General features: G+C 43.5%; 2 protein-coding genes and 1 pseudogene across 3 annotated transcripts; all 3 read right to left on the bottom strand.

Moving 5' to 3' along the window:
• The window catches only part of LOC139536753 (serine/threonine-protein kinase DCLK1-like), a 58,650-nt pseudogene extending 41,559 nt beyond the window's left edge, over positions 1-17,091 (bottom strand).
• A 24,734-nt stretch (positions 17,092-41,825) lies between these two features.
• On the bottom strand, positions 41,826-45,687 carry LOC139537941 (putative nuclease HARBI1). Its single transcript, XM_071339843.1, has 8 exons — positions 44,787-45,687; positions 44,523-44,699; positions 44,371-44,432; positions 44,202-44,288; positions 43,831-44,114; positions 43,063-43,751; positions 42,670-42,781; positions 41,826-42,575 (listed from the first exon to the last, which is right to left on the bottom strand). The coding sequence occupies exons 6-8, from the start codon at positions 43,129-43,131 to the stop codon at positions 42,205-42,207; spliced, it is 552 nt and encodes a 183-aa protein (XP_071195944.1). The 5' UTR covers positions 43,132-43,751; positions 43,831-44,114; positions 44,202-44,288; positions 44,371-44,432; positions 44,523-44,699; positions 44,787-45,687; the 3' UTR covers positions 41,826-42,204.
• A 2,119-nt stretch (positions 45,688-47,806) lies between these two features.
• On the bottom strand, positions 47,807-65,883 carry LOC139537940 (platelet glycoprotein Ib alpha chain-like). 2 transcript variants are annotated; one of them, XR_011667625.1, is made up of 8 exons: positions 65,690-65,883; positions 64,833-64,974; positions 54,701-54,847; positions 53,087-53,142; positions 50,666-51,295; positions 50,498-50,580; positions 50,030-50,422; positions 47,807-49,993 (listed from the first exon to the last, which is right to left on the bottom strand). XR_011667625.1 is itself a non-coding variant. In XM_071339842.1 (7 exons), exons 1-7 carry the CDS (start codon positions 65,805-65,807, stop codon positions 50,345-50,347), a joined length of 1,254 nt encoding a protein of 417 aa, XP_071195943.1. In that variant the 5' UTR covers positions 65,808-65,883; the 3' UTR covers positions 47,807-50,344. The 2 variants fall into 2 exon arrangements, 1 of the variants encoding a protein (XP_071195943.1); XM_071339842.1 differs by having other exon boundaries at positions 47,807-50,422.
• Between the last annotated feature and the right edge of the window lie 6,206 nt (positions 65,884-72,089).

Genomic DNA, 72,089 nt, shown 5'->3' with positions numbered 1-72,089 from the left:
AACTGTGGAGAAACACTATCTGTGGAGATACTATCTGTGGAGATACTAACTGTGGAAACACTAACTGTGGAGAAACACTATCTGTGGAGATACTATCTGTGGAGATACTAACTGTGGAAACACTATCTGTGGAGATACTATCTGTGGAGATACTAACTGTGGAGATACTAACTGTGGAAACACTAACTGTGGAAACACTAACTGTGGAAACACTAACTGTGGAGACACAGTGACAGGAGATATACCTGTGGAGACACACAGTGACAGAACTGTGATTAATTCCCTCCAGCTCGCCCATGACTCGTCTGAATCAGCAGGCGAGAACAAACACTCATCGCTCCCATTGCTTATATGGCACGGCTATTTATGTCTACCGTTCAGATCTCAGGTTTATTTAGACCCCTCATGTGTCATCAACTAACTGTTCTGGCTGGTTTCACAGCCATATGTTCTGTCTGGTTTCACAGCCACATGTTCTGTCTGGTTTCACAGCCATATGTTCTGGCTGGTCTGGCTGGTTTCACAGCCGTATGTGTCATCAACTAACTGTTCTGTCTGGTTTCACAGCCATATGTTCTGTCTGGTTTCACAACTACATGTTCTGTCTGGTTTCACAGCCATATGTGTCATCAACTAACTGTTCTGGCTGGTTACACAGCCATAAGGTCTGGCTGGTTTCACAGCCATATGTTCTGGCTGGTTTCACAGCCATAAGGTCTGGCTGGTTTCACAGCCATATGTTCTGGCTGATTTTATAGCCATAAGTTCTGGCTGGTTTCATAGCCATAAGTTCTGGCTGGTTTCACAGCCATATGTTCTGGCTGGTTTCATAGCCATATGTTCTGGCTGGTTTCACAGCCATATGTTCTGTCTCGTTTCACAGCCATAATATCTGACTGGTTTCATAGCCATATGTTCTGGCTGGTTTCACAGCCGTATGTTCTGGCTGGTTTCTTAGCCATTTGATCTGGCTGGTTTCACAGCAATATGTTCTGGCTGGTTTCACAGCCATATGTTCTGGCTGGTTTCACAGCAATATGTTCTGGCTGGTTTCACAGGCATATGTTCAGGCTGGTTTCACAGCCATATGTTCTGGCTGATTTTATAGCCATAAGTTCTGGCTGGTTTCATAGCCATAAGTTCTGGCTGGTTTCACAGCCATATGTCCTGGCTGGTTTCATAGCCATATGTTCTGGCTGGTTTCACAGCCATATGTTCTGTCTCGTTTCACAGCCATAATATCTGACTGGTTTCATAGCCATATGTTCTGGCTGGTTTCACAGCCGTATGTTCTGGCTGGTTTCTTAGCCATTTGATCTGGCTGGTTTCACAGCAATATGTTCTGGCTGGTTTCACAGCCATATGTTCTGGCTGGTTTCACAGCAATATGTTCTGGCTGGTTTCACAGGCATATGTTCAGGCTGGTTTCACAGCCATATGTTCTGGCTGGATTCACAGCCATTTGTTCTGGCTGGTTTCATAGCCATATGTTCTGGCTGGTTTCACAGCCATTTGTTCTGGCTGGTTTCACAGCCATATGTTCTGGCTGGATTCACAGCCATATGTTCTTGCTCGTTTCATAGCCATATGTTCTGGCTGGTTTCATAACCATATGTTCTGGCTGGTTTCATAACCATATGTTCTGGCTGGTACTGAAGCAGGAAGAGGTGGTGTTGAATGATACTGAGGCAGGGAGATGTGGTGTTGGATGATAATGAAGCAGGGAGAGGAGGTGTTGGATGATAATGAAGCAGGGAGAGGAGGTGTTGGATGATAATGAAGCAGGGAGAGGAGGTGTTGGATGATACATATAGTGTCATATGTAGACTAGGGTGTCATATGTAGACTGGGGTGTCATATGTAGACTGGGGTTTAATATGTAGACTGGGGTGTAATATGTAGACTGTGGTGTAATATGTAGACTGGGGTGTCATATGTAGACGGGGGTGTCATATGTAGACGGGGGTGTCATATGTAGACGGGGGTGTCATATGTAGACTGGTGTATAATATGTAGACTGGGGTGTAATATGTAGACTGGGGTGTCATATGTAGACTGGGGTGTCATATGTAGACTGGGGTGTCATATGTAGACTGGGGTGTCATATGTAGACTGGGGTGTCATATGTAGACTGGGGTGTCATATGTAGACTGGGGTGTCATATGTAGACTGGGGTGTCATATGTAGACTGGGGTGTCATATGTAGACTGGGGTGTCATATGTAGACTGGGGTGTCATATGTAGACTGGGGTGTCATATGTAGACTGGGATGTCATATGTAGGCTGGGGTGTCATATGTAGGCTGGGGTGTCATATGTAGACTGGGGTGTCATATGTAGACTGGGGTGTCATATGTAGACTGGGGTGTCATATGTAGACTGGGGTATAATATGTAGACTGGGGTATAATATGTAGACTGGGGTATAATATGTAGACTGGGGTGTCATATGTAGACTGGGGTGTCATATGTAGACTGGGGTGTCATATGTAGACTGGGGTGTCATATGTAGACTGGGGTATAATATGTAGACTGGGGTGTCATATGTAGACTGGGGTGTCATATGTAGACTGGGGTGTCATATGTAGACTGGGGTGTCATATGTAGACTGGGGTGTCATATGTAGACTGGGGTGTCATATGTAGACTGGGGTGTCATATGTAGACTGGGGTGTCATATGTAGACTGGGGTGTCATATGTAGACTGGGGTGTCATATGTAGACTGGGGTGTCATATGTAGACTGGGGTGTCATATGTAGACTGGGGTGTCATATGTAGACTGGGGTGTCATATGTAGACTGGGGTGTCATATGTAGACTGGGGTGTCATATGTAGACTGGGGTATAATATGTAGACTGGGGTGTCATATGTAGACTGGGGTGTCATATGTAGACTGGGGTGTCATATGTAGACTGGGGTGTCATATGTAGACTGGGGTGTCATATGTAGACTGGGGTGTCATATGTAGACTGGGGTGTCATATGTAGACTGGGGTGTCATATGTACATTTCACAAGTAACCCCATTCCTTTACATTGATAGGTCAATAGATTTCATGTTGACCTAGCTTTTGTCCCAAATCCACGCTTATTCCCTATAAAGTGCACTACTTTTTAGCAGGGCTCTGGTCTAAAGTAGTGTACTATATAGGGAATAGGGTTCCATGGGGCTCTGGTCTAAAGTAGTGTACTATATAGGGAATAGGGTGCCATTTGGAGCAGAATCATAGTGCTATAGTCCATTGACAGGCAGTGAACTAAAACCCAGGGTTAGGTTATCACTTGTCCCTCTCTTATTTCTCTCTTTTGTTACTGACCAATTGAGTCTGGATTAGCCTCATTTAAAGGGGGATTGCGAATTCATCATGGGATTACCCTGAGTTTAACACACTGCCACCTTTAACCTATTCCCTACCACAGCAACATATATACCAGGGCCGTAGCTCGTCTGGTTTATAGAGGGACAGTTCCTTCAGAATGTACCTTTTATTCATTTAGCAGACAGTCTTATCCAGAACGATTTACAGGAGCAATTAGGGTTAAGGGCTTTACTCAAGATTTTTTAAGATAGTTGGCTCTGGGATTTGAACCAGCGACCTACCGGTTACTGTCCCAATGATATTTAACTGCTAGGCTACCTGCTGCCCTGAAGTTCATTTATTTGCTACATGTTTTGCAGTGTTACTTTAGTGTCTTGTTGCAAACAGGATGCATGTTTTGTAATATTTTGTATTCTGTACAGGCTTCCTTCTTTTCACTCTGTCATGAAGGTTAGTATTGTGGAGTAACTACAATGTTGTTGATCCATCCTCAGTTTTCTCCTGTCACAGCCATTAAACTCTGTAACTGTTTTAAAGTCACCATTGGACTCATGGTGAAATCCCCGAATGGTTTCCTTCCTCTCCAGAAACTGAGTTAGGAAGGATGCCTGTATCTTTGTAGTGACTGGGTGTATTGGTACACCATCCAAAGTGTAATTAAGAACTTCACCATGCTCAAAGGGATATTCAACGTCTGCTTTTATATTATTTACCCATCTACCAATAGGTGTTTGTTTACGACGCATTGGGAAAATCTCCCTGGTCTTTGTGGTTGAATCTGTGTTTGAAATTCACTGCTTAACTGAGGGACCTTACAGATAACTGTATGTGTTGAGTACAGAGATGAGGTAGTCATTTAAAAATCATGTTTAAACACTATTATTGCACACAGAATGAGTCCGTGAAACATGAAACATATTATGTGACATTTTTACTCCTGCAGTTATTTAGACTTGGTTGAATACTTATTGACTCAAGACATTTCAGCTTTTCATTTCGTATTAATTCGTAAACATTTCGAACTACATAATTCCACTTTGATATTATGGGGTACTACAGTATTTGTAGATCGCTGACACAAAAATCATCCTGTAACACAACAACATGTGGAAAAAGTCAAGGGGTGTGAATACTTTCTGAAGGCCCTGTACCTATTCCACGGTCACACATACTGGCCTAGTTGGAGAGTTACAACGACCCAGTGGTGTAGTGGACGGTAAACACACAGAAAAACTATCGCGGGAAAAGCATTGAAAGGACGCTTTACTTTGTTCACAGCGAATGGCCATCAGTGTTTACCCACCTATTGTTTTACCACTACAGCCCTGCTTTGATCTATTCACTACCAAGGCTGCGGCCACGGCATGCTTCAGGGGGGGGGGGCGAGGGAGAAAGACCAAGACAGAGGGAGGGGGGGGGGGCGAGGGAGAAAGACCAAGACAGAGACAGAGGGGGGGGGGGGGGGGGGGGAGAGAAAGACCAAGACAGAGGGAGAGGGGGGGGGGGGGGAAGACCAAGACAGAGGGAGGGGGGGGGGGGGGGGGCGAGGGAGAAAGACCAAGACAGAGGGAGGTATGGGGGGGGGGGGCGAGGGAGAAAGTCCAAGACAGAGGGAGAGGTGGGGGGGGGGGGGCGAGGGAGAAAGACCAAGACAGAGGGAGAGAGGGGGGGAGTGAGGGAGAAAGAGAGAATGGTGTGTGAGATAGAAAGGGGACACAGTGTCACACAGCAGGGAGCCACCCAACCCCATCACAAACACACACACACGACCCCATCACAAACACACACACACACACCCCATCAACAAACACACACACACACACACGACCCCATCACAAACACACACACACGACCCCATCACAAACACACACACACGACCCCATCACAAACACACACACACGACCCCATCACAAACACACACACACACGACCCCATCACAAACACACACACACACACACACGACCCCATCACAAACACACACACACACAACCTCATCACAAACACACACACACAACCTCATCACAAACATACACACACACGACCCCATCACAAACACACACACACACAACCTCATCACAAACATACACACACACGACCCTATCACAAACACACACACACACGACCCCATGACAAACATACACACACACGACCCCATCACACACACACACACACACAACCCCATCACAAACACGACCCCATCACAAACACACACACACGACCCCATCACAAACACACACAACCCCATCACAAACACACACACACACAACCCCAACACAAACATACATCATCAAACACACGTCCCAGTAGTAAACACTGTATTCGGTGCCAGGAGAGGGCGTGAGAGAGAGAGAGAGAGCATCTCCTCAATATACCTGTTTGCATGAGACGAGACATGACGCTGTGTGTCTGTGCGTTTGTATTGTTATTTTTGTATGACTGTGCGGGTGAGCTGAAGAGAGGAGAGTAATACTTCTGAGGAGAGGAGGTGGGTGGGTGGAATATCAATGATGTTGACACAGGAAGTTACTTTGGTCTCTTTAGTGAACCTCGGCAAGCAGATAAACAGGAAGTTATTTTGGTCTTTACAGTGAAACTCTGCAGGCAGATAGAGCTACTGTGTGGGCGACAGCTCCATTCATCTCTCTCTCTCTCTCTCTCTCTCTCTCTCTCTCTCTCTCTCTCTCTCTCTCTCTCTCTCTCTCTCTCTCTCTCTCTCTCTCTCTCTCTCTCTCTCTCTCTCTCTCTCTCTCTCTCATATATACAGTGGGGAGAACAAGTATTTGATACACTGCCGATTTTGCAGGTTTTCCTACTTACAAAGCACGTAGAGGTCTGTCATTTTTATCATAGGTACACTTCTACTGTGAGAGTCGGAATCTAAAACAAAAATCCAGAAAATCACATTGTATGATTTTTAAGTAATTAATTTGCATTTTATTGCATGACATAAGTATTTGATACATCAGAAAAGCAGAACTTAATATTTGGTACAGAAACCTTTGTTTGCAATTACAGAGATCATACGTTTCCTGTAGTTCTTGACCAGGTTTGCACACACTGCAGCAGGGATTTTGGCCCACTCCTCCATACAGACCTTCTCCAGATCTTTCAGGTTTCGGGGCTGTCGCTGGGCAATACGGACTTTCAGCTCCCTCCAAAGATTTTCTATTGGGTTCAGGTCTGGAGACTGGCTAGGCCACTCCAGGACCTTGAGATGCTTCTTACGGAGGCACTCCTTAGTTGCCCTGGCTGTCTGTTTTGAGTCGTTGTCATGCTGGAAGACCCAGCCACGACCCATCTTCAATGCTCTTACTGAGGGAAGGAGGTTGTTGGCCAAGATCTCGCGATACATGGCCCTATCCATCCTCCCCTCAATACGGTAGAGTCGTCCTGTCCCCTTTGCAGAAAAGCATCCCCAAAGAATGATGTTTCCACCTCCATGCTTCACGGTTGGGATGGTGTTCTTGGGGTTGTACTCATCCTTCTTCTTCCTCCAAACACGGCGAGTGGAGTTTAGACCAAAAAGCTCTATTTTTGTCTCATCAGACCACATGACCTTCTCCCATTCCTCCTCTGGATCATCCAGATGGTCATTGGCAAACTTCAGACGGGCCTGGACATGCGCTGGCTTGAGCAGGGGGACCTTGCGTGCGCTGCAGGATTTTAATCCATGACGGCGTAGTGTGTTACTAATGGTTTTCTTTGAGACTGTGGTCCCAGCTCTCTTCCGGTCATTGACCAGGTCCTGCCGTGTAGTTCTGGGCTGATCCCTCACCTTCCTCATGATCATTGATGCCCCACGAGGTGAGATCTTGCATGGAGCCCCAGACCGAGGGTGATTGACCGTCATCTTGAACTTCTTCCATTTTCTAATAATTGCACCAACAGTTGTTGCCTTCTCACCAAGCTGCTTGCCTATTGTCCTGTAGCCCATCCCAGCCTTGTGTAGGTCTACAATTTTATCCCTAATGTCCTTACACAGCTCTCTGGTCTTGGCCATTGTGGAGAGGTTGGAGTCTGTTTGATTGAGTGTGTGGACAGGTGTCTTTTATACAGGTAACGAGTTCAAACAGTTGCAGTTAATACAGGTAATGAGTGGAGAACAGGAGGGCTTCTTAAAGAAAAACTAACAGGTCTGTGAGAGCCGGAATTCTTACTGGTTGGTAGGTGATCAAATACTTATGTCATGCAATAAAATGCAAATTAATTACTTAAAAATCATACAATGTGATTTTCTGGATTTTTGTTTTAGATTCCGTCTCTCACAGTTAAAGTGTACCTATGATCAAAATTACAGACCTCTACATGCTTTGTAAGTAGGAAAACCTGCAAAATCGGCAGTGTATCAAATACTTGTTCTCCCCACTGTATATACAGCCAACTGGATGTTCAGTGCATCGCGCCAACAGGTATAAACACCTCTCCGGTAAGAAGAAGGACAGGGCTGTATGTTTCATGATTAACGACTCATGGTGTAATTGTAACAACAAACAGGAACTCAACTCCATTTGTTCACCTGACCTAGAATTCCTCAGAATCAAATGCCGACCGTATTATCTCCCAAGGGAACAGTCCTCGGTTATCGTCACAGTCGTGTATATCCACCTGCAAGCGGAAACCAAGACGGCCATCAAGGAACTTCACTGGACTTTATGCAAACTGGAAATATATATATATCCCTTATTCTCTACCTCTCTCTCTCTACCGCTACATATATATATATATACAGTGGGGAGAACAAGTATTTGATACACTGCCGATTTTGCAGGTTTTCCTACTTACAAAGCATGTAGAGGTCTGTAATTTTTATCATAGGTACACTTCAACTGTGAGAGACGGAATCTAAAACAAAAATCCAGACAATCACATTGTATGATTTTTAAATAATTAATTTGCATTTTATTGCATGACATAAGTATTTGATCACCTACCAACCAGTAAGGATTCCGGCTCTCACAGACCTGTTAGTTTTTCTTTAAGAAGCCCTCCTGTTCTCCACTCATTACCTGTATTAACTGCACCTGTTTGAACTCGTTACCTGTATAAAAGACACCTGTCCACACACAATCAAACAGATTCCAACCTCTCCACAATGGCCAAGACCAGAGAGCTGTGTAAGGACATCAGGGATAAAATTGTAGACCTGCACAAGGCTGGGATGGGCTACAGGACAATAGGCAAGCAGCTTGGTGAGAAGGAAACAACTGTTGGCGCAATTATTAGAAAATGGAAGAAGTTCAAGATGACGGTCAATCACCCTCGGTCTGGGGCTCCATGCAAGATTTCACCTCGTGGGGCATCAATGATCATGAGGAAGGTGAGGGATCAGCCCAGAACTACACGGCAGGACCTGGTCAATGACCTGAAGAGAGCTGGGACCACAGTCTCAAAGAAAACCATTAGTAACACACTACGCCGTCATGGATTAAAATCCTGCAGTGCACGCAAGGTCCCCCTGCTTAAGCCAGTGCATGTCCAGGCCTGTCTGAAGTTTGCCAATGACCATCTGGATGATCCAGAGGAGGAATGGGAGAAGGTCATTTGGTCTGATGAGACAAAAATAGAGCTTTTTGGTCTAACTCCACTCGCCGTGTTTGGAGGAAGAAGAAGTATGAGTACAACCCCAAGAACACCATCCCAACCGTGAAGCATGGAGGTGGAAACATCATTCTTTGGGGATGCTTTTCTGCAAAGGGGACAGGACGACTGCACCGTATTGAGGGGAGGATGGATGGGGCCATGTATCGCGAGATCTTGGCCAACAACCTCCTTCCCTCAGTAAGAGCATTGAAGATGGGTCGTGGCTGGGTCTTCCAGCATGACAACGACACGAAGCACACAGCCATGGCAACTAAGGAGTGGCTCCGTAAGAAGCATCTCAAGGTCCTGGAGTGGCCTAGCCAGTCTCCAGACCTGAACCCAATAGAAAATCTTTGGAGGGAGCTGAAAGTCCGTATTGCCCAGCGACAGCCCCGAAACCTGAAGGATCTGGAGAAGATCTGTAGGGAGGAGTGGGCCAAAATCCCTGCTGCAGTGTGTGCAAACCTAGTCAAGAACTACAGGAAACGTATGATCTCTGTAATTGCAAACAAAGGTTTCTGTACCAAATATTAAGTTCTGCTTTTCTGATGTATCAAATACTTATGTCATGCCATAAAATGCAAATTAATTACTTAAAAATCATACAATGTGATTTTCTGGATTTTTGTTTTAGATTCCGTCTCTCATAGTTGAAGTGTACCTATGATAAAAATTACAGACCTCTACATGCTTTGTAAGTAGGAAAACCTGCAAAATCGGCAGTGTATCAAATACTTGTTCTCCCCACTGTATATATCCCTCTCTCTCTATCTTTGTCTGTCTAAAAATGACACAACAACATTAGTGATGGAGGGAAATAATGGTGAGAAACGTAATACATATCGTATCGTCCCTGGTGATTCCCAGCCCGAAACAACATTGCAGATAGACAGCAGGACAGATGGGTAATATCAGCTGACAGAAATGTATGAATATATGAATCCACACCAGACTGAGAGACTAACCAGCAGCATACTGTATGAATCCATACCAGACTGAGAGACTAACCAGCAGCATACTGTATGAATCCATACCAGACTGAGAGACTAACCAGCAGCATACTGTATGAATCCATACCAGACTGAGAGACTAACCAGCAGCATACTGTATGAATCCATACCAGACTGAGGGACTAACCAGCAGCATACTGTATGAATCCATACCAGACTGAGAGACTAACCAGCAGCATACTGTATGAATCCATACCAGACTGAGAGACTAACCAGCAGCATACTGTATGAATCCATACCAGACTGAGAGACTAACCAGCAGCATACTGTATGAATCCATACCAGACTGAGAGACTAACCAGCAGCATACTGTATGAATCTATACCAGACTGAGAGACTAACCAGCAGCATACTGTATGAATCCATACCAGACTGAGGGACTAACCAGCAGCATACTGTATGAATCCATACCAGACTGAGGGACTAACCAGCAGCATACTGTATGAATCCATACCAGACTGAGGGACTAACCAGCAGCATACTGTATGAATCCATACCAGACTGAGGGACTAACCAGCAGCATACTGTATGAATCCATACCAGACTGAGGGACTAACCAGCAGCATACTGTATGAATCCATACCAGACTGAGGGACTAACCAGCAGCATACTGTATGAATCCATACCAGACTGAGGGACTAACCAGCAGCATACTGTATGAATCCATACCAGACTGAGAGACTAACCAGCAGCATACTGTATGAATCCATACCAGACTGAGGGACTAACCAGCAGCATACTGTATGAATCCATACCAGACTGAGGGACTAACCAGCAGCATACTGTATGAATCCATACCAGACTGAGGGACTAACCAGCAGCATACTGTATGAATCCATACCAGACTGAGAGACTAACCAGCAGCATACTGTATGAATCCAGTAGTCGCATTCCGCTTTCCGCTCCGCTTCGCATTCCGCTTCACAGGTAGTATTACCATTTCATTTTCATTTTCATTGCAGTACAACGGTTTGATTTGTTTGATCTTAGCTAGCTACATAGCCGTCTTTGTATCAAAGATAATTGTGTAGTTATTGAGGTTCGCTAGCCAGCTATTTTCGTCGTAACGTAACGTAGTCAACACTGCTAGCTAGCCAGCTAGCCAGCTAGCCACCGAATAGCAGCACTGCAGAAACGATTACATTACAACGGAACGACTTGATTAGTGTAGTGTTAGCTAGCTACATAGTTGTCTTTGCTATCTTTGTATCTAAGATAATTGTGTAGCTTAGAGTAGTTTAGAGTAATTATTCGGTTAGCTAGCCAGCTATTTTCGTCCGCCGCGCTGCCGTTCTCCTACCTAGTCAACACTGCTAGCTAACACTGCTAGCTAGCCAACTTCTTCCGAATAGCAGCACTGTAGAAACTCACATTACAACTTACATTACAACGGAACGACTTGATTAGCGTAGTGTTAGCTAGCTACATAGTTGTCTTTGCTGTCCTTGTATCCAAGATAATTGTGTAGTTTTGAGAAATTGTCGAGGTTACCTAGCCAGTTAGAGGTTACCTAGCCAGCTACACTTTCAAACAAAGTCAACAACGCAGCCACTGCTAGCCAGCCTACTTCACCGCCAGCAGTACTATATCATTTTAGTCAATAAGATTTTATTTTATTTTTGCAACGTAAACTTAACTTTCTGAACATTCGAGACGTGTAGTCCACTTGTCATTCTAATCTCCTTTGCATTAGCGTAGCCTCTTCTGTAGCCTGTCAACTATGTGTCTGTCTATCCCTCTTCTTTCCTCTCTGCACAGACCATACAAACGCTTCACACCGCATGGCCGCCGCCATTCTAACCTGGTGGTTCCAGCGCGCACGACCCACGTGGAGTTCCAGGTCTCCGGCAGCCTCTGGAACTGCCGATCTGCGGCCAACAAGGCAGAGTTCATCTCAGCCTATGCGTCCCTCCAGTCCCTCGACTTCTTGGCACTGACGGAAACATGGATTACCACTGATAACACTGCTACTCCTACTGCTCTCTCCTCGTCTGCCCACGTGTTCTCGCACACCCCGAGAGCTTCTGGTCAGCGGGGTGGTGGCACTGGGATCCTCATCTCTCCCAAGTGGACATTCTCTCTTTCTCCCCTGACCCATCTGTCTATCGCCTCCTTTGAATTCCATGCTGTCACAGTTACCAGCCCTTTCAAGCTTAACATCCTTATCAGTTATCGCCCTCCAGGTTCCCTTGGAGAGTTCATCAATGAGCTTGACGCCCTGATAAGTTCCTTTCCTGAGGATGGCTCACCTCTCACAGTTCTGGGTGACTTTAACCTCCCCACGTCTACCTTTGACTCATTCCTCTCTGCCTCCTTCTTTCCACTCCTCTCCTCTTTTGACCTCACCCTCTCACCTTCCCCCCCTACTCACAAGGCAGGCAATACACTTGACCTCATCTTTACTAGATGCTGTTCTTCCACTAATCTCATTGCAACTCCCCTCCAAGTCTCCGACCACTACCTTGTATCCTTTTCCCTCTCGCTCTCATCCAACACTTCCCACACTGCCCCTACTCGGATGGTATCGCGCCGTCCCAACCTTCGCTCTCTCTCCCCCGCTACTCTCTCCTCTTCCATCCTATCATCTCTTCCCTCTGCTCAAACCTTCTCCAACCTATCTCCTGATTCTGCCTCCTCAACCCTCCTCTCCTCCCTTTCTGCATCCTTTGACTCTCTATGTCCCCTATCCTCCAGGCCGGCTCGGTCCTCCCCTCCTGCTCCGTGGCTCGACGACTCACTGCGAGCTCACAGAACAGGGCTCCGGGCAGCCGAGCGGAAATGGAGGAAAACTCGCCTCCCTGCGGACCTGGCATCCTTTCACTCCCTCCTCTCTACATTCTCCTCTTCTGTCTCTGCTGCTAAAGCCACTTTCTACCACTCTAAATTCCAAGCATCTGCCTCTAACCCTAGGAAGCTCTTTGCCACCTTCTACTCCCTCCTGAATCCTCTTCCCCCTCCTCCCCCCTCCTCCCTCTCTGCAGATGACTTCGTCAACCATTTTGGAAAGAAGGTCGACGACATCCGATCCTCGTTTGCTAAGTCAAACGACACCGCTGGTTCTGCTCACACTGCCCTACCCTGTGCTCTGACCTCTTTCTCCCCTCTCTCTCCAGATGAAATCTCGCGTCTTGTGACGGCCGGCCGCCCAACAACCTGCCCGCTTGACCCTATCCCCTCCTCTCTTCTCCAGACCATTTCCGGAGACCTTCTCCCTTACCTCACCTCGCTCATCAACTCATCCTTGACCGCTGGCTACGTCCCTTCCGTCTTCAAGAGAGCGAGAGTTGCACCCCTTCTGAAAAACCTACACTCGATCCCTCCGATGTCAACAACTACAGACCAGTATCCATTCTTTCTTTTCTCTCCAAAACTCTTGAACGTGCCGTCCTTGGCCAGCTCTCCTGCTATCTCTCTCAGAATGACCTTCTTGATCCAAATCAGTCAGGTTTCAAGACTAGTCATTCAACTGAGACTGCTCTTCTCTGTGTCACGGAGGCGCTCCGCACTGCTAAAGCTAACTCTCTCTCCTCTGCTCTCATCCTTCTAGACCTATCGGCTGCCTTTGATACTGTGAACCATCAGATCCTCCTCTCCACCCTCTCCGAGCTGGGCATCTCCGGCGCGGCCCACGCTTGGATTGCGTCCTACCTGACAGGTCGCTCCTACCAGGTGGCGTGGCGAGAATCTGTCTCTGCACCACGTGCTCTCACCACTGGTGTCCCCCAGGGCTCTGTTCTAGGCCCTCTCCTATTCTCGCTATACACCAAGTCACTTGGCTCTGTCATATCCTCACATGGTCTCTCCAATCATTGCTATGCAGACGACACACAATTAATCTTCTCCTTTCCCCCCTCTGATAACCAGGTGGCGAATCGCATCTCTGCATGTCTGGCAGACATATCAGTGTGGATGACGGATCACCACCTCAAGCTGAACCTCGGCAAGACGGAGCTGCTCTTCCTCACGGGGAAGGACTGCCCGTTCCATGATCTCGCCATCACGGTTGACAACTCCATTGTGTCCTCCTCCCAGAGTGCTAAGAACCTTGGCGTGATCCTGGACAACACCCTGTCGTTCTCAACTCACATCAAGGCGGTGACCCGTTCCTGTAGGTTCATGCTCTACAACATTCGCAGAGTACGACCCTGCCTCACACAGGAAGCGGCGCAGGTCCTAATCCAGGCACTTGTCATCTCCCGTCTGGATTACTGCAACTCGCTGTTGGCTGGGCTCCCTGCCTGTGCTATTAAACCCCTACAACTCATCCAGAACGCCGCAGCCCGTCTGGTGTTCAACCTTCCCAAGTTCTCTCACGTCACCCCGCTCCTCCGCTCTCTCCACTGGCTTCCAGTTGAAGCTCGCATCCGCTACAAGACCATGGTGCTTGCCTACGGAGCTGTGAGGGGAACGGCACCTCCGTACCTTCAGGCTCTGATCAGGCCCTACAAACAAACAAGGGCACTGCGTTCATCCACCTCTGGCCTGCTCGCCTCCCTACCTCTGAGGAAGTACAGTTCCCGCTCAGCCCAGTCAAAACTGTTCGCTGCCCTGGCACCCCAATGGTGGAACAAACTCCCTCACGACGCCAGGTCAGCGGAGTCAATCACCACCTTCCGGAGACACCTGAAACCCCACCTCTTTAAGGAATACCTAGGATAGGATAAAGTAATCCTTCTAACCCCCCCCTCCCCCTTAAAAGAGTTAGATGCACTATTGTAAAGTGGTTGTTCCACTGGATATCATAAGGTGAATGCACCAATTTGTAAGTCGCTCTGGATAAGAGCGTCTGCTAAATGACTTAAATGTAAATGTAAATCCATACCAGACTGAGAGACTAACCAGCAGCATACTGTTTGAATCCATACCAGACTGAGGGACTAACCAGCAGCATACTGATGAGGATCAGCACAAGGAGGCAGATGGGACAGGACATCCTTCTATTGGTTCCTTTCTATAGCAACACAACTACAGCCCATCTCTGTCTCTCTCCCCTCTCCCTTTCTCTCTCTCTCCCCTCTCCCTTTCTCTCTCTCCCTCCTCTCCCTTTCTCTCTCTCTCCCCTCTCCCACTCTCTCTCTCCCCTCTCCCTTTCTCTCTCTCTCCCCTCTCCCTTTCTCTCTTTCTCCCCTCTCCCTTTCTCCCCTCTCCCATTCTCTCTTTCTCCCCTCTCCCTTTCTCTCCTCTCCCTTTCTCTCCTCTCCCTTTCTCCCCTCTCCCTTTCTCTCTTTCTCCCCTCCCTTTCTCCCCTCTCCCTTTCTCTCCTCTCCCTTTCTCTCTTTCTCTCCTCTCCCTTTCTCTCTTTCTCCTCTCTCTCTTTCTCTCTCTCTCCCCTCTCCCATTCTCTCTCTCTCCCCTCTCCCATTCTCTCTCTCCCCTCTCCCATTCTCTCTCTCTCCCCTCTCCCATTCTCTCTCTCTCCCATTCTCTCTCTCTCTCTCTCCCATTCTCTCATTCTCTCTCTCCCCCTTCCCATTCTCTCTTTCTCCCCATCTCTCACCTGTTTTCCATCCAGTGTATAGACCCTCTTCACCACTCCAGAGTCCAGTTTGATGGCCTCGTGATGTCGTTGAGGACCTGTTCGTATGAATGGGCCGTCTTCTTATTGAGGAGTATTCGTACAGCCTTCCTGGGCTTCACCCCGCTCCGCACCACCGTCACCAGCTTGGGCCGGATGAAATCCTTCACCCCCTGGTCCCGGGTGTCTGGAGGTCCGGCCTTGGAGCTGCCCAGGGAAGGGGGCCCGCGGGCGGTCGCCGCAGACGAAGCTTTGACGTTCACAGACCAATTGGGGTTGACGTTCTTGGTGTAGTCGAGCTTCTTGAAGACCTCGATGGAGCCGCACACGTAGCTCTCTCCTGAGGAGGGGAGATAGAGGAGAGAGACAGGGGGAGGGGGAGATGGGGGAGAGAGACAGGGAGAAGGGGAGGGGGAGATAGAGGAGAGAGACAGGGAGAAGGGGAGGGGAGATAGAGGAGAGAGACAGGGGGAGGGGGAGAGAGACAGGGGGAGATGGGGGAGAGAGACAGGGGGAGGGGAGATAGAGGAGAGAGACAGGGGGAGGGGAGATAGAGGAGAGAGACAGGGGGAGGGGGAGATAGAGGAGAGAGACAGGGGGAGGGGGAGATAGAGGAGAGAGACAGGGGGAGGGGGAGATGGGGGAGAGAGACAGGGAGAAGGGGAGGGGGAGATAGAGGAGAGAGACAGGGAGAAGGGGAGGGGAGATAGAGGAGAGAGACAGGGGGAGGGGGAGAGAGACAGGGGGAGACGGGGGAGAGAGACAGGGGGAGGGGAGATAGAGGAGAGAGACAGGGGGAGGGGAGATAGAGGAGAGAGACAGAGGGAGGGGGAGATAGAGGAGAGAGACAGGGGGAGGGGAGATAGAGGAGAGAGGGAGGGGGAGATGGGGGAGAGAGACAGGGGGAGGGGGAGATGGGGGAGAGAGACAGGGGGAGGGGGAGATAGAGGAGAGAGACAGGGGGAGGGGGAGATAGAGGAGAGAGACAGGGGGAGGGGGAGATGGGGGAGAGAGACAGGGAGAAGGGGAGGGGGAGAGAGACAGGGAGAAGGGGAGGGGAGATAGAGGAGAGAGACAGGGAGAATGGGAGGGGAGATAGAGGAGAGAGACAGGGAGAAGGAGAGATGGGGGAGAGAGACAGGGAGAAGGAGGGGGGAAGAGACAGGGAGAAGGGGAGGGGGATAGAGACAGGGAGAAGGGGAGGGGGAGATACAGGAGAGAGACAGGTAGAAGGAGAGATGGGGGAGAGAGACAGGGAGAAGGGGGGGGAGATACAGGGAGGAGGGGGGGTGAGGGGGAGAGACAGGGAGAAGGGGAGGGGAAGATAGAGGAGAGAGACAGGGAGAAGGGGAGGGGAGATAGAGGAGAGAGACAGAGGAGAGAGACAGGGAGAAGGGGAGGGGGAGATGGGGGAGAGAGACAGGGATAAGGGGAGATGAGGGAGAGAGACAGGGAGAAGGGGGGGATGGGGGAGAGAGACAGGGGGAGGGGAAGATGGGGGAGAGAGACAGGGAGAAGGGGAGGGGGAGAGAAAGGAGAGAGAAAGGGAGAAGGGGAGATGGGTGAGAGAGGCAGGGAAAATCATTTGGAAATAGCCACGGGACGATTTTTAAATACCATTGAAGAAATGTATTGTAGCAACTTTTTAAGTGAATACCTGCAGTCGACATGTGCAATACGTTATTATTCCATACGTTATTATTCAATACATTAATATTCATTACGTTTATTATTCAATACATTAATATTCAATACGTTTATTATTCAATACGTTTATTATTCAATACGTTATTATTCAATATGTTTATTATTCAATACGTTATTATTCAATACGTTATTATTCAATACGTTAGGAGATAAAGATGAATACCTTCTTTAGTTCATCTTTCACATCATGTTTCATTATGAAGCTTCCTGGTGGTCCCCAGTCATAGGGACCGGAGCCTTATTGTCCAGCATGCTCCTGGTGGTCCCCAGTCATAGGGACCGGAGCCTTATTGTCCAGCATGCTCCTGGTGGTCCCCAGTCACAGGGACAGGACCCTTATTGCCCAGCATGCTCCTGGTGGTCCCCAGTCACAGGGACCGGACCCTTATTGCCCAGCATGCTCCTGGTGGTCCCCAGTCACAGGGACTGGAGCCTTATTGTCCAGCATGCTCCTGGTGGTCCCCAGTCACAGGGACCGGAGCCTTATTGTCCAGCATGCTCCTGGTGGTCCCCAGTCACAGGGACCGGAGCCTTATTGTCCAGCATGCTCCTGGTGGTCCCCAGTCACAGGGACCGGAGCCTTATTGTCCAGCATGCTGCAGGTGGTCCCCAGTCACAGGGACCGGAGCCTTATTGTCCAGCATGCTCCTGGTGGTCCCCAGTCACAGGGACCGGAGCCTTATTGTCCAGCATGCTCCTGGTGGTCCCCAGTCATAGGGACCGGAGCCTTATTGTCCAGCATGCTCCTGGTGGTCCCCAGTCACAGGGACCGGAGCCTTATTGTCCAGCATGCTCCTGGTGGTCCCCCACAGCACTACTGGGGTGGGTTATTGGTGGAACGTTCCAACTACACAAAACTACTGGGGTGGGTTATTGGTGGAACGTTCCAACTACACAGCACTACTGGGGTGGGTTATTGGTGGAACGTTCAAACTACACAGCACTACTGGGGTGGGTATAATTGGTGGAACGTTCCAACTACACAGCACTACTGGGGTGGTTTATTGGTGGAACGTTCCAACTACACAGCACTACTTGGGTGGGTATAATTGGTGGAACGTTCCAACTACACAAAACTACTGGGGTGGGTTATTGGTGGAACGTTCCAACTACACAGCACTACTGGGGTGGGTATAATTGGTGGAACGTTCCAACAACACAGCACTACTGGGGAGGGTATAATTGGTGGAACGTTCCAACTACACAAAACTACTGGGGTGGGTTATTGGTGGAACGTTCCAACTACACAAAACTACTGGGGTGGGTTATTGGTGGAACGTTCCAACTACACAGCACTACTGGGGTGGGTTATTGGTGGAACGTTCAAACTACACAGCACTACTGGGGTGGGTATAATTGGTGGAACGTTCCAACTACACAGCACTACTGGGGTGGGTATAATTGGTGGAACGTTCCAACTACACAGCACTACTGGGGTGGGTATAATTGGTGGAACGTTCCAACTACACAGCACTACTGGGGTGGGTATAATTGGTGGAACGTTCCAACTACACAGCACTACTGGGGTGGGTATAATTGGTGGAACGTTCCAACAGGAATCTGTTCCGAAAACTTGCAAACAGACACTTACAAAGTTGTATAGCGTTAGAATGAGATACCGGGTAGGGAGGAGTGGGTTATGTAATTAGGTTTTCACTCACCATGTATAGTTGTAGAATGAGATACCGGGTAGAGAGGAGTGGGTTATGTAATTAGGTTTTCACTCAACATGTATAGTGTTATATGCTTTGACCTAGTTCAGGTAACCTCAAGCAGCGCCACTCACTACAGCTGCTTTTGAAGAACTTTCCATTCATTTGTGGTTTACATTCTGAGTTTACATTCTGAGTTTACATTCCAACTTTACATTCCGACTTTACGTTCCGACTTTAAGTTCCGACTTTACGTTCCGACTTTACGTTCCGACTTTACGTTCCGACTTTACGTTCCGACTTTACGTTCCGACTTTACTTTCCGACTTTACGTTCCGACTTTACGTTCCGACTTTACGTTCCGACTTTACATTCCGACTTTACATTCCGACTTTACATTCCGACTTTACATTCCGACTTTACGTTCCGACTTTACGTTCCGACTTTACGTTCTGACTTTACGTTCCGACTTTACATTCTGACTTTACATTCTGACTTTACATTCAGACTTTACATTCTAACTTTACATTCTGACTTGTTAATGTGTCTTCATTGGATATATTTAATAGTGTCTAATAAAGAATAACAATGTATGTCAAGCATCCATCTGTTTTAAGGTTATTGTGTGTGTGTGTGTGTGTGTGTGGTGTAGTTCCTCTTGATGTCCACTAAGTGTCAGCATGGTCTCCATATTGTTACACCAGGTTCACAACGTTTTCATGTGTCATAGTGTTCCATTCAAGATCAGTTGTAAATAACTTAAGTAAAAAATATTTAAAGTTCTCTACTATGTTCCGAATATACATATATATGTGTCTCTCTGTGTGTGTGTGTGTGTGTGTGGGGGGGGGGTGTGTGTGTGGTGTCTCCCAACCCCTCCTGTCTCTGCCTCCAGTACTTATGCTGCAGTAGTTTATGTGTCGGGGGGTTAGGGTCAGTCTGTTATATTTGGAGTATTTCTCCTGTCTTATCCCGTGTCCTGTGTGAATGTAAGTATGCTCTCTCTAATTCTCTCTCCCTTTCTCTCTTTCTTTCTTTCTTCCTCTCTCTCGGAGGACCTGAGCCCTAGGACCATGCATCAGGACTACCTGGCATGATGACTCCTTGCTGTCCCCAGTCCACCTGGCCTTGCTGCTGTTCCAGTTTCAACTGTTCTGCCTGCGGCTATGGGACCCTGACCTGTCCACCGGACGTGCTACCTGTCCCAGACCTGCTGTTTTCAACTCTCTAGAGACAGCAGGAGCGGCAGAGATACTCTTAATGATCGGCTATGAAAAGCCAACTGACATTTACTCCTGAGGTGCTGACTTGCTACACCCTCAACAACTACTGTGATTATTATTATTTGACCATGCTGGTCATTTATGAACATTTGAACATCTTGGCCATGTTCTGTTATAATCTCCACCCGGCACAGCCAGAAGAGGACTGGCCACCCTTCATAGCCGGATTCCTCTCTAGGTTTCTTCCTAGGTTTTGGCCTTTCTAGGGAGTTTTTCCTAGCCACCGTGCGTCCACACCTACATTGCCTGCTGTTTGGGGTTTTAGGCTGGGTTTCTGTACAGCACTTTGAGATGTCAGCTGATGTACGAAGGGCTATATAAATACATTTGATTTGATTTTGATTTGATTTGTGTTTCACAGGGAAGACATCCTCCTCCCTCATGTGGTACCCTTTCTGCAAGCTCATGCAGACATGATCCTCCAGCATGACAATGCCACCAGCCATACTGCTCGTTCTGAGCGTGATTTCTTGCAAGACAGGAATGTCAGTGTTCTGCCATGGCCAACGAAGTGCCCGGATCTCAATCCCATTGAGCACATCTGGGACCTGTTTTATCGGAGGGTGAGGGCTAGGGCCATTCCCCCCAGAAATGTCCGGGAGCGTGCCTTGGTGGATCAGTGGGGTAACATCTCACAGCAAGAACTGGCAAATCTGGTGCAGTCCACGCTAGCGTCCCACCTCGACAACATCCGGTGAAATTGCAGACTGCGAAATTCAAAAAATTCGTAATATTAAACATTCATGAAAATACAAGTGTCATATATGATTCTTTAGCTTAGAATCTTGGTAATCGAAAAGCTTTGTCCGATTTTCAATAGGCTTTACGGAGAAAGCATTTGATCGTCTGAGGACAGCGCCTCACCTACTTCCTGCATTAACATACATGAAGGGAACATTTTGACATTTGCTGTATGGTTAGTGAGAAACACCATATTGCAAATGTACGGTCCACCAACGCGGCCGGCGCCGGGCCGTGCACGGGGGCGAAATCTTTCAGGAAGTCATCGAATATTCGCTTTCCGTTTTATAACATTTTAAAATGTTGGCCGTTTTTTCCGCTGTCCCGGTATATCCCACCAGAGGGCGAATGAAATCATATTGCAAATGTACAAAACATCACCAATCGCGACGTGGCCTTTTCTCCTAAAACGGAAAAGATTTCGAAGACGAAACTTGGTGAGCATAGGTTTGGCAAGAACAAGATGGCGTCGAGGCCTCAACGCTTTTTGAGTTATGGCCATTTTTCTGGGATTAAAGGTCAAAAACGAAATTAGAGCGCTAATTTGACCGCTTCACGTCAAAGTACATAAACTTACGGTGTCAGGAAAAAAAGAACCAGCCATTTATCGATCGTAATTGAAGAGAAATCGTACATGTACAATTGGTGATGTTCACAAAGAGTTTTTTTTCCCCAAAAAGGATTACAGATCCAGTTGCAGCGTGTTCAGACGAACATTTTTCTCGAAGCTCTGCCAGAATTCTGTGATTTTATGAAATAACACACACTCATTTAACCCTCTGTAAATAAGTCAGTTCTAAACATAAAGACTTAAAACTCAATATTCTATAAGAGCCTACCCCAAGGAGGATATGTGTTCACTTTCAGCTTCCTGTGTCAACCACAAGTACCTTAAAATTGTGTCATAGGGGCTGTTTCAAAGGGTTAAAAAGGTCAGATCTTTTCAAAACTTCATATGTGTGATTAGGCAACCCTCATGAATTGTAAATCAGTAATTTCTCCCAACAGATGTCAAAGAAAAGCTCTCTCACACACACAGCAAGGATGGAGTGACAAAGTGTGGTGCTTAAAGACACTCAGAGCCTGCAATGGCATTACCATAATCTCTAGGCTGTGCCGAGTTCAACGAGATGCCCCGCTTGACCGTAGCTCGCTCAGTCTGAGCACAGCGACAGTGAAAGGAAGAAGGCCCAAAATTAAGCCTGGCCCTAAATTTCAGGCGCTTTTGGGTGACAGTGGGAGAACCGTTAGGGTGAGAAGCACAATTCTACCTCAGGACCGTTCCTGAGGTCCTCCCGATCTGTGCAAGCCTAACCTTTACCGTGTGGCATTAATCCTTAACCTCTAATTCCTCCCAAACCCGGATCCGGGAGCACCCCCCACAGTAAAAAAGCTGACTAGCATAACCTAGCATAGCGTCACAAGTAAATAATAGCATCTAAATATCATTAAATCACAAGTCCAAGACACCAGATGAAAGATACACATCTTGTGAATCCAGCCATCATTTCTGATTTTTAAAATGTTTTACAGGGAAGACACAATATGTAAATCTATTAGCTAACCACGTTAGCAAAAGACACCATTTTTTTACTCCACCAGTTTTTTACTCCATCAGTAGCTATCACAAATTCGACCAAATAAAGATATAAATAGCCATTAACCAAGAAAAAACTTCATCAGATGACAGTCTGATAACATATTTATTGTATAGCATATGTTTTGTTAGAAAAATGTGCATATTTCAGGTATAAATCATAGTTTACCATTGCAGCCACTATCACAAAACTCACCAAAGCGACTAGAATAACTACAGAGAGCAACGTGTATTACCTAATTACTCATCATAAAACATTTCTTAAAAATACACAGCGTACAGCAATTGAAAGACACAGATCTTGTGAATCCAGACAATATTTCAGATTTTCTAAGTGTTTTACAGCGAAAACACAATATAACGTTATATTAGCTTACCACAATAGCAAACATCACAACACCATTGATTCAAGCAAAAACATAGCGATTAGTATAAGTCACCAAAAGATATTAATTTTTTCACTAACCTTCTCAGAATTCTTCAGATGACAGTCCTATAACATCATATTACACAATGCATATAGAGTTTGTTCGAAAATGTGCATATTTAGCGGCACAAATCGTGGTTATACAATGAGAATAGTGGCCAAAACTTAGAGCAATCTGTCCGGCGCCATCTTGGTAAAGCACCTATTCTAATCGAAAACTATTCATAAACTTGACTACTGTGATTTAATGATATTTAGATGCTAGTATTTACTTGTGACGCTATGCTAGGCTATGCTAGTCAGCTTTTTTACTGTGGGGGGTGCTCCCGGATCCGGGTTTGGGAGGAATTAGAGGTTAATGCAATCGCTGTGTTAGATTATTAAAATTAACGTTACTAGACATACAGTGTGCGTTACAGCCAGACCAGTGCCTGCAAAAATGGCGACCAAACACTTTTACATTTTTCCACATAAATACGGAATAACATCATAAATATCTCTTACTTTTGGACGAGCTTCCATCAGAATCTTGGGCAAGGTGTCCTTTGTCCAAAAGAATCGTTGCTTGGTTGTAAAACGTCGTCTTCAACTTCGGAATTAGCAGCTAACAATAGCCATGTGGAGCAGACATGCCCAATCCTCAAAATGCAATACTAAGGAAATTCCGAAAATAGCAATATACTCGCATAAAATAACGGTTTAAAATAACGGTTTAAAATAGCTTCGTTATGATGTTTCTAACACCTATATCAAATTAAATTACAGACGGATACATCTAAGGCCGATAACTGAGCGTTCCAAAATTTCATCCTGAGGTCTTGCTTCGCGTCATGACGAACGGCAAAAAGAGAGGTCCCTTTGTTCCTTTGAGCTTTATAAGCTCTGAGAGCTACGTAGACACTCCATTCCACTTCTCATTGGTTACTGACATCCAGGGGAAGGCGGGTGCAGTTCATGTCGACCCATAGGACACATACAGAGCTTTAAACTGATCCGAGATCAGAGCCTAGTTTTCAGACCTTCGCAGTTCCTGTCATGATTTTCTCTGCAGAAAGACTTCTGGTTCACCCACAGACATATTTCAAACGGTTTTAGAAACTAGAGATTGTTTTCTATCCAATAGTAATAATAATATGCATATTGTACGAGCAAGAATTGAGTACGAGGCAGTTTAATTTGGGAACGCAAAATGTCGAAGTTAACAGTTCAAAGAAGGTGTTTACATCAAACAGTTTGCATTGACTTCTCTCCCCATAGGAATACATTGCCTGCACCCCTAAATTCAACCTAAACCCTATGTGGGTTATCAATGTCTTATGAACCTGTCTTCGATGACAACCCATCAAGCCACTATGAGGTCTACCTGTGTCGATTCTAAGCGTCCTGGACTAACCGGAAGTGGTTAAGTGTTTTACAGCGAAAACACAATATAGCATTATATTAGCTTACCACAATAGCCAGAAACACAAGCCAATTACCAGCAGCAAAAGTTAGCGATCGTAACAAACCAGCCAAAGATATATAATTTTTGATTAACCTTGATAAGCTTCATCAGATGACAGTCCTATAACATCAGGTTATACATACACTTATGTTTTGTTCGAAAATGTGCATATTTAGAGCTGAAATCAGTGGTTATACATTGTGCTAACGTAGCATCTTTTTCCCACAACGTCCGGATATTTTTCTGACACTCACACATTCTGACCAAATAACTATTCATAAACATTACTAAAAAATACATGTTGTATAGGAAATGATAGATACACTAGTTCTTAATGCAATCGCCGTGTTAGAATTCTAAAAATAACTTCATTACGACATGCAGTTTACGTTATGGCGAGAGCGTGCCCAAAATCTGGGCGCAAACTAGTAGTTCACATGTTCGACAGATATCTGAAATAGCATCATAAAATGGGTCCTACTTTTGATGATCTTCCATCAGAATGTTGTACAAGGGGTCCTTTGTCCAGAACAATCGTTGTTTGGATTTAGAATGTCCTCTTCTCCAGTCAATAAGCACGGAAAGCTAGCAAAGTGGCGCAAAGCTCTCCTTCCTGAACAAACGCAGACAAAGCAACACGCCTAATGTCCCAAAAAAAATTCAATAATCTAATAAAACTATATTGAAAAAACATACTTTACGATGATATTGTCACATGTATCAAATAAAATCAAAGCCGGAGATATTAGTCGTCTATAACGACAGCTTTACAGAAGGCAATACCAGGTCCCTTCTCGCGCGTTCCCGGAAACAGGAAATTGTGGTCACGTCATGCCAAGAGCTTTTATTCGACCTCAGATCATGTTATACACTCCATTTCTTCTCTCACTGTCTGTTGACATCTAGTGGAAGGCGTATGAAGTGCATGTATACTAATAAATATCAAGCACATTTATAGGCAGGCCCTAGAACAGAGCATCGATTTCAGATTTTCCACTTCCTGTCAGGAAGTTTGCTGCAAAATGAGTTCTGTTTTACTCACAGATATAATTCAAACGGTTTTAGAAACTAGAGAGTGTTTTCTATCCAATAGTAATAATAATATGCATATTGTACCAGCAAGAATTGAGTACGAGGCCGTTTGAAATGGGCATCTTTGATCCAGGCTACTCAATACTGCCCCTGCAGCCCAAAGAGGTTAACCTCTCTGGGATATGTGGGACGCTTGCGTCCCACTTGGCCAATAGCCAGGGAAAATGTAGAGCGCCAAATAAAAAAAAATGATATAAAATCTAACTTTCATTATATCACACATACAAAGATACCAAATTAAAGCTACACTCGTTGTGAATCCAGCCAACATGTCAGATTTCAAAAATGCTTTTCGGGGAAAGCATAAGATGCTATTATCTGATGATAGCACAGCAGTAAACAAAGAGTATTTAGCATAAAAAAGAAAGGAGGACCAAGGCACTCTTCATATAATTAATTAAAATGCCTTTATTAGTATGGCATGTTCAATAGAAACAAAGTTGTTTAAAACCGACGCGTTTCGGCGGTTTTCGGTTTTAACTTGTTATGGCTGCAGCCCGACACCGGTACACCTATGACAACATCCAGCTCAAGTGCAGGGCGCGAAATTCAAAATCTATTTTTTTTAAATATTTAACTTGTCAGGTTTTGGCCAGGACTGTTCTGGTTTGTGTCACTAGATGTCCCCATTGCACCTTTTTTGAACCTTTTGTTTTTTCCTTGCTCTTTTATTGATTGCACCTGTAGGTCGTTCCCTTGTTAGTATTTAAACCCTGTGTGTTCCTCAGTTCTTTGCTCAGTGTTTGTATGTTAGCACCCAGCCCCAGCCCAAGCCTTGTTGTGAACATATATTTTTCTCTTGTTGGATTTTCCAGAGGTTCTCTGGTTTTGTTCTTGAGTGTTTTGGATTAGTCTTTTGAGGTTTGTTTTTTCCCTTGCTGTTCTTACCACTTTGTGGATTTTCTTTGTATTTTGGAAGATATCCCTTTTTTGCCTCTTGGCTGTATTTTGGACTTTGTGGATTTAGATTCTTTGCCTGAAGATCTTGTTCTTTAATTAAACCACCATCTCTAGTACTGCTGTGTCTGCATCATCTTCTGGGTTCTGCAGATTATTAGTGACTGTTTCACGCACCGGGTCCTGACATAACTTTCACACATTAACAAGTCCAATACAGCATTTGAAAGATAAACATCTTGTGAATCAAGCCAACATGTCCGATTTTTTAAATGTATTACAGCAAAAACACCACGTATATTTATGTTAGCTCACCACCAAATACAAAAGAGGACAGACATTTTTCACAGCACAAGTATGATGCAAGTAGCATGCACAAGCCAACCTAACTAACCTAGAACTAACCTAAATAACCTAGAAAAAACTACCTCAGATGACAGTCCTATAACATGTTACACAATAAATCTATGTTTTGTTCAAAAAATGTGCATATTTTAGCTATAAATCAGTTTTACATTACTGCTACCATCATAGCTACAGTCAGAAATCGCACAGGAGTAGCCAGAGAAAATACAGACACCAACGTCACTACCTAATTACTCATCATAAAACATTTCAGACAAATATATGGTGGATAGCTAATGAAAGACAAATATCTGGTGAATACAGCCAATATTTCCGATTTTTGAAGTGTTTTACAGCGAAAACACAACATATCGTTATATTAGCTTACTACAATAGCTAGCACACAGCAGCATTGATTCTAGTCAAACGGTAGCGATAGCACAGTTCGACAGATATATGAAAAAGCATCCCAAATTGGGTCCTTATCTTTGTTGATCTTCCATCAGAATGTTCTCCAAGGGGTCCTTTGTTCAGAACCTTCTTTATTTGGATCCAGAACGAACGATTTCCCTCTTGAATTAGCAAGCACACTGGGCGTGCGACGCTAACCTCTCCTTCCTGACAAAATTCTTGCGTCGCATCACGTCTAAAGTCCAGAATAAATTTCAATAATATAATTAAACTAAATTGAAAAAACATACTTTAGGATGATATTGTGACATGTATCAAATAAAATCGAAGCCGGAGAACATATTCACCTATAACGAGTGTTTTCCAGGAGGCGAGTCCAGGTCCAATTTCGCGCCCAAGAAAAAAAATTAGGTGCGCACATCTCACTCCAAGAGGTTGTGTTCAATCCCAGGACGAGATAATCAAGTCATTTCTGCTCTCACTTCCGCATGACACCCAGGGGAAGGCGTATGACGTGTTTCTACAGTCCTAAGTGACATGCCCTTTTATAGACAAGGTCTTGAAGAGAGACATCGCTTTTGGAAATCTCACTTCCGGATAGGAAATGGGCTGTAAAAAGAGTTCTGTTCCACTTAGAGAAATAATTCAAATGCATATTGTACGAGCAAAAATTGAGTATGAGGCCGTTTGAAAATGGGCACATTTTTTCCAGTTATTCAATACGCCCCCTGCAGCCATAACAGGTTAAACAACTTTGTTTCTATTGAACATGCCATACTAATAAAGGCATTTTAATTAATTATATGAAGAGTGCCTTGGTCCTCCTTTCTTTTTGATTACCAATTTACACCTTTTACCAAAGAGCACCTTCTATCTACCAAAATATACTTTAGTGTACCTTAGTAGCGCTTCCCTTCCTCCTCTTTCTACTAGTATTTAGCATATTTCAACCCTGCAGTCGCAACACAAAATGCAGAAATAAAATATAAATCATGCCTTACCTTTGACGAATTTATTTTGTTGGCACTCCAATATGTCCCATAAACATCACAAATGGTGCTTTTGTTCGATTAATTCCTTCCATATATGTCCAAAATGTCAATTTATTTGGCGCGTTTGATCCAGAAAAAAACAGCTTCCAATTTGCGCAACGTCACTACAAAATATCTAAAGAATTACCTCTAAACTTTGCCAAAACATTTCAAACTACTTTTGTAATACAACTTAAGGTATTTGTAAATGTTAATAATCGATCAAATTGAAGACGGGTCTATCTGTTTTCAATACAGGAGGACAACAAACTAACGACACTTTTCTAGTCTTGCGCAACTCTCAAACAGTACACATAACGTTACACTGATTCCAGATGGCCGTTCTTCTTCATTGCACAAAGGAATACCCTCAACCTATTTCCAAAGACTGGTGACATCCAGTGGAAGCGGTAGGAACTGCAAACAGGTTGATTAGAAATCTAGTATCCCAATGAAACCTCATTGAACAGACAGTGACCTAAAAATAAATAAAATCTGAATGGTTAGTCCTCGGGGTTTTGCCTGCTACATAAGTTCTGTGATACTCAAAGACATGATTCAAACAGTTTTAGAAACTTCAGAGTGTTTTCTATCCAAAAATACTAATAATATGCATATCTTATTTTCTGGGGATGAGTAGAAGGAAGTTGAAACTGGGCACGCTATTTATCCAAAAGTGAAAATGCTGCCCCCTATCCTAGAGAAGTTAAAGAACCGTCAGAACTAGAGTTCTGAAACTTTAGAAACCTGTTCTAGAGCTCAGGTCGATAGTGCACGGTGAGTTATGTGGCTCTAGACGGTTCTCAGACTGAGAAACAGCCTTGTACATTTGCAATAACTTCAATTCATTTTGACCATTACGAAAATGACGACATATAGAAAAGTCCCAGAGTCGCAAGGTTAGGTGCATTGAAACCGGCTCGGCCCATAGAGATGGACCACAACGTTTCTGTCCGATAGCTCATTCAAGGACCCCGTAGGAAGGGATGGGAAAAAAATGATTTTCAGCACCAATTAAGGTCTTGCTCGGGCACCGAATAACCTATCGAGCCGAAACTCGGGATTCGGGGTCGCCTCACATAGGTCTACACATAATGTCCGCAGCTAGAATGTAACTATGTGTTTTATGTTTTTATTATGTTTTAAACTGAAGGCGCTGTAAGTTATGGGCCTGCTCTGAAATATGTGATAGTTGGCTTCTAAATGTGTTGGAAAAAGTGGGTTTGGTGTCAGATGGTATCAGTTTGGTGTCAGATAATATCTAATTGACTGATGGACACTGACTTGCTAGTTGACTTTTTTACATTTGCAATATGTTTAAACAGTGATGTACCATCACCAAAATGACATTCTGAAATCAACACTAAAAATGGCATCACCATGGTCTCCAGGCCGTGCCGAGTTCAACGAGATGCCCTGCTTGACCGTACCTCGCTCTGAGCTCAGCAACCGTGAAAATAAGCAGGCCCAAAATGAAATCTTGCCCTAAATTTCAGGGGCTTTTGGGGGACATGGGCAGAACCGTTAGGCTTAGAAGGACAATTCAACCTCAGGAATGTTCCTAAGGTCCTCCCAATCGGTGCAAGTATAACCTTGACCATGTGGCATTAACCCTTAACCTCTCTCGGACCCAATCGTCCCACCGGCCAATAGCCAGGGAAAATACAGCGCGCCATTTTCAAATAAATTATATTAAATTATATATTAAATTATATTAAAATCAAACTTTCATTAAATCACACATGTAAGATACCAAATTAAAGCTACACTCGTTGTGAATCCAGCCAACATGTCAGATTTCAAAAAGGCTTTTCGGCGAAAGCATAAGATGCTATTATCTGATGATAGCACAACAGTAAACAAACAGAGTAGCATATTTCAACACTGCAAGCACGACACAAAACACAGAAATAAAATATAAATCATGCCTTACCTTTGACAAAATTATTTTGTTGGCACTCCAATATGTCACATAAACATCACAAATGGTCCTTTTGTTCAATTAATTCCGTCGATATATATCCAAAATGTCAATTTATTTGGACCGTTTCATCCAGAAATACACAGCTTCCAACTTTCGCCACTTCACTACAAAATATATCAAAAGTTACATGTAATCTTTACCAAAACATGTCAAACTACTTTTGTAATACAACGTTAGGTATTTTTAAATGTTAATAATCGATCAATTTGAAGATGGAATGATCTGTGTTCAATACAAAAAGAAAACAAAATGACGCAACTTCTTTCGTAACGTGCCTCTCTCAAAAAATGTACTTCATGTGACCCTCATTTACGATAGCCCTACTTCTTCATTACACAAAGGAATAACCTCAATCGACTTCCAAGGACTGGTGACATCCAGTGGAAGCGGTAGGAACTGCAAGCAAGTCCATTAGAAATCTGGTTTCTCTAAGAAAACTCTTTGAAAAGACAGTGACCTCAAAAAAATAAATATTCTGAATGGTTTGTCCTCAGGGTTATGCCTGCTACATAGGTTCTGTTGTTCTCACAGACATGATTCAAACAGTTTTAGAAACTTCAGAGTGTTTTCTATCCAAATCCACTAATAATATGCATATCTTATATTCTGGGGATGAGTAGCAGGCAGTTGAATTTTGTCATGCTATTTATCCGAAAGTGAAAATGCTGCCCCCTGCCCACAAGAAGTTAATAACTGTGAAAACAGGTTTTTTTAATCTCACAGTTTACAATGACATCTCTCCCCATAAGAATACATTGCCTGTTCCCCTAAATTCAACCTGAAGCCAATGTGGGTTATGAATGATTAACTTCTTATTTTACATAGGATTAAAGATTAACTTCTTGTGAATCCAACCACGGTGTCAGATTTTAAAAATACTTTACGGCGAAAGCATACCTTACGATTATTTGAGAACATAGCCCACTAGACAAATAATTACAAACAGTAACCAGCCAAGTAGAAGAGTTACACAAGTCAGAAATAGAGATAAAATTAATCACTCAGCTTTGATGATCTTCATATGGTTGCACTCAGAAGACATTCTTGTACTCAATAATTGTTTGTTTTGTTCGATAAAGTCTCTCTTTATATCCAAAAACCTCTGTTTTGTTTGCGCGTTTTCTTCAGTAGTCCACAGGCTCAAACGCAGTCACAACAGGCAGACAAAAAAATCAAAATTGTATCCGTAAAGTTCATAGAAACATGTCAAACGATGTTAATATTCAACCCTCAGGTTGTTTTTAGCCAAAATAATCGGTAAAATTTCAACCAGACAATAACGTCGTCAATTTTAAAGGTAAACAAGAAAGGCACTCTCTCGGTCGTGCGCATGAAAAAGCTCTTTGACACTGCAGGGTCCACTCGTTCAGTCTGCTCTTACTCCCTCATTTTTCAGAATACAAGCCTGAAACAATTTCCAAAGACTGTTGACATCTAGTTGAAGGCATAGGAACTGCAATTTGAGTCGTAAGTCAATGGATACAGTATTGGCATTCAATAGAAAACTACAACAAACAAAAAATCCTACTTCCTGGATGGATTTCTCTCAGGTTTTTGCCTGCTAAATCAGTTCTGTTATACTCACAGACACTATTGTAACAGTTTTGGAAACTTTAGAGTGTTTTCTATCCAAATCTACCAATTATATGCATATCCTATCTTCTGGGCCTGAGTAGCAGGCAGTTTAATTTGGGCACGCTTTTCATTCACAATTCCGATTGCTGCCCCCTACCCTAGAGAAGTTAATTAAACAATGGTTTTGTGATGAAAAAGACATCAGATTTAATGAAAGATGGAGTTGAATTTGTCTTTCTGCCCATAATTCCATTTAAAGTACTCAAGTTTTTTCCCGTCATTCCTGATATCATTGATCTTGGCTTCATAATACAGTTTCTTCTTTTTTTTTTTGAGTTTAGTCACATAATTTCTCAATTTGCAGTAAGTAAACCAGTCATATGTGCAGCCAGATTTATTAGCCAATCCTTTTGCCCCGTCTCTTTCAACCATACAGTTTTTAAATTCCTCATCAATCCATGGAGCCTTAACAGTTCTAACAGTCAGTTTCTTAACAGGGCATTTTTATCAATAATTGGAAGAAGAAATGTTATAAATTCATCAAGTGCAGCGTCTGGATGCTCCTCATTAATCACATCAGACCAACAAATATTTTTTACATCATCCACATAAGAGTCACAGCAAAGTCTTTTGTATGATCTCTTATTCACTATTTTAGGCCCAGCTGTTGGAACTTTGTCTTTCCTGGATATAGCCACTATATTGTGATCACTGCAGCCAATGGTTACGGATACAGCTTTAGAACAAAGTTCTACAGTATTAGTAAAGATGTGATCAATACATGTGGATGATCTTGTTCCTGTAGTGTTTGTAAACACCCTGGTAGGTTGATTAATAACCTGAACCAGATTACAGGCACTGGTTACAGTAAGAAGCTTCCTCTTGAGCGGACAGCTTGATGAAAACCAGTCAATAAAAGTCAAGAAAGTAGACCTCTCTGTTTACATCACATACACTATCAAGCATTTCACATATTATTTAGATACTGACTGTTAGTACTTGGTGGCCTATAGCAACACCCCAAAAGAAAAGGCTTTAGATGTGCCAGGTGAACCTGCAACCACTACAATAACACTTGACATAAGATATTCTCTAAGCATTACAGGGATGTGGCTCTGAATATATACAGCAATTCCTGTCTCTTCTGTAAATGTTATATCCTTGTATTGCTACTGATGTATCATCATGTTAATGATCTAAGTGAGTCTCAGAAATGGATAATATATGAATGTTATCTGGTGTCAGCAAGTTATTGATTTCATTAACCTTATTTCTAAGGCTACGTATATTAATATGGGATATTTTAACACTATACAGTGGGGAGAACAAGTATTTGAAACACTGCCCATTTTGCAGGTTTTCCTACTTACAAAGCATGTAGAGGTCTGTAATTTTTATCATAGGTACACTTCAACTGTGAGAGACGGAATCTAAAACAAAAATCCAGAAAATTACATTGTATGATTTTTAAGTAATTCATTTGCATTTTATTGCATGACATAAGTATTTTATCACCTACCAACCAGTAAGAATTCCGGCTCTCACAGACCTGTTAGTTTTTCTTTAAGAAGCCCTCCTGTTCTCCACTCATTAACTGTATTAACTGCACCTGTTTGAACTCGTTACCTGTATAAAAGACACCTGTCCACACACTCAATCAAACAGACTCCAACCTCTCCACAATGGCCAAGACCAGAGAGCTGTGTAAGGACATCAGGGATAAAATTGTAGACCTGCACAAGGCTGGGATGGGCTACAGGACAATAGGCAAGCAGCTTGGTGAGAAGGCAACAACTGTTGGCGCAATTATTAGAAAATGGAAGAAGTTCAAGATGACGGTCAATCACCCTCGGTCTGGGGCTCCATGCAAGATCTCACCTCGTGGTGCATCAATGATCATGAGGAAGGTGTGGATCAGCCCAGAACTACACGGCAGGACCTGGTCAATGACCTGAAGAGAGCTGGGACCACAGTCTCAAAGAAAACCATTAGTAACACACTACGCCGTCATGGATTAAAATCCTGCAGCGCATGCAAGGTCCCCCTACTCAAGCCAGCGCATGTCCAGGCCCGTCTGAAGTTTGCCAATGACCATCTGGATGATCCAGAGGAGGAATGGGAGAAGGTCATGTGGTCTGATGAGACAAAAATATAACTTTTTGGTCTAAACTCCACTCGCCGTGTTTGGAGGAAGAAGAAGGATGAGTACAACCCCAAGAACACCATCCCAACCATGAAGCATGGAGGTGGAAACATCATTCTTTGGGGATGCTTTTCTGCAAAGGGGACAGGACGACTGCACCGTATTGAGGGGAGGATGGATGGGGCCATGTATCGCGAGATCTTGGCCAACAACCTCCTTCCCTCAGTAAGAGCAGTGAAGATGGGTCGTGGCTGGGTCTTCCAGCATGACAACGACCCGAAACACACAGCCAGGGCAACTAAGGAGTGGCTCCGTAAGAAGCATCTCAAGGTCCTGGAGTGGCCTAGCCAGTCTCCAGACCTGAACCCAATAGAAAATCTTTGGAGGGAGCTGAAAGTCCGTATTGCCCAGCGACAGCCCCGAGACCTGAAGGATCTGGAGAAGGTCTGTATGGAGGAGTGGGCCAAAATCCCTGCTGCAGTGTGTGCAAACCTGGTCAAGAACTACAGGAAATGTATGATCTCTGTAATTGCAAACAAAGGTTTCTGTACCAAATATTAAGTTCTGCTTTTCTGATGTATCAAATACTTATGTCATGCAATAAAATGCAAATGAATTACTTAAAAATCATACAATGTGATTTTCGGGATTTTTGTTTTAGATTCCGTCTCTCACAGTTGAAGTGTACCTATGATAAAAATGACAGACCCCTACATGCTTTGTAAGTAGGAAAACCTGCAAAATCGGCAGTGTATCAAATAATTGTTCTCCCCACTGTATTAATTTGGGCTATTTTCATCCCTTTCCTGGGTAGCTTATCAGACATCATATGGAAAATAGCAAACAAGCAAGAGAAAGAAAATACATTCAGCAGTCCATTAATCCATTGGTGTGTGTGTGCTGTAGGGTTGAAGCTACGAACCCATAGGCTTGGTTCTCTCATCCCTTCCAGGCTTCTGGGTTGGGGGACAATGAGCCTGTCATAGCGGATGTAAGCAATGTCCCCACGCGCTCTGGCAGCTTTCATGGCTGGGATCAGCTCTTTCCTCTTCTGGTGCACAGCTTCAGGATAGTCCTCGTTGAGGAAGATATATGTTCCTCTCAAGTTCTTGGCTCTTTCCAGAACAGGTACCTTGTCCTTGAACCTCAGGAACTTGACCACTATTGGCCTGGGCCTGTCACCTGGACCGGTGGTGGGTTTTCCAGTCCCAGGCTTCAGGACAATGAGCCGGTCACCTGGACCGGTGGTGGCGTTTCCAGTCCCAGGCTTCAGGACAATGAGCCGGTCACCTGGACCGGTGGTGGGGTTTCCAGTCCCAGGCTTCAGGACAATGAGCCGGTCACCTGGACCGGTGGTGGGGTTTCCAGTCCCAGGCTTCAGGACAATGAGCCTGTCACCTGGACCGGTGGTGGGGTTTCCAGTCCCAGGCTTCAGGACAATGAGCCTGTCACCTGGACCGGTGGTGGGTTTCCAGTCCCAGGCTTCAGGACAATGAGCCGGTCACCTGGACCGGTGGTGGGGTTTCCAGTCCCAGGCTTCAGGACAATGAGCCTGTCACCTGGACCGGTGGTGGGGTTTCCAGTCCCAGGCTTCAGGACAATGAGCCTGTCACCTGGACCGGTGGTGGGGTTTCCAGTCCCAGGCTTCAGGACAATGAGCCGGTCACCTGGACCGGTGGTGGGGTTTCCAGTCCCAGGCTTCAGGACAATGAGCCGGTCACCTGGACCGGTGGTGGGGTTTCCAGTCCCAGGCTTCAGGACAATGAGCCTGTCACCTGGACCGGTGGTGGGGTTTCCAGTCCCAGGCTTCAGGACAATGAGCCGGTCACCTGGACCGGTGGTGGGGTTTCCAGTCCCAGGCTTCAGGACAATGAGCCTGTCACCTGGACCGGTGGTGGGGTTAGGGTTAGGGTTAGGGTTAGGGTCCTGCTAAGCATTCAAAATGTAACTAGTACTTCTGGGTGTCAGGGGAAATGTGTGGAGTAAAATGTACAGTATTTTCTTTAGGAATGTAGTGGAGTAAAAGTTGTCAAAAATATGAATAGTACAGTAAAGTACAGACACCCCAAAACACGACTTAACCAATAACCATCCATTATAGTCCTCTTTATTGTTTAAACTGTACTAACCTGGTTAGAGTGGACTAACCTGGTTAAAACTGGACTAGCCTGGTTAACCTGGACTAACTGTGAATTACTGTATATCTGTATAACTCTAATGAATGGTTATTGGATTGGTTAAACAATAAAGAGGACTGTAATGAATGGTTATTGGATTGGTTAAACAATAAAGAGGGCTATAATGAATGTTTATTGGATTGGTTAAACAATAAAGAGGACTGTAATGAATGGTTATTGGATTGGTTAAACAATAAAGAGGACTGTAATGATTGGATATTGGATTGGTTAAACAATAAAGAGGACTGTAATGAATGGTTATTGGATTGGTTAAAGAGGCCTGTAATGATTGGATATTGGATTGGTTAAACAATAAAGAGGACTGTAATGAATGGTTATTGGATTCGTTAACCAGGTTAGTCCAGTTTAACCAGGATAGTCCACTGTTAACTAGGTTAGTCCACTGTTAACTAGGTTAGTCCACTCTAACCAGCTTAGTCCATTTTAACCAGGTTAGTCCAGTTTAACCATAACAGAGGTGAAAAATCTGAAATGGAACCCTATGCCCTACATAGAACACTGCTGTTTGCCAGAGCCAATTACATAGGGGATACCGTGCCATACTGGACATTGAGCCAATTACATAGGGGATACCGTGCCATACTGGACATTGAGCCAATTAAATAGGGGATACCGTGCCATACTGGACATTGAGCCAATTACATAGGGGATACCGTGCCATACTGGACATTGAGCCAATTAAATAGGGGATACCGTGCCATACTGGACATTGAGCCAATTACATAGGGGATACCGTGCCATACTGGACATTGAGCCAATTATATAGGGGATACTGTGCCATACTGGACAATGAGCCAATTATATAGGGGATACCGTGCTATACTGGATATTGAGCCAATTATATAGGGGATACCGTGCCATACTGGACATTGAGACAATTATATAGGGGATACCGTGCCATTCTGGACATTGAGCCAATTATATAGGGGATACCGTGCCATACTGGACATTGAGACAATTATATAGGGGATACCGTGCCATTCTGGACATTGAGCCAATTATATAGGGGATACCATGCCATACTGGACATTGAGGCAGTTATATAGGGGATACTGTGCTATACTGGACATTGAGCCAATTATATAGGGGATACTGTGCCATACTGGACATTGAGCCAATTATATAGGGGATACTGTGCCATTCTGGACATTGAGACAATTATATAGGGGATACCGTGCCATACTGGACATTGGGCCAATTATATAGAGGATACTGTGCTATACGGTCGTTCCAAGATGGCTTAGCAGTTCAGACGTCATTTTTTTTCCCCTCGTATTGTCGTGTCCTGTATATATATATTTACACCTTTCTTCGCATATCTTTTATATATTTTATTATCCAAGAACTCAACTACAAAAGCTTTCCTGCAACCCGCCTCACCAATTACAAAAAAGTATTATTTACCTCAAATCTGAAAATCCACAGTGGAAGCTAGCCAGAGGCTAATCAGAAGCTAGCCAGAAAGCTAATCTGAAGCTGCCCAGAAGTTAGCCGGTTTGCTGGCTAGCGTTGGTGTTTCAGCTGCCCATGTTTTGTGGTCATCAGCTATTCCTTTAGCTCGATAATCTACCGGCACTTTTGTGCAACGCGACTCAGACCGGAGCATACCGGGCCTTTTTTTTTCTGTGTCCCCGGATTTCAGCCACAGGCTCTGGACATTTGCACCTTGATTTCGCAGCTAGCTAGCTGCACACCGTGTGACTATTGGCTTACGTCGATCCCGGAGCAAACTTTAATTATTCCGGAGCTAGCCAGCTGAGGAGTTCCATCAGCCATTCCTGGGCTACAGTCACCTACCCGGACCCGTTTTTTTTTTTTGCTGCAGATGTGGAGCCCCACCGGGCCTTCACGACTGACTGCCGACGTTATCTGCCCGAGGGAGTTATCCAACTGGCACCTCCGTCGCGACGTTACCTGAACGCTTATCTGGGGCCCGCTAATCGTTAGCTGTCTTATCGGCTGCTATCTGAATAAGTATATCGGACAATTTTTTTCTTGGGTCACTATATATTTTTTTTGCCAATTGGATTGATCCCCTCTACCACGCGGAACCCCACTAATCTACCGACGGAAACGCACGAGGTGTCTAAAAATAGACCTCCATCCTATGCTATCTTGCTACCGATAGCCATCTACCCGGCCAGCTGTCTGGATCGCCGTGACCCCAACCAACCTCTACTCACTGGACCCTTATTGATCACTCGATTAAGCATGCCTCTCCTTAATGTAAATATGCCTTGTCCATTGCTGTTCTGGTTAGTGTTTATTGGCTTATTTCACTGTAGAGCCTCTAGCCCTGCTCACTATATCATATCCAACCTTTCAGTTCCACCACCCACATATGCGATGACATCACCTGGTTTCAATGATGTTTCTAGAGACAATATCTCTCTCATCATCACTCAATACCTAGGTTTACCTCCACTGTATTCACATCCTACCATACCTTTGTCTGTACATTATTCCTTGAAGCTATTTTATCGCCCCCAGAAACGTCCTTTTACTCTCTGTTCTAGACGTTCTAGACGACCAATTCTCATAGCTTTTAGCCGTACCCTTATCCTACTCCTCCTCTGTTCCTCTGGTGATGTAGAGGTGAATCCAGGCCCTGCAGTACCTAGCTCCACTCCTATTCCCCCACCGTTGCCGCCTGCTATAGACCACCCTCTGCACCCAGCTGTGCTCTGGACACCATATGTGAACTGATTGCCCCCCATCTATCTTCAGACCTCGTGCTGCTAGGCGACCTAAATTGGAACATGCTTAACACCCCAGCCATCCCACAATCTAAGCTTGATGCCCTCAATCTCACACAAATTATCAATGAACCTACCAGGTACCACCCCAATTCCGTAAACACGGGTACCCTCATAGATATCATCCTAACCAACTTGCCCTCCAAATACACCTCTGCTGTTTTCAACCAAGATCTCAGCGATCACTGCCTCATTGCCTGCATCCGTAATGGGTCAGCGATCAAACGACCTCCACTCATCACTGTCAAACGCTCCCTGAAACACTTCAGCGAGCAGGCCTTTCTAATCGACCTGGCCGAGGTATCCTGGAAGGATATTGATCTCATCCCGTCAGTAGAGGATGCCTGGATATTTTAAAAAAATGCCTTCCTCACCATCTTGAATAAGCATGCCCATTCAAGAAATTTAGAACCAGGAACAGATATAGCCATTGGTTCGCTCCTGACCTGACTGCCCTTAACCAACAGAAAAACATCCTATGGCGTTCTGCATTAGCATCGAACAGCCCCCGTGATATGCAACTTTTCAGGGAAGTTAGAAACCAATATACACAGGCAGTTAGAAAAGCCAAGGCTAGCTTTTTCAAGTAGAAATTTGCTTCCTGCAACACAACTTCAAAAAAGTTCTGGGACACTGTAAAGTCCATGTAGAATAAGAACACCTCCTCCCAGCTTCCAACTGCACTGAAGATAGGAAACACTGTCACCACCGACAAATCCACTATAATTGAGAATTTCAATAAGCATTTTTCTACGGCTGGCAATGCTTTCCACCTGGCTACCCCTACCCCGGTCAACAGCATTGCCCTCCCCTCTGCTACTCGCCCAAGCCTTCCCCATTTCTCTTTCTCCCAAATACAGTCAGCTGATGTTCTGAAAGAGCTACAAAATCTGGACCCTTACAAATCAGCCGGGATAGATAATCTGGACCCTTTCTTTCTAAAACTATCTGCTGAAATTGTTGCCACCCCTATTACTAGCCTTTTCAACCTCTCTTTCGTGTCGTCTGAGATTCCCAAAGATTGGAAAGCAGCTGCGGTTATCCCCCTCTTCAAAGGGGGGGACACTCTTGACCCTAACAGCTACAGACCTATATCTATAATACCCTGCCTTTCTAAGGTCTTCGAAAGCCAAGTCAACAAACAGATTACCGACCATTTCGAATCCCACCATACCTTCTCCGCTATGCAATCTGGTTTCAGAGCTGGTCATGGGTGCACCTCAGCCACGCTCAAGGTCATAAACGATATCTTAACCGCCATCGATAGGAAACAATACTGTGCAGCCGTATTCATTGACCTGGCCAAGGCTTTTGACTCTGTCAATCACCACATCCTCATCGGCAGACTCGACAGCCTTGGTTTCTCTAATGATTGCCTCGCCTGGTTCACCAACTACTTCTCTGATCGAGTTCAGTGTGTCAAATCGGAGGGTCTGTTGTCCGGGCCTCTGGCTGTCTCTATGGGGGTGCCACAGGGTTCAATTCTTGGACCGACTCTCTTCTCTGTATACATCAATGATGTCGCTCTTGCTGCTGGTGATTCTCTGATCCACCTCTACGCAGACGACACTATTCTGTATACTTCTGGCCCTTCTTTTGACACTGTGTTAACAACCCTCCAGGCGAGCTTCAATGCCATACAACTCTCCTTCCGTGGCCTCCAATTGCTCTTAAATACAAGAAAAACTAAATGCATGCTCTTCAACCGATCGCTGCCTGCACCTGCCCGCCTGTCCAACATCACTACTCTGGACGGCTCTGACTTAGAATATGTGGACAACTACAAATACCTAGGTGTCTGGTTAGACTGTAAACTCTCCTTCCAGACTCACATCAAACATCTCCAATCCAAAATTAAATCTAGAATTGGCTTCCTATTCCGCAACAAAGCATCCTTTACTCATGCTGCCAAACATCCCCTTGTAAAACTGACCATCCTACCAATCCTCGACTTCGGTGATGTCATTTACAAAATAGCCTCCAAAACCCTACTCAATAAATTGGATGCAGTCTATCACAGTGCCATCTGTTTTGTCACCAAAGCCCCATACACTACCCACCACTGCGACCTGTACGTTCTCGTTGGCTGGCCCTCGCTTCATACTCGTCGCCAAACCCACTGGCTCCAGGTCATCTACAAGACCCTGCTAGGTAAAGTCCCCCCTTATCTCAGCTCGCTGGTCACCATAGCAGCACCTACCTGTAGCACGCGCTCCAGCAGGTATATCTCTCTGGTCACCCCCAAAACCAATTCTTCCTTTGGCCTCTCCTTCCAGTTCTCTGCTGCCAATGACTGGAACGAACTACAAAAATCTCTGAAACTGGAAACACTTATCTCCCTCACTAGCTTTAAGCACCAGCTGTCAGAGCAGGGGCCTGTTGCACAAAACTAGGATAAGGGATTAAGCCAGGATATCTTGGTGATCCTGGCTCAATTGATCCGTAATCCGGTTGCACTAAAGATGGATAGGGGGCAGGAGGATATGTTATGGTATAAATTACCATGGAGATTTATTCTGTGGAGCTAGCCTGCTCCAGACCAGGCTAAATTCCAGGATCTATTTAATCTCATCCCTAATGTCAGTCAGCAGTCACCACAAATGGAAACCAATAGTTATTTCACTGCTCACTATACATTGTTATCACATATAACTAGACCCACTGTTATTATTTAAACGTTTGTGATCATTAATTTCAATGATTTTGGATAAAAAATGATTTTTAGATGATGTTGCTATCATTAGATAATTTACAGTTTCCCATAGACTATAAGGCTATATATAAAATGATAGAATATTAGGGCCACAGAGGGGAAAAAAACACAAGTCATAATATTGTAACCAGTTGTTTTAAAGGAGGACAGTTGTTAAAATGACAGATGTGGGGCATTTTGTGAAATTGTACTTCAGTATGGTTTCATAAACAAAGACATGCTGATGTGCCAGAATATTAAGTATCACATTGTCATAAGTATCAAAACTGTAAAAACAATATGTAGCTTTTCTGCAGAAAGAACCAGCCTCATAAATTTATGACTTTATCCTTTTTCTTCAGTGTGGCCCTAGTACTCTGTCATATAAACAAATACACATTCCATATGAATATAAAAACACAATGTGTAACATTATGTTCCTTTATTGAATAAGGACAAAACAAAGCAGGTAAACCATCAGCTCCTTTCGAAACTGAAGTCACAGTGACTCTACAAGATGGAAAGCACAGAATCCAAGCATATTATACAAAATGATACATACACATTCAAAGGTCTGTATATAACACACCCTGCATGTCTGCACACTAAAATAAATGCAGGACAAATCCATACACATCAACTGAACAGACAAATGAATGGATGCAGTAGCCTCCCTGCAGCCTTGTATTACACACAGTATACCGCACAAACATCATAAGAGGCCAAATTCGTCAAAAAACGAACCCAAAAAAACCCAAATTCCTCTGCCACCGCAGGACATATTTAACCAAAATTGAAAGCACACATACTAACTAAAATAATTCAACACATATTGGTCCCTCAGCAGCCGACCACTGTCGTCATCAGGGAAGATTGCCGGATTGTCCCAGTCCATGGCTGGTGGCACTCTGGGGGCCCTCTCCTTCCTCAGGCAGGCCACATTGTGGAGGACAGCACAAGCCACAGTAATATCACATGCCCTAACAGGGCTGACCCTTAATTTGTGAAGGCAGTGAAAGCGTGCCTTCAGGAGGCCAAAGGTCATTTCAACTCTGGCCCTGGTCCTGGCATGGGCATGGTTGTAGGCCTGCTGTGCTTCCTGGGGGTCTGTGAAAGGTGTCAGGAGAAAAGGCTGGCAGCCATACCCCCTGTCTCCCAGCAACACACCAGAGAATTCACCTGTCAACACAAAATCTCATCATTACTACCTCATAAACACAGTGATATTCTTGACACAGCCATGATGGTTATAAATAGGGATTGTGTGGCTTACCTTGTGATAGGCACTGATAGATTTCAGAGGCCCGAAAGATTCTGGAGTCATGGACTGAGCCAGGCCATTTTGCCACAACATTGCTGATCACACAGTCAGCATTGCAGACCATCTGAAATCATAAGATGAGGAATATTACACCAATCAATGCACATCACTGGCAATGCAGAGTGTTCGTCAATGGACAATATCAAAAAGTTATGTTCACCTGAACATTAATGCTGTGAAAGGATTTCCTATTCACAAAATAGGCCTCATGGGCACCTGAGGGGGCTTTTATCCTTATGTGTGTGCAGTCCACTGCACCAATGACATTGGGGAAACCTGTCACACAAAGTAATGAGTATCCTACTATGTGTTAACAGTTGTCCTGTAATTTGTAGATCCTCTTACCTGCAATCCTATAGAACTCCTCTTTGATGTCACAGAGTCTTCTGTGGCCAGGGAAGGAGATGAAGACATCTGCTAATGCTTTGATAGCCAGACACACACTCCTTATTGTGCGGCAAATTGTGGCCTTGTTCAGCTGTTCTGCATCCCCCACTGAGTACAGGAAGGCTCCACTAGCAAAAAAGCGCAAGGCCACACAAACCATTTGCTCCACACTCAGTGCATGGCTCCGTGCAGTGCGGTGCTTAATCCTGGGACCCAGTAGTCTGCATAGATACCTGATGCCATCTGCAGAAAACCTGTATCTTTCATATAGATGGTCATCAGGGAAGGCCAGTGGGTCCAACCGGTCCCTGAAGACCCTTTCTCGCCTGAAGGCTCTCCTCAGCACAAGTGCTTCTTCATCCACCACATCTCGCACGAATGGGCATGCCATTGTCAGAGCAGAAAGGAACACACAATTTTGGGCCTTCATATAGGCTAGTGGCCACACCTGGTGCTGGGGGGGTGGGCAAAAGAGGGCGATGCCTTATAACGATGACTTGGTTGTACTGATTGCTGGGAAAATAAAAAAAAACTTAGAAAGATGCCACCGTCCTGTGTGCTCACAATAAGAGCTCATATGTCATGGCTCACTTGACTTTACGAGAATATACCTAAATTTTATTTTGAGCTGTGTCATCTTCTTGGAGCTGGGGGAGGAAAGAAAAATAATGATTAATACATTTGTGTTACAGTTAGCATACAGTGTACATTGAAGGCATATCTCACCTCCCTCTCAAGTTTTTTTATTTCAAGGTCCAGTTTCCTAATTGTCCTCTTTTTTATTTCGGACTCCAGTGCAAGATTTTCCATCTTTTTCTTCTTGTACTGAATGTCTATGTCTGCCAGTTCTATTTGGCGCCGGAGGTGGTTGCCATACAACTTTCTGATAGCTTGTGAGCTCTGTGAACACAATACAATTAGCGCAGCTGGAATTTGGCAGGATGTGGTGTCCTTTTATTAATACGCACTATGTTGCCAGGCTGGTTTTCCCACTGTATAGCATCTGGGTCCTGTAAAAGAAATTAGATTTTTTGATTTTGATGAGGACTCCTCACCATTGTAGAGTAAATAGTACTTTCACAGTCTTAACATGATACCTCATGCCTTCTGGAATCCAGAGAGATGGTCTCCACCTCATCATCGTCTCCATGATGTGCTGTTGCTGCTGCACTGGGGCCTTCACCCTATCACATTTAATCGGATTCATATTGAAGCTAGTAGACAAGACATGCCAGGCCTACAGTATGCCTTTGATGGAGTACTCACTGGATCAGCATCGTCTGGTGCTTGTGCTGGTGGCTCTAACAGGAACACAGTGCTGCCAGACACTGCAAGGCAATAGGTAAACCAAAGTCAGACAGTCCAAATTGATTCAATATGAATGTGGTTGTATCCCATGTAGAGATGGAAGGACATACCTTGAATGAAGCGGGTGGCATCTTGGGAGGAACCTATGCTCGTCTCTTTCCCCCCAGGGATCCCCTCTAAGACGGGCCTGCCTTTATTTAGCTCCAAGGCCATGTCCTCTGCTGGGGTAAGGTCAGCCTTTGGTGACCCACCACCCGTGCCTTGTCTGTGGGTATTCTTTTTCACTGCTAAAACAGTACAGACAATGTGTGAGCAGGCACCTTCTGGGTACAATATATGCTTGTGCTTTGTTAAATATTAGTCAGGGACCATACCATTCTGCAGAATGTTCTTGTATTTGATTTTGACCTGCTGCCATGTCCGTTTTGGCCCGTTCATGTTTAATCTACACACACACACACACACACACACACACACATTTAATGGAGTCACACTGCAAAAAATTACTTGGTATTTTTGTCTTGTTTTCAGTAAAAATATCAAAAAATGTATCATAGCTTTATACAGTGTGATGGAGTTACTTTACACAATTTCACTCATATCTGCAGTGCATTTCAATTAAAAATTTAACCGTTTCATAATTACAGTACAACTGCATTTTTGGAGATGTGAATTAAATATTTGAATTGTAATTGTGATGTTTCAGCGGAGCGGTGAGTGTGTAATTGTGCACTACTTACGCATTCAGGCGGTCTGCAATACTTTGCCACGCTTTTTCTCTTTGCTTTATCACTGTGGCGGTGTTGCCTTTCTTCTTAATTATATATTTTACCTCCTCGTATGCCTCCATGAGGATTTGTGCATCCGACGGGGAAAAGTACGCGGCTCTAGTTGCCATGGTAAATCAGTTAATCTGTGATCTGTGGCGGGGTCTATTTGAGTGAGCCGTGAGCGCGCACCTATCCAGGATTGGTTTCACCTGGCTTAATGAATCCGTGTCTGCTCATCCTGGCTTGGTCTTTGTGCAACCAATTAAGCCTGGACGCACATGTTTTGGCTTCATTGAGCTCAGCTGAGTCATTTATCCCGGATGTCTTAATTCTACTTTTGTGCAACAGGCCCCTGCTCATAGATTACTGCACCTGTACATAGCCCATCTATAATTTAGCCCAAACAACTACCTCTTTACCTACTGTATTCATTTATTTATTTTGCTCCTTTGCACCCCATTATTTCTATCTCTACTTTGCACTTTCTTCCACTGCAAACCAACTATTCCAGTGTTGTTTATTGTTTTTTATTATTATTATTATAATTTTTTTTTTATATATATATATATATATATTTTTATTTTATTTTTATATTTTTTTTTTATTTTACTTGCTATATTGTATTTACTTCGCCACCATGGCCTTTTTTATATTTTTATTTAATTATATATATATTTTGTTTGCCTTTCACCTCCCTTACCTCACTTGCTCACATTGTATATAGACTTATTTTTCACTGTATTATTGACTGTATGTTTGTTTTACTCCATGTGTAACCATGTGTTGTTGTATGTGTCGAACTGCTTCGCTTTATCTTGGCCAGGTCGCAATTGTAAATGAGAACGTGTTCTCAATTTGCCTACCTGGTTAAATAAAGGTGAAATAAAAAAATAAAAAAAAATACTGGACTGGATTATATAGGGGATACCGTGCCATTCTGGACATTGGGCCAATTATATAGGGGATACCGTGTCATACTGGACATTGAGCCAATTATATAGGGGATACTGTGCCATACTGGACATAGAGCCAATTATATAGGGGATACCGTGCCATACTGGACATTGAGCCAATTATATAGGGGATACCATGCCATTCTGGACATAGCCAGAGAAATAAACAACTTAGAAAATCTCCTCCAGGATTGAATCTGAGACAACACTTCACAGGTACACAATGTTAGTCAGGTTGAATTGGCAACAACAGAGGTTGTTTCCTATTTCAAATAATAAATAAAAAAGACAGATATAAACCAGAATGAAAGTGATGCTATGATTAGACCCCGGCCAACTTGCCTGATGGCTTTAATATTCCACTGTTTTATTCCATGAAAGAATCAGGATCAAAACAGAGTTCTCTCTCTAGTGTGAGGACATGGTGGACCTCTATGAAGATACACTACAGATCACCATGTTCATTTTTCCTTTATTTAACTAGGCAAGTCAGTTAAGAACAAATTCTTATTTTCAATGACGGCCTAGGAAAAGTGGGTTTACTGCCTTGTTCAGGGACAGAACGACAGATTTGTACCTTGTCAGCCCGGGGATTTGATCTTGCAACCTTTCGGTTACTAGTCCAACACTCTAACTTCTAGGCTACCTGCCACCCTGGCAGGTGAATGATCTGCCCCCCTCACTGCTGCAGTCAGCTACAGAGGAGAAGTATGTAATGATGTTCTCCAGCCTGAGGAGGGTGATGACGAGCAGCGTCAGCAGGAACACCATGGAAACGGAGGTGGGGGAGAACTTCAGGAAGGTTCCATTGTCAGGGGAGATTCCGATTGCGTTGAGCTCGTCCAACGGGAGGTCCATCCCTGACATCCTGACGATCGGATTAGACGGATCTGAGGGAGAGGAGAAATAGGTTGTTACAGTAAGGTGATTCAAAGCTTGGTATGTGGTAACCAATACATTTAGTTTTTAAAGCAAGGACGTAATTAAATGCTAACCTTGCCATTTTTTTGTGTGCAAATATTCAGGATAATCTTTTAGCGAACCTAATTGTAGTTCTTGCATTGCATACTGCATAGAGTATATTTTAGACTTTCCTATATCCCAAAATATTCCCAAGATATTCCTGATTCCCACGAATCAATCCTGTACAAGCCCCCAAATTGTCAAAGCTAAAATACCAACCTTGCAGGATTAACAATTCTACTGGGCTCTGCCTATCCAATGGCAGTTCTGTTATTTATTGTCCCTAATCCCTACAGATCTGATAGATGCCGCTCTGCCTTACCACTGAGCTAGTATACAACTAGGGACCGTTCCTCAAACTCAACAGTAAGGGTCTTACAGTAGAGTGGGCTATCCCCTAAGTCGAGTACCTATAGTACCTCACCCTGCAACCCAGCGCCTTCTCAGGATCGTCCAGGCCAGAGCGTGGACCTTAGGACACTATGAGTGGACTCTCTCCTGGGTAGGTTTAGCCCAGAATCACCTCTCATACGACTCCTAACAATGCACTCAGTACATAAAGTTGGGTCTCAGGTTTCTTCATACCAGAAATCCAGGTTCCCGATAGACTAATTAACCAGATGCTACAAATCCTCCATTAATCCAGTCTGTTTCATAAACCAAGAGTAAAACGACATGCTCTTGTATGATTCTTTGATGACACAGGGTTTCAGAACAATAAAGCAAGTTTATTCAAAATTTCATGAGAAGCACAGTATTTAATAACAAGAAAAACAGGTTCTTACCTTCTACAACTTATAAAAAGCTTTTTGTCTCCCCCCTCAGGATGATCAGTCCCTCAGTTGGTGTCTAAAAAACTAACAGCTACTAAAACACTTCTATCTATGAGGGAACCTTAAGGGTTCCTCCTAGAATGTACTAGAACACGTCTATCAATGAGGTAACCTTAAGGGTTCCACCTAGAATATACTAGAACACTTCTATCAATGAGGGAACCTTAAGGGTTTTCCAGATCAAGCTAGCAAACTTAATATACTTCATTAACATCAACTTCTTAAAACATTTTTCAAACATGAACCTTTCCTAATCCCTTCACCCTTCTACCTTTACTTAATTATGATCTCACTACAACCTAATTTATTACTCCAGTTATATCTTAATCCTTCAATATTTTAAACATTTCAGCATTATAACATTTTACCATTTATAACGTCTCATTATCAAACTCCTAAGGCCTTGTCCTCTGAGCCTAATGAAACACAGTCTATATGATTCACACCTTAAAGAAAACAACATTATAACATTGTACCATTATAACGTCTCATTATCAACCTCCTAAGGCCTTGTCCTCTGAGCCTAATGAAACACAGTCTATATGATTCACACCTTAAAGAAAACAACATTATAACATTGTACCATTATAACATCTCATTATCAACCTCCTAAGGCCTTGTCCTCTGAGCCTAATCAAACACAGTCTATATGATTCACACCTTAAAGAAAATAACATTATAAAACTCCTAACCTTTAACTGCATTATTTTAACACCCCTTTAATATCTCCCAATGTGTATCTCCCAATGTTTACCTCCCAATGTTTATCTCCCAATGTTTACCTCCCAATGTTTATCTCCCAATGTTTATCTCCCAATGTTTACCTCCCAATGTTTATCTCCCAATGTTTATCTCCCAATGTTTATCTCCCAATGTTTATCTCCCAATGTTTATCTCCCAATGTTTATCTCCCAATGTTTACCTCCCAATGTTTATCTCCCAATGTTTATCTCCCAATGTTTATCTCCCAATGTTTATCTCCCAATGTGTACCTCCCAATGTGTATCTCCCAATGTTTATCTCTCAATGTGTATCTCCCAATGTTTATCTCCCAATGTTTATCTCTCAATGTTTATCTCCCAATGTTTACCTCCCAATGTGTATCTCCCAATGATTATCTCCCAATGATTATCTCCCAATGTTTATCTCCCAATGTTTTCAACCTTTAACATTTCATAGATTTAACCTTGAATTAGTATTTCAATAAATTCCAGTCGCAATTAATTTCTTCTTCTCTTTAGGCAATGTCAATTAATTTCTTATTCTCTTTAGTCAATGTCAATTCTCCCTCAATGTTCATTCTTCTTTATGCTCCATGTGTGAGTGAAAGTGAAACTTCTTCCTGAGTGTGTGTGTGGGTGTATACAAGTGGGTCCTCCCTACCCGTGTCCTCTGTCACTAAAATGTCACAGAAACCTGAGCCTCAACCAACTATTCTTGACACAGGAAAGAACCTCAGTCTACCTCTGTACATTACCAAACAGGAAAGAACCTCAGTCTACCTCTGTACATTACCAAACAGGAAAGAACCTCAGTCTACCACTGTACATTACCAAACAGGAAAGAACCTCAGTCTACCTCTGTACATTACCAAACAGTAAAGAACCTCAGTCTACCACTGTACATTACCAAACAGGAAAGAACCTCAGTCTACCTCTGTACATTATCAAACAGGAAAGAACCTCAGTCTACCTCTGTACATTACCAAACAGGAAAGAACCTCAGTCTACCTCTGTACATTACCAAACAGGAAAGAAACTCAGTTTACCTCTGTACATTACCAAACAGGAAAGAACCTCAGTCTACCTCTGTACATTACCAAACAGGAAAGAACCTCAGTCTACCTCTGTACATTACCAAACAGGAAAGAACCTCAGTCTACCTCTGTACATTACCAAACAGGAAAGAACCTCAGTCTACCTCTGTACATTACCAAACAGGAAAGAACCTCAGTCTACCTCTGTAGATTACCAAACAGGAACGAACCTCAGTTTACCTCTGTACATTACCAAACAGGAAAGAACCTCAGTCTACCTCTGTACATTACCAAACAGGAAAGAACCTGTCTACCTCAGTACATTACCAAACAGGAAAGAACCTCAGTTTACCTCTGTACATTACCAAACGTATTTATGTTCTATTTCTTCTTGTAGACATAAATCATTTACATTTTAGTCATTCAACTAACATCCAGTAAGACGTAGCGTCAGTTCATTCAACTAATCTTGGCAACCCAGAACAAAAATCATAATTTATGTTACGTGCGTCTGTCCACGAGAGATTAGTACAAATCAACCATATTCAGTCATTATAAGGAACCACTTTTTCTTCAAAATAACTTTCTGCAGAATCAGAACCAGGAAGAAAAGACAAGTAGGAGTGAAGAAAGTTGATCTGAATTCCTGTTCCTCCCTCAGCTGATCTCATGAGTGGCTCTCAGGCGTAGCGTGAAGTCCCCTGGCAGCCCTCCTCTGATCAGTTCCTCACGGAGCTGGAAACACAACACACACAGTGATTATCAGGTAGAGCTGAGGAGAAACCTGTCTGATCTGACAGTGACACTGACCTGCTGTAACACCTCGTTTCTGATGTAATCATCTGTTAGTTGGATCAGAGAAGACAGTTTTATCCTCAGCACGACAACGTATCCTGTGGAAACAGTTAGTCCACATTATTACAAAACACACACACAAATAATTTTTTACATTTGAACAAAAGTGAATTTTGTACTTACTAGGGCCACTGCTTTTTGTTGTACTGTCCACAATATGGGTTGTGAGATCGGTGGTTGGGTTTGTACTTAAAATTGTGGTAGTTGTTGGTGCTGTGGTAGTTGTGGGTCCGTATGTATTGACATTTGTGGGTGTGGTTGTGAGTTCAGTAGTTGTTTGGGTGGTAGTTGGAGGTGCAGGTGCAATCTGTGTGGTCGTGAGGTTTGTCAGAGGAGAGGAGGTTGTTGGTTCCTCTGTGGTTGTGAGGTTTATTGTCAGAGGAGGAGAGGTTGTTGGTTCCTCTGTGGTTGTGAGGTTTATTGTCAGAGGAGGAGAGGTTGTTGGTTCCTCTGTGGTTGTGAGGTTTATTGTCAGAGGAGGGGAGGTTGTTGGTTCCTCTGTGGTTGTGAGGTTTATTGTCAGATGAGGAGAGGTTGTTGGTTCCTCTGTGGTTGTGAGGTTTATTGTCAGAGGAGGGGAGGTTGTTGGTTCCTCTGTGGTTGTGAGGTTTATTGTCAGAGGAGGAGAGGTTGTTGGTTCCTCTGTGGCTGTGAGGTTTATTGTCAGAGGAGGAGAGGTTGTTGGTTCCTCTGTGGTCGGGAGGTTTATTGTCAGAGGAGGGGAGGTTGTTGGTTCCGCTGTGGTTATGATGGCTGTAGCACAAAGACAGACAAACAAATAAGACAGACAGACAGAGATGTGTTGATTGGTTGGTAATTGTCTCAAACATGCATTTCAACTTGCATCTGTAAGTAACAGTGAGACTAGCAGAAAACCAGAAAGGGGATCATTAACTTGTTTGGGCTGCAGGGGCAGTATTGAGTAGCTCTGATAAAAGGTGCCCATTTCAAACGGCCTCGTACTCAATTCTTGCTCGTACAATATGCATATTATTATTACTATTGGATAGAAAACCCTCTCTAGTTTCTTAAACCGTTTGAATTATATCTGTGAGTAAAACAGAACTCATTTGGCAGCAAACTTCCTGACCAGGAAGTGGAAAGTCTGAAAACGATGCTCTGTTCTAGGGCCTGCCTATAAATGGGCACGATACGTATTAGTATACATGTACGTCATACACCTTCCACTAGATGTCAAGAGGCAGTGAGAGAAGAAATGGAATGTTTATCTTGGTCTGAGGTGGAATAAATGCTCTTGGCATTACGTGTCACCCATTTCCTGTTTTCTGGAACGCGCGAGAAGGGACCTGGTATTGCCTTCTGGAAAGCTGTCGTTATAGACGGCTACTATCTCCGGCTTTGATTTTATTTGATAAATGTGACAATATCATCGTAAAGTATGTTTTTTCAATATAGTTTTTTTAGATTATTGAAATTTATTTGGGACGTTAGGCGTGTTGCGTTGTGTGCCTTTGTTCAGGAAGGAGAGCTTCGCGCCACTTGGCTAGTGTGGTTGCTAATTCAAGAGGGAAAAAGGACGTTCTAAAACCAAACAACGATTGTTCTGGACAAAGGACCCCTTGTACAACATTCTGATGGAAGCTCATCAAAAGTAGGACCCATTTTATGTTGCTATTTCATGTATCTGTCGAACATGTTGTACTAGTAGTTTGGCCCCAGATTTTGGGCACTCTCTCGCTATAACTAATATGCAAATTTTAACTAATAACTAATATGCAAATTTTCGAACAAAACATAAGTGTATGTATAACCTGATGTTATAGGACTGTCATCTGATGAAGCTTATGAAGCTTATCAAGGTTAGTCAAAAATTATATATCTTTTGCTGGTTTGTTACGATCGCTAACTTTCGCTGCTGGTAAATGGTTTCTGGCTATTGTGGTAAGCTAATATAATGCTATATTGTGTTTTCGCTGTAAAACACTTAATAAATCGGAAATATTGGGTGGAATCACAAGATGCCTGTCTTTCATTTGCTGTACACCATGTATTTTTCAGAAATGTTTTATGATGAGTATTTAGGTATTTGACGTTGGTGTCTGTAATTACTCTGGCTGCTTCGGTGCTATTTCTGACGGTAGCTGTGATGGTAGCTGCAATGTAAAACTGATTTATACCTCAAATATGCACATTTTTCGAACAAAACATAGATTTATTGTGTAACATGTTATTGGACAGTCATCTGATGAAGTTGTTTCTTGGTTAGTTATGTTGGTTTTGTGCATGCTACCTGTGCTGTGAAAAATGTCTGTCCTTTTTTGTATTTGGTGGTGAGCTAACATAAATATACGTGGTGTTTTTGCTGTAAAACATTTTAAAAATCGGACATGTTGGCTGGATTCACAAGATGTTTATCTTTCAAATGCTGTATTGGACTTGTTAATGTGTGAAAGTTAAATATTTCTAAAAAATATATTTTGAATTTCACGCCCTGCACTTGAGCTGGCTGTTGTCATAAGTGTACCGACGTCGGGCTTGCAGCCCAAAGAAGTTAACCTCATGCTGTAGTGAAACTGTACCCACCGCTTGTCTTTCCAACGCTGACGATCACACAGCGCAGCTCAGAGTGATACAAGGAACTGAGAAGATCAACAGAACAACTGTTAAACTGTTCAGATCTTTGTTAAACAGCATTGTATTAAACATTAAAACCAAACAAACCACATACCATTGGTTTAAAACTTATTTGGGACAGGGGGGCAGTATTGAGTAGCTTGGATGAATAAGGTGCCTAGAGTAAACTGCTTGCTAGAATATGCATATAATTAGTAGGTTTGGATAGAAACCACTCTGAAGTTTCTAAAACTCTTTGAATGTTGTCTGTGAGTATAACAGAACTCATATGGCAGGCAAAACCTGAGAAAAAATCCAACCAGGAAGTAGGAAATCTGAGGTTTTGTAGTTTTTCAAGTCATTGCCTTTCGAATATAAAGTGTAAATGGGGTCACATTGCACTTCCTAAGGCTTCCACTAGATGTTAGCAGTCTTTAGAACCTTGTTTTAGGCTTCTACTGTGAAGGGGGAGCGAATAAGAGCTGTTTGACTAAGGGGTCTGGCAGAATGCCTTCAGCTAAGTCACGCGTGCAGAGTGAGAGCGAGCTACGTTCTGTCTCATTTCTAAAGACCAAGGAACTGTCCGTTTGGAATATTATTGAAGATTTATGATAAAAACATCCTAAAGATTGATTCTATACATCATTTGACATGTTTCTACGAACTGTAATGGAACTTTCTGACTTTTCGTCTGGACCTAGTGCTCACACCTGGTGCATTTTGGATTACTGTAGTAAACGCGCAAACAAAAAAGAGGTATTTGGACATAAATTATCGAACAAAACAAACATTTATTGTGGAACTGGGATTCCTGGGAGTGCCAGCGGCAGCTTTCCAATCCTTGGGGATCTCAGATGATACGAAGGAGAGGTTGAACAGGCTGGTAATAGGGGGTGCGACAATGGCGGCGGACAGTTTCAGAAATAGGGGGTCCAGATTGTCAAGCCCAGCTGATTTGTTTGTATGAAGATCATCAAAGGTAAGTGAATATTTATAACCCTATTTCTGAGTTTTGTGAAACCTCTCCTCGGTTGTAAAATGGCTGTATATTTTTCTGTGGCTTGGCGCTGACCTAACATAATTGCATGGTGTGCTTTTACGTAAAACTTTTTTTTAAATCTGACACAGCGGTTGCAATAAGGAGAAGTTTATCTTTAAAATGGTGTATAATACTTGTATGTTTGAGGAATTTTAATTATGAGATTTCTGTTGTTTTGAATTTGGTGCCCTGCAATTTCACTGGCTGTTGGCGAGGTGGGACGGTACCATCCCACATATCCCAGAGAAGTTAATGAAACATGTCAAACCCAAACAAACCACATACCATTGGTTTAATGAAACATGTCAAAGCCAAACAAACCACATACCATTGAAGGGAAAGGCAGGTTAAAACCTAGTCAGTTGAACAACTGAATGCATTCTACCAAAATGTGTCTAAATGTACATTTAACTGATAGTCTTGATAGTAGCCTACAGAAAAGATGGATTATGCTCGTTAATTTGTTGCCTTTATTTAATCAGGTAAGTCATTGGAACACATTATGTTGAGCTATACGTTTCCAGTTGAAGTGGCTGCAGACTGACCTGTCCTTCACTCCCAGAGCGATGAAGCACACAGGATAGTACCCTCCCTCCTCATCCTCAGTGGGCGTCCATCTTAGAATGTATTCTCCTGGGACAATGGTGTTCTCTGTGATACTGGAAGGTCCACTCACCAACAGCTCTGAAACCCTGAAACACACAGGGAGAAAATAATACAATGTCATTTTTAGTTTTCATTATGAACCCCATTAGCTGTTGCTTAAGCAGCAGCTACTCTTCCTGGGGTCACACAAAACATAAAACATTACATTATACGTAATATTAATAGACAAGAAAAGATCAAGGACAGAACTGCATCACTTAAAAATCTGAATTAAAAAAACTAAAATATCCTTTCTTGAAATGGAATGTTTTAAATGTTGTAGCTAAAAATGTCTTGAATAAAATTGACATATCAGTTTATGTATTGACTTTACATGCCAGATCAGGAACCATATCAGTTTATGTAATGACTTTACATGCCAGATCAGGAACCATATCAGTTTATGTATTGTCTTTACATGCCAGATCAGGAACCATATCAGTTTATGTAATGACTTTACATGACATATCAGGAACCGTATCAGTTTATGTATTGACTGAACATGCCAGATCAGGAGCCATATCAGTTTATGTAATAACTTTACATGCCATATCAGGAACCATATCAGTTTATGTATTGACTGAACATGCCAGATCAGGAACCATATCAGTTTATATAATGACTTTACATGCCAGATCAGGAACCATATCAGTTTATGTATTGACTGAACATGCCAGATCAGGAGCCATATCAGTTTATGTAATGACTTTACATGCCAGATCAGGAACCATATCAGTTTATGTAATGACTGAACATTTTTATTTTATTTCACCTTTATTTAACCAGGTAGGCTAGTTGAGAACAAGTTCTCATTTGCAACTGCGACCTGGCCAAGATAAAGCATAGCAGTGTGAACAGACAACAACACAGAGTTACACATGGAGTAAACAATAAACAAGTCAATAACATGGTAGAAAAAAAGAGAATCTATATACAATGTGTGCAAAAGGCATGAGGAGGTAGGAAATAAATCGAATAATTACAATTTAGCAGATTAACACTGGAGTGATAAATCATCATATGATCATGTGCAAGTAGAGATACTGGTGTGCAAAAGAGCAGAAAAGTAAATAAATAAAAGCAGTATGGGGGGTGAGGTAGGTAAATTGGGTGGGCTATATACCGATGGACTATGTACAGCTGCAGCGATCGGTTAGCTGCTCGGATAGCATATGTTTAAAGTTGTTGAGGGAGATAAAAGTCTCCAACTTCATAGATTTTTGCAATTCGTTCCAGTCGCAGGCAGCAGAGAACTGGAAGGAAAGGCGGCCAAATGAGGTTTTGGCTTTAGGGATGATCAGTGAGATACACCTGCTGGAGCGCGTGCTACGGGTGGGTGTAGCCATCGTGACCAGTGAACTGAGATAAGGCAGCACTTTACCTAGCATAGCCTTGTAGATGACCTGGAGCCAGTGGGTCTGACGACGAACATGTAGCGAGGGCCAGCCGACTAGGGCATACAGGTCGCAGTGGTGGGTCGTATAAGGTGCTTTAGTAACAAAACGGATGGCACTGTGATAAACTGCATCCAGTTTGCTGAGTAGAGTATTGGAAGCTATTTTGTAGATGACATCGCCGAAGTCGAGGATCGGTAGGATAGTCAGTTTTACTAGGGTAAGTTTGGCGGCGTGAGTGAAGGAGGCTTTGTTGCAAATAGAAAGCCGACTCTAGATTTGATTTTGGATTGGAGATGTTTGATATGAGTCTGGAAGGAGAGTTTGCAGTCTAGCCAGACACCTAGGTACTTATAGATGTCCACATATTCTAGGTCAGAACCGTCCAGGGTGGTGATGCTAGTCGGGCGTGCGGGTGCAGGCAGCGAACGGTTGAAAAGCATGCATTTGGTTTTACTAGCGTTTAAGAGCAGTTGGAGGCCACGGAAGGAGTGTTGTATGGCATTGAAGCTCGTTTGGAGGTTAGATAGCACAGTGTCCAAGGAAGGGCCAGAAGTATACAGAATGGTGTCGTCTGCGTAGAGGTGGATCAGGGAATCGCCCGCAGCAAGAGCAACATCATTGATATATACAGAGAAAAGAGTCGGCCCGAGAATTGAACCCTGTGGTACCCCCATAGAGACTGCCAGAGGACCGGACAACATGCCCTCCGATTTGACACACTGAACTCTGTCTGCAAAGTAGTTGGTGAACCAGGCAAGGCAGTCATTAGAAAAAACGAGGCTACTGAGTCTGCCGATAAGAATATGGTGATTGACAGAGTCGAAAGCCTTGGCCAGGTCGATGAAGACGGCTGCACAGTACTGTCTTTTATCGATGGCGGTTATGATATCGTTTAGTACCTTGAGCGTGGCTGAGGTGCACCCGTGACCGGCTCGGAAACCGGATTGCACAGCGGAGAAGGTACGGTGGGATTCGAGATGGTCAGTGATCTGTTTGTTAACTTGGCTTTTGAAGACCTTAGATAGGCAGGGCAGGATGGATATAGGTCTGTAACAGTTTGGGTCCAGGGTGTCTCCCCTTTTGAAGAGGGGGATGACCGCGGCAGCTTTCCAATCCTTGGGGATCTCAGATGATACGAAGGAGAGGTTGAACAGGCTGGTAATAGGGGGTGCGACAATGGCGGCGGACAGTTTCAGAAATAGGGGGTCCAGATTGTCAAGCCCAGCTGATTTGTATGGGTCCAGGTTTTCCAGCTCTTTCAGAACATCTGCTATCTGGATTTGGGTAAAGGAGAAGCTGGGGAGGCTTGGGCGAGTAGCAGCGGGGGGGGGGGGGGGGGGGGCCAAGGTTGGAGTCGACAGGAGGAAGGCATGGCCAGCCGTTGAGAAATGCTTGTTGAAGTTTTCGATTATCACGGATTTATCGGTGGTGACCGTGTTACCTAGCCTCAGTGCAGTGGGCAGCTGGGAGGAGGTGCTCTTGTTCTCCATGTACTTTACAGTATCCCAGAACTTTTTGGAGTTAGAGCTACAGGATGCAAATTTCTGCTTGAAAAATTTGGCCTTTGCTTTCCTGACTGACTGCGTGTATTGGTTCTTGACTTCCCTGAACAGTTGCATATCGCGGGGACTCTTCGATGCTATTGCAGTTCGCCACAGGAAGTTTTTGTGCTGGTCGAGGGCAGTCAGGTCTGGAGTGAACCAAGGGCTATATCTGTTCTTAGTTCTGCATTTTTTGAACGGAGCATGCTTGTCTAATATGGTGAGGAAGTAACTTTTAAAGAATGACCAGGCATCCTCAACTGACGGGATGAGGTCAATATCCTTCCAGGGTACCCGGGCCAGGTCGATTAGAAAGGCCTGCTCGCAGAAGTGTTTTAGGGAGCGTTTGACAGTGATGAGGGGTGGTCGTTTGACCGCGGACCCGTAGCGGATACAGGCAATGAGGCAGTGATCGCTGAGATCTTGATTGAAGACAGCAGAGGTGTATTTGGAGGGCAAGTTGGTCAGGATAATGTCTATTAGGGTGCCCATGTTTACGGATTTAGGGTTGTACCTGGTGGATTCCTTGATGATTTGTGTGAGATTGAGGGCATCTAGTTTAGATTGTAGGACTGCCGGGGTGTTAAGCATATCCCAGTTTAGGTCACCTAACAGAACAAACTCTGAAGCTAGATGGGGGGCGATCAATTCACAGATGGTGTCCAGGGCACAGCTGGGAGCTGAGGGGGGTCGGTAGCAGTGAGAGACTTATTTCTGGAGAGATTAATTTTTAAAATTAGAAGTTCTAACTGTTTGGGCATAGACCTGGAAAGTATGACAGAACTTTGCAGGCTATCTCTGCAGTAGATTGCAACTCCTCCCCCTTTGGCAGTTCTATCTTGACGGAAAGTGTTATAGTTGGGTATGGAAATCTCAGAATTTTTGGTGGCCTTCCTAAGCCAGGATTCAGACACGGCAAGGACATCAGGGTTGGCAGAGTGTGCTAAAGCGGTGAGTAAGACAAACTTAGGGAGGAGGCTTCTGATGTTGACATGCATGAGACCAAGGCTTTTTCGATCACAGAAGTCAACAAATGAGGGTGCCTGGGGACATGCAGGGCCTGGGTTTACCTCCACATCACCCGAGGAACAGAGGAGTAGTAGGATGAGGGTGCGGCTAAAGGCTATCAAAACTGGTCACCTATAGCGTTGGGGACAAGGAATAAAAGGAGCACATTTATGGGCGTGGTAGAATAGATTCTGGGCATAATGTGCAGACAGGGGTATGGTGGGGCACGGGTACAGCAGAGGCAAGACCAGGCACTGGGTGATGATAAGAGAGGTTGTATCTCTGGACATGCTGGTCTCAATGGGTGAGGTCACCGCATGTGTGGGAGGTGGTACAAAGGAGGTATCAGAGGTACGGGGAGTGGAACTACGGGCTCCATTGCAAACCAAAACAATGATAACTAGCCTGAACAACAGTATACAAGGCATATTGATATTTGAGAGAGACATACAGTAAGGCATAAAGTAATTGCAGGTCTTGATTGGGAGAGCTAGCTAAAACAACAGGTGAGATAACAGCAGCTAGTCAGCTAACACAGCAACAGCAGGTAAAAATGTCGACGACTATGCAGAGAGGGTCGGATTAACTACACACAGAGCCTGAGTTAAAACACAGAGCCGACAGATAAAACACAAATAAACAGAATGGAGTACCGTGAATTAATGGACAGTCCAGCAGGCATCAGCTATGTAGCCAAGTGATCATAGTGTCCGGGGGGCAGCCGTAGATGGAGCAGGGAAGCCGCCACTACGCTAGCACGCAGCGTTTAAAGTTAGTAGCCCGGGGGTGGTCTGCTCAGACGGAGGGGGTCTGCTCAGACGGAGGCCGGTTGAGGGCACAGCGGATGGGGTATTCGTCGGCAGACCAGACGTGGTCGTGTCGACAGAGAATCCAAGCCAGATGGCGATGGCGAAAGAGGTATTGTAGAATTTTGTTTGCTAACTGGTACTAGCTTCGTGGCAGTGGCGGATCAGAAGTAGTGGCTCAGGGATTACGGCAGGAATCCGGCGTTGTTGTGGAGAGACAGTCCGATGCTGGTAAATTGGTGAGTAATATCCAGGCTAATAACAGGGCTGGTGTCTGTGCAGAAGGTAAAAGCTGCTAGCAGCGGCTAAAAATGACTAAATAGCTTGTAGCTGATTAGCTGGTTAGCTACTGGGGGTTCTTGAATGTGTTCCAAAGTTAAAAAAGAATATGCCAAATCAGGAACCATATCAGTTTAGATATTGACTTTACATGCCAGATCAGGAACCATATCAGTTTATGTATTGACTGAACATGCCAGATCAGGAACCATATCAGTTTATCACCTTTGTCTATCTGAGCATTCTGTAATCAAAGTCGAGGCCTGCAGGTCCTGACAGAGATCATAGCGGTGCTTTCGGCATTTTTCATGCTGCAGGCAGGAACCGGAGGTCAGACAGACCACTTTGGGATTAATATTTTGTTGTCCCGCAGATTATTTTGTTTCGGTCATCTTTCTTCTTTGTATGCGTTAGGCTGTGCCTACCAATTGTATAAAAAATCATGTATTTTTCGCATTAGTCACATACTCGCTCCTTCAACTTCAGTCCCCTACCTTTCTTCTCCTAGGTGGGCGTGTGGTCTCATTGAAAGTAGGCGGCCTACATGGGCGGAGAATCACGTAGCAGTTAATTTAAACATTTAAATAAATATGATTAGACTGTAGAGTTTACCACAGTGTCTGTAAATAACTAATTTGAATAGAAAGAAGTGGGGGGCGCTCAACCAACGTGCGTCAAGGTGGATTCAAAAAACTAAATCAACATTGAAAAGAAAAAGGCACAATGCCACGTAGGTTACTACGGTGACCATAGGTTAGGTTACTACGGTGACCATAGGTTAGGTTACTACGGTGACCATAGGTTGGGCTACTATGGTGACCATAGGTTAGGTTACTAAGGTGACCATAGGTTATGCTACTATGGTGACCATAGGTTGGGCTACAATGGTGACCATAGGTTAGGTTACTATGGTGACCATAGGTTAGGTTACTATGGTGACCATAGGTTAGGTTACCACGGTGACCATAGGTTGGGCTACAATGGTGACCATAGGTTAGGTTACTATGGTGACCGTAGGTTGGGCTACTACGGTGACCATAGGTTAGGTTACTACGGTGACCATAGGTTAGGTTACCACGGTGACCATAGGTTGGGCTACAATGGTGACCATAGGTTAGACTACAATGGTGACCATAGGTTAGGTTACCACGGTGACCATAGGTTGGGCTACTATGGTGGCCATAGGTTAGGTTACTACGGTGACCATAGGTTAGGTTACTATGGTGACCATAGGTTGGGCTACTATGTATGGTGTGTGAGCTTTGCGCCTTTTCATTTTCAATTAATATTGATTACCCATTTATTTGTCTCTGTCTGCAAATCGTCCTCCTTAAAAGGTAGCCTATATGCTAGTCATCCTCCTAAAAGGTAGGCTATATGCTTATCGTCCTCCTAAAAGGTAGGCTATATGCTTTTCGTCCTCCTAAAAAGGTAGGCTATATGCTAATCGTCCTCCTAAAAAAGGTAGGCTATATGCTAATCGTCCTCCTAAAAAGCTAGGCTATATACTAATCATCCTCCTAAAAGGTAGGCTATATGCTAATCACCCTCCTAAAAGCTAGGCTATATGCTAATCACCCTCCTAAAAGCTAGGCTATATGCTAATCGTCCTCCTAAAAGCTAGGCTATATGCTAATCGTCCTCCTAAAAGCTAGGCTATATGCTAATCGTCCTCCTAAAAGCTAGGCTATATGCTAATCGTCCTCCTAAAAGATAGGCTATATGCTAATCGTCCTCCTAAAAGCTAGGCTATATGCTAATCACCCTCCTAAAAGGTAGGCTATATGCTAATCGTCCTCCTAAAAGCTAGGCTACATGCTAATCGTCCTCCTAAAAGATAGGCTATATGCTAATCGTCCTCCTAAAAGCTAGGCTATATGCTAACCACCCTCCTAAAAGGTAGGCTATATGCTAATCGTCCTCCTAAAAGCTAGGCTATATGCTAATCACCCTCCTAAAAGCTAGGCTATATGCTAATCGTCCTCCTAAAAGCTAGGCTATATGCTAATCACCCTCCTAAAAGGTAGACTATATGCTAATCGTCCTCCTAAAAAGCTAGGCTATATACTAATCATCCTCCTAAAAGGTAGGCTATATGCTAATCGTCCTCCTAAAAGCTAGGCTATATGCTAATCACCCTCCTAAAAGCTAGGCTATATGCTAATCGTCCTCCTAAAAGCTAGGCTATATGCTAATCACCCTCCTAAAAGCTAGGCTATATGCTAATCGTCCTCCTAAAAGCTAGGCTATATGCTAATCATCCTCCTAAAAGCTAGGCTATATGCTAATCGTCCTCCTAAAAGCTAGGCTATATGCTAATCGTCCTCCTAAAAGCTAGGCTATATGCTAATCGTCCTCCTAAAAGCTAGGCTATATGCTAATCGTCCTCCTAAAAGCTAGGCTATATGCTAATCGTCCTCCTAAAAGATAGGCTATGTGCTAATCACCCTCCTAAAAGGTAGGCTATGTGCTATATTAAAAATAGCAAGTGTCGCTGTCATCATTCTTGCTGCTTCAAGTTCAGTATCCATACCCGCGAGATAAGGATAGAGAAGCACGAGATCAGGTGAGTGTGTGGTTGAAATAAACAAGGCTGGACAGAGAAGCACGGGGCAGTTATCTTTCTTTGGAAATGTACTTCCTAAAATATAATGAGGCTATACTTTACTTTTTAAAAATATATATTGATCACCCATATTTCTTCGTCTTAAAATCTTCCCGCTCCTACAAGGTAGGCAATAAAAATAGTTGAAGGGAAAGTATAAGTCTCTCCAACTCTGTTATCTTTATACTTCATCTATTATATTGCCTGATATAGCCCAGTCATACAGATAAACTACATCTATTATATTGGCTGATATAGCCCAGTCATACAGATAAACTACATCTATTATATTGGCTGATATAGCCCAGTCATACAGATAGCCGAATATATTGGGCCACCTGAGGATCTCAGGAAATGTCATCCATTTTCTTTATCAAAATAAAAAGTTTGATATTGGCTATTGGGCGCAAAATTGCTGAAGCCTTGGCTTGCAAGTGAGCTGCTTCACTACGTCTAAAATAACACTGTGGGACAGCGCAAGTGAGCTGCTTCACTACGTCTAAAATAACACTGTGGGACAGCGCAAGTGATCTGCTTCACTACGTCTAAAATAACACTGTGGGACAGCGCAAGTGAGCTGCTTCACTACGTCTAAAATAACACTGTGGGACAGCGCAAGTGATCTGCTTCACTACGTCTAAAATAACACTGTGGGACAGCGCAAGTGATCTGCTTCACTACGTCTAAAATAACACTGTGGGACAGCGCAGACGTCTAGCTCACAGCTCCAGGTCAACAGTCAGTGCTGACACTCAGTAGTGACAGATAGTTTTAGTTTCTCTCACAGTCATAATGTATTAGGCCAGGGGGGGTCAAACTCTAATCATGGAGGGTCAGTTGTCTCCTGGTTTTTGTTACAGTGATCCCTCGCCACTTCGCGGTTCACTTATCGCGGATTCGCTATTTCGCGGATTTTCATAATGCATTTTTTTTTTTTTTTTGGTGCATTGTGCTCTGCATTCTGATTCGCTAAAAACTCCCTGATTGATGGAGACGCACAGCCGCTGACCGATGCAGAGCTGGCAGAAATGACAAAGCCACAAAGCGACGATGAAAGAGAAGAGGGAGAAGAGGACACGAGAGATGAGGAGGAAGGACTAACGCTTGGTCGCTTAGCAACCATGGTGCGAATGGCCACTGAACTTAAGCGAGTAGCTGAGGAATGGGACCCTTTGATGAGCCGTTCATTACAGTTCTCCAACGTAATCGATGGTGGCATGTCGGTGTACAAGGATCTTTTTGCAAAGAAGAAAAAAGAGCGACAACAGCTGCCTATCACTATGTTCTTCTCCCGAACAAACACACCTGCACCGCGGGCTTCAGAAGAAGAGAACACTGCAGAGCGCAGTCAGGATGCAGCGGCCCAGTCTGAAGAGCAGTGAAACGGCCTACACGTGAGTCACTGTATTTGTATACATGTAATAGTTGCTAATTGTAAAAAAAAAAAAGTTTTCTATTTCGCGGATTTCACTTATCGCGGGTCATTTTCGGAACGTAACCCCCGCGATAAACGAGGGATTACTGTACTTCCTTTAAATGTGTCCAATTTAGACCTAGACTACCAGGTGAGAGGAGGTCCTACCTAATCAATTAAGATCTAGACAACAAGGTGAGAGGAGTTCCTAACGAATCAATTAAGACCTAGACAACCAGGTGAGAGGAGTTCCTAACTAATCAATTAAGATCTAGACGACCAGGTGAGAGGAGTTCCTGACTAATCAATTAAGACCTAGACAACCAGGTGAGGGGAGTTCCTAACTAATCAATTAAGACCTAGACAACCAGGTGAGAGGAGATCCTAACTAATCAATTAAGACCTAAACAACCAGGTGAGAGGAGTTCCTAACTAATCAATTAAGACCTAGACAACCAGGTGTGGGGAGTTCCTAACTAATCAATTAAGATCTAGACAACCAGGTGAGAGGAGGTCCTAACTAATCAATTAAGACCTAGACAACCATTTGAGAGGAGGTCCTAACTAATCAATTAAGACCTAGACAACCAGGTGAGAGGAGGTCCTAACTAATCAATTAAGACCTAAACAACCAGGTGAGAGGAGGTACTAACTAATCAATTAAGACCTAGACAACCAGGTAAGAGGAGTTCCTAACTAATCAATTAAGACCTAGACAACCAGGTGTGGGGAGTTCCTAACTAATCAATTAAGACCTAGACAACCAGGTAAGGGGAGGTCCTAACTAATCAATTAAGACCTAAACCAGGTGAGAGGAGTTCCTAACTAATCAATTAAGACCTAGACAACCAGGTAAGGGAAGGTGCTAACTAGTTAATTAACTTAATTGATCAACACACCTGTTCGTCTAACTATTGCGTTTAAAACCCCTGATTTAGGCTATACCTATCTGCTATGTGTTTCCACGTTTCTTTTCTCTTACGTAGAGTTGGTAGCCTGTGCTCTGACAGTGATTTCCAGGGGTTGGTCTGCAGAGGCGTACAGCAGTGCACCCTGGGCTGGTGTTGGAGACAGGAACATGGGTAGGTACAGCCCCTCCATACAGGATGGAACCGGGGGGTCCACTGAAAGACAAACCATGGAGTTTTGAGATACAACACACAGCGGCATGTTTGTCAAAATATGTCAGTACCACAACCACTCTACTATGCTACAGGGTTGGAAACTCTGCATAAAACGCAATGACAATCAAATTCACTACTTCTACTACTACTGGAAACAAGGCATAGGCATCATCTTATTCTCTATAAAGAGAAACAACTTATTAGAATCTACCTAGACATAAAGATAAACTACCTGTAACGCACTTCGTCGGGCGAAAGAGAGGAGGACCAAGATGCAGCGTGGGAAGTATCCATTTTAATAAGAATACTTGAACAAGAAACTAAACAATAAACCGAACGAAGACGAAACAGTCCCGTAACGTGAACACAAACACAGGAACAATCACCCACAACCCACAATACAAAACAGGCTACCTAAATATGGTTCCCAATCAGAGACAACGAGAAACACCTGCCTCTGATTGAGAACCATATTAGGCCAAACCCATAGAAACAGACAAACTAGACATACAACATAGAATGCCCACTCATATCACACCCTGACCAAACAAAACATAGAAACAAACAACACAAACTATGGTCAGGGCGTGACACTACCTAGATATAAAGATAAACTACCTAGATATAAACTACCTCGATATAAAGATAAACTATCTAGTTATAAAGATAAACTACCTAGATATAAAGATAGACTATATAGATAATATATATGTACCTCTCACTATAAACTGAACAGCCAGTTTGCAGAGTGTATCATTTGAGGTCCTGTTAGATTGATATCCGTCAGTATAGGAGAGAGAGATGGACTGAGTCGGGAAATCCTCCATCACCATCTGAACTGCATATGTTCCAGTGGTATTACTGTTGCCCCAAAATGACAAGGTGCAGTTCTGAGGGAGACAAGATAAAAACAAAATTAACGGGTCAATCTGCTATTGCTACATCCATTTTTACTTTAAAATGATGTATATAAACCCATAGATTATTGAAGGATATAACTTGTCAATGCCGTGTGAAATGTACAAGAAAGTCACTAGGTAATCCAAGGCTCTCCTATTAGAATATGAGCCTTCTGCTAGCTGGTTCTCCTATCAGAATGGAAGCCTTCTGCTAGCTGGTTCTCCTATCAGAATGGAAGCCTGCTGCTAGCTGGCTCTCCTATCAGAATGTGAGCCTGCTGCTACCTGGTTCTCCTATCAGAATGTAAGCCTACTGCTAGCTGTAGCCAGCTAACCTGATCTGCATATGAAATAAAGTGTTCATCAATAACCAAATATAGTCCACGTGATCGAAGCAATCTTGAAGCGTGGAATCCGATTGGTCGGACCAGAGTTAAACAGATCTGAGCGCGGGAGCTTCCTGTTTTAGTTTCTGTCTATAGGCAGGGAGCAACAAAATGGAGTCGTGGTCAGCTTTTCCGAAAGGAGGGTGGGGGAGGCCTTATATTCGTCGCGGAAATTAGAATAGCAATGATCTAGGGTTTTGCCAGCCCTGGTAGCGCAATCGATATGCTGATAGAATTTCGGGAGCCTTGTTTTCAGATTAGCCTTGGTAAAATCCCATAGCTACAATAAATGCAGCATCAGATATGTGGTTTCCAGTTTACATAGAGTAAAATGAAGTTCGTTCAGAGCCATCGATGTGTCTGCTTGGGGGGGGTAGGAGATATATGCGGCTTTGATTATAATCGAAGAGAATTCTCTAGGTAGATAATGCGGTCCGCATTTGATTGTGAGGAATTCTAAGTCAGGTGAACAGAAGGACTTGAGTTCCTGTATGTTGTTATGATCACACCACGTCTCGTTAATCATAAGGCATACACCCCCGCCCTTCTTCTTACCAGAAAGATGCTTGTTTCTGTCGGCGCGATGCGTGAAGAAACCAGCTGGCTGTACCGACTCCGATAGCGTGTCTCGAGTGAGCCAAAGAACGTTGCGGTAACCTCACCCAGCGTGTCCGGAGATGCAACCTCTCTTATCATCACTCGGTGCCTGGGCTTACCTCCGCTGTACCCGCACCCCACCATACCCCTGTCTGCACATTATGCCCTGAATCTATTCTACCACACCCAGAAATCTGCTCCTTTTATTCTCTATCCCCAACGTACTAGAAGATCTGTCTTGATAGCCTTTAGCCGTACCCTCATCCTACTCCTCCTCTATTCCTCGGGTGATGTGGAGGTTAATTAACCTCTTGAGAATACAGGGGGTGCTGTTTCAATTTCGACATTTTGCGTTCCCAAATTAAACTGCCTCGTACTCAATTCTTGCTCGTACAATATGCATATTATTATTACTATTGGATAGAAAACAATCTCTAGTTTCTAAAACCGTTTGAATTATGTCTGTGGGTGAACCAGAACTCTTTCTGCAGCAAAAATCATGACAGGAACTGCGAAGGTCTGAAAACTAGGCTCTGATCTCGGATCAGTTTAAAGCTCTGTATGTGTCCTATGGGTCGAAATGAACTGCACCCGCCTTCCCCTGGATGTCAGTAACCAATGAGAAGTGGAATGGAGTCTCTACGTATTTCTCAGACTTTATAAAAGGCCATGGAGTGGAAGGTCCGTTCTTTTCGACGCTCGTCAAGACGCAAGAGAGGACATCAGAATGGCATGCTCAAAGGCTCTCGTTATCGGCCTAAGATATATCCGTCTGTGATTTAATTCGATATAGGTGTTAGAAACATCATAACGAAGTTATTTTAAATCGATTTATATCAGTTTATGCGAGTATATTGCTATTTTCGGAATTTTCGTAGTATTGCGTTTGGAGGATTTGGACATGTGTGTGCCACGTAGCTATTGTTAGCTGCTAATTCCGAAGTTGAAGAGGACGTTTTACAACAAAGCAACGATTCTTTTGGACAAAGGACACCTTGCCCAAGATTCTGATGGAAGCTCAACTAATAGTAAGAACTATTTATGATATTAATTCGTTGTTCTGTGGAAAAATGTAAAAGTATTTTTCGGCCATTATTGCGGCACTGGTCCGGCTGTAACGCACACTGTATGTCTAGTAACGTTAATTTTAAAAATCTAACACAGCGGTTGCATTAATAACTAATGCATCTTTCAATTGCTGTCCAACCTGTATTTTTTTAGTCAAGTTTTCGATTATTTATTGATTAGATTAGGTGCCTTTCCAAGATGGCGCAGGCCAGAATGCATGCCATGTTTTTACTGATTACATTGCATAACCACGATTTGTGCTGCTAAATATGCACATTTTCGAACAAAAGCTATATGCATTGTGTAATATGATGTTACAGGACTGTCATCTGATGAAGTATATCAAGGTTAGTAAAATTATATATCTTTTGCTGGGTTGTTACGATCGCTAACATTTACTGCTGGTAAATGCGGTTGTGATTCTGGCTATTGTGGTAAGCTCATATAATGCTATATTGTGTTTTCGCTGTAAAACACTTAAAAAATCTGACATATTGGCTGGATTCACAAGATGTTGGGCTTTCATTTGCTGTACGCTGTGTATTTTTCAGAAATGTTTTAAGATGAGTAATTAGTTATTTGACGTTGGTCTCTGTAATTGTTCTGCACTATTTCAGATTGCAGCTGCAATGTAAAACTATGATTTATACCTGAAATATGCACATTTTTCGAACAAAACATAGATTTATTGTATAACATGTTATAAGACTGTCATCTGATGAAGTTGTTTCTTGGTTAGTGACTAATTCTATCTCTATTTGGTCGGTTTTGTGCAAGCTACCTGTGCTGTGAAAGAAACGTCTGTGCTTTTTTGTATTTGGTGGTGAGCTAACATAAATATACGTGGTGTTTTCGCTGTAAAACATTAAAAAAATCGGACATGTTGGCTGGATTCACAAGATGTTTATCTTTCATTTGCTGTATTGGACTTGTTAATGTGTGAAAGTTAAATATTTCTAAAAAATATATTTTGAATTTCGTGCCATGCACTTGGACTGGCAGTTGTCATATTGAGCAGCCATAAGAAGTTAACAGAAGCCTCCTCCCTAAGTTTGTTTTACTCATTGCTTTAGCACACTCTGACAACCCTGATGTCCTTGCCGTGTCTGAATCCTGGCTTAGGAAGGCCACCATAACTTCTGAGATTTCCATACCCAACTATAACATTTTCCGTCAAGAACTGCCAAAGGGGGAAGAGTTGCAATCTACTGTAGAGATAGAGAGAGCCTGCAGAGAGAGAGAGATCAGAGTTCTGTCATATTATCCAGGTCTATGCCCAAACAGTTCGAGCTTCTAATTTTAAAAATTGATCTCTCCAGAAATAAGTCTCTCACTGTTGCCGCTTGTTATAGACCCCCCTCAGCTCCCAGCTGTGCCCTGGACACCATATGTAAATTGATTGCCCCTCATCTATCTTCAGAGTTCGTTCTGTTAGGTGACCTAAACTAGGATATGCTTAAATGATATGTGGGACGGTAGCGTCCCACCTCGACAACAGCCAGTGAAATTGCAGGGCACCAAATTCAAAACAACAGAAATCCCATAATTAAAATTCCTCAAACATACAAGTATTTCACACCATTTTAAAGATACATTTGTTGTAAATCCAGCCACAGTGTCCGATTTCAAAAAGGCTTTACGATGAAAGCACAATAAACGATTATGTTAGGTCAGCACCTAGTCACAGAAAAACACAGCCATTTTTCCAGCCAAAGAGAGGAGTGACAAAAAGCAGAAATAGAGATAAAATGAATCACTAACCTTTGATGATCTTCATCAGATGACACTCATAGGACTTCATGTTACACAATACATGTATGTTATTTTTTCGATAAAGTTCATATTGATATCCAAAATCTCAGTTTACATTGTCGCGTTATGTTCAGTAGTTCCAAAACATCCGGGGATTTTGCAGAGAGCCACATCAATTTACAGAAATACTCATAATAAACAAAAAGATACAAGTGCATGGAATTTTAGATCCACTTCTTCTTAATGTGTCAGATAAAAAAAAAATTAAAAAAATAACTTTACGGAAAAAGCACATGCAATAATCTGAGTACAGATTACACAATAACACAATAACAACATGGTAATTATGGTAGCTACAAATGGTAGCACATGCTCCAGCAGGTATATCTCACTGGTCATCCCCAAAGCCAACACCTCATTTGGCCGCCTTTCCAGTTCTCTGCTGCCAGTGGCTGGAACGAATTGCAAAAATCAATGAAGCTAGAGACTTATATTTCCCTCACTAACTTTAAACATCAGCTATCTGAGCAACTAACCGATCGCTGCAGCTGTACATAGTCCATCTGTAAATCTCCCACCCAATCTACCTACCTCATCCCCATATTGTTTTTATTTACTTTTCTGCTCTTTTGCACACCAGTATCTCTACTTGCACATCATCATCTGCTCATCTATCACTCCAGTGTTAATCTGCTAAATTGTAATTACTTCACTACTATGGCCTATTTATTGCCTTACCTCCTCACGCCATTTGCACACACTGTATATACTGAAGAGGCAACAGCGCCTCTTCAGCCTCAGGAAGCTGAAGAAATTTGGCTTGTCACCTAAAAGCCTCACAAACTTTCACAGATGCATATTTGAGAGCATCCTGTCAGGCTGTATTACCGCCTGGTATGGCAACCGCAGGGCTCTCCAGAGGGTTATGCTGTCTGCCCAACACATCACCGGGGGCAAACTAACTGCCCTCCAGGACACCTACACCACCCGATGTTACAGGAAGGCCAAATAGATCATCAAGGACATCAACCACCCAAGCCACTGTTCACCCCGCTATCATCCAGAAGGTGAGGTCAGTACAGGTGCATCAAAGCTGGGACCAAGAGACTGAAAAACAGCCTCTGTCTCAAGGCCATCAGACTGTTAAATAGCCATATCTAGCACATTAGAGGCTGATGCTCTATATACATAGACTTGAAATCACTGGCCACTTTAGTAATGGAACACCAGTCACTTTAATAATGTTTACATATTTTGCATTACTCATCTCATATGTGCATATTCTGTATTATATTCTACTGTATTTTAGTCTATGCCTCTCTGACATCGCTCTTCCATATATTTATATATTCTTAATTCCATTCCTTCACTTTAGATTGTGTGTATTCTTAGATATTACTTGTTAGATATTACTGCACAGTCAGAGCTAGGAACACAAGCATTTCACTACACCTGCAATAACATCTGCTAAACACGTGTATTTGACCAATAAAAAATCTACCTGGAACGTTATAGTAATCACATGATTGTCATTCAACCATCAACAACAACCATCAACAACAACTCATCAACTAACAATATACTGTAGAAAACAACTCTAGGCACGCCGAGACAGTCATTTTGACTGCATATACATTTAAAAGTGCAAGTCATGACCCAATTCGTCCTTCACTTTTCCTAAATAAGTATATTTAATACACATATGTTGTTAGAATATCACAAACAGTTTTAGGAAGACAATTGTTATTTACTTATTTTGAGCAAAATATATATTTTTTTCACCTCCATCCACTTACATCCACTTACAATGCAGCTAAGACATTTGATTTCTACATAGTATCAGAAGAGCAGATTCTGAGGTTTCCAGAACACTTACATTTGCCAACTCTTAACATTTAAGAGATGAGCTCTATTTCAAAATATCACTTTTTCCAAGAAAAACAAGAAAAAACACTGTTCCTCTGCACTCCAGAAGTGAGCACACGGCAGCAGATACAGTAACATTATCTAATGAAAATTCTGCTGGTATCTTTGAAATATCTATATTTTTGTATAGCTCTATTTCAAAATATCAACTTTTCCAAAAAGGAACATAAACTAATGAGAATGCTACTATTTGAAATATATATATTTTTATTGTATTCTAATGTCACCCAAGACCTTCATAAACACACCTAGAGTGTTATTTTCCAGATAGAATATGGACGAGACTGGACGGCGTGTTGTGATTCTGGACGGTCAGATAGTTAGCAACAAAGACAAGAAGCTGCCATGTGGACAATTGTAGATGGCTAGTTTTCAACTGGTTGTATTTCGTTATAAATACCATGTCTTGTTTTGAGGTGTTTTGACTGATGACATGTCTATGCTAATATGGCAAAAAATATCTAGCTATCAAATCAACAACTGTAAT

This window comes from Salvelinus alpinus, chromosome 13 (assembly GCF_045679555.1).
Source record: "Salvelinus alpinus chromosome 13, SLU_Salpinus.1, whole genome shotgun sequence".
Classification (NCBI taxonomy): Eukaryota; Metazoa; Chordata; class Actinopteri; order Salmoniformes; family Salmonidae; genus Salvelinus; species Salvelinus alpinus.
The sequence above is the reverse complement of the archived record's forward strand: the minus strand, read 5'-3'. Positions and strand labels throughout refer to the sequence as shown.

What these genes read in the sequence shown, in the direction of transcription:
- LOC139537941 (XM_071339843.1), bottom strand. Translation starts at nt 43,131, where the DNA reads ATGTCTTCATCTCCTTCCCTGGCCACAGAAGACTCTGTGACATCAAAG. An exon ending in GGAGTTCTATAGGATTGCAG is followed by an intron (nt 42,782 to 43,062) that starts GTAAGAGGATCT and finishes TTATGATTTCAG; the next exon opens with ATGGTCTGCAATGCTGACTG. An exon ending in CTATCAGTGCCTATCACAAG is followed by an intron (nt 42,576 to 42,669) that starts GTAAGCCACACA and finishes TTGTGTTGACAG; the next exon opens with GTGAATTCTCTGGTGTGTTG.
- LOC139537940 (XM_071339842.1), bottom strand. Translation starts at nt 65,807, where the DNA reads ATGGTGATGGAGGATTTCCCGACTCAGTCCATCTCTCTCTCCTATACT. An exon ending in GCACAGGCTACCAACTCTAC is followed by an intron (nt 54,848 to 64,832) that starts GTAAGAGAAAAG and finishes TGTGTGTTTCAG; the next exon opens with GGTTTCAGAGCTGTTGGTGA. An exon ending in AACAAAAAGCAGTGGCCCTA is followed by an intron (nt 50,581 to 50,665) that starts GTAAGTACAAAA and finishes CTGTTTCCACAG; the next exon opens with GATACGTTGTCGTGCTGAGG.